The sequence below is a fragment of the Hylobates moloch genome, unplaced genomic scaffold, assembly GCF_009828535.3.
Source record: "Hylobates moloch isolate HMO894 unplaced genomic scaffold, HMol_V3 SCAFFOLD_11, whole genome shotgun sequence".
Classification (NCBI taxonomy): Eukaryota; Metazoa; Chordata; class Mammalia; order Primates; family Hylobatidae; genus Hylobates; species Hylobates moloch.
The window spans coordinates 32,732,835-32,804,923 of NW_026652286.1; the positions used below are offsets into that span (position 1 = coordinate 32,732,835).

Here is a 72,089-nt window from a genome sequence, read left to right on the forward strand (position 1 = left end):
AGCACTTTGGGAGGCCGAGGCGGGCGGATCACGAGGTCAGGAGATCGAGACCACGGTGAAACCCTGTCTCTACCAAAAATACAAAAAATTAGCCGGGCGTGGTGGCGGGCGCCTGTAGTCCCAGCTACTCGGAGAGGCTGAGGCAGGAGAATGGCGTGAACCCGGGAGGCGGAGGTTGCAGTGAGCCGAGATTGCGCCACTGCACTCCAGCCTGGGCGACAGAGCAAGACTCCGTCTCAAAAAAAAAAAAAAAAAAAAAAAGTAGCCAACAATGTGCCAGGCTTTGTATAAAACCTTTAAGATAGTCCACAAAGCTGTGTATAATATGACACCTGACTACTGCTCCACCCTCATTCTCACCATGATCTTCCTCCCACTCTGAAGTCCAGTTACTCTGGCATTCTTTTAGTGAGTCACATTTAGCCTGTTCTTGCTGCCACAGGGTCTTTCAATGTGGCATTTCTCTGCTCTGAAGTCATCTTATCTTCTCTATTCCCAGGTATCTCTTATCTTTCAGATCTCAGCTAAGTATTACTTCCTTAGAGAAGTCTTCCCAGATTACAACCCCTCAGTCTAGGTTTTATTTCTTTCATATTTGATTTCAAATGGCAGAAGTGCTTCTCTTTCAGCTTACCATTTCAGTTTTAGTTTATGCATTTATTAGTGCAATTATTTGATTACATCTATTCTCAGACATTCACACAGGACGGCATTCCTGTTGCTCTCTATCAAAACACTTAATATAGTATCAAGTATAAGTGCTCAAGAAGTATTGTGGCATGAAAAAAGGAGGCAATTAGAACCCAATGTGATAAATGCTATCCTTGCAGTAGGCACAAGAAGTTGTGGTCCAACCTGACCCAGACAGAAAAGATTTCCTGGGAAAATAATACCATATTGAGTATCTAAAAATGCACGTGATTCTGCCAGGTGAACAAAGCAACTGGGGAAGTAAGAGGTAACAAGGACCTGAATGAGCTGATCAGTTATTGAATGGAAGTCATATCCATTTTCTCCCCTCTGCAGATGAGAACTACTGGTCTGTCTATCCAGAAACAGGAAGTTACTGAAAGTCCTATGATGGATGGGGAGCTTTAAAACTGGATAAGAAACAAGCTTGTAAGGTCACAGTTGGATGTCACACAGTTCCTGTGAGATATCCAGATCCCTCTCAGAGCTTAATGAGGAAGGCCAGCTTTGCTAGAGAGCTGCCTCCTTGATCACCAATGACTGGGTTTCTGGAGATGGTAGAATATGCAGCTGCCAGGGCTGAGGATTTCAAAACTAGATGCAATAATACCAAGTCAGGGCAGGATTACTCAGGTTTTTTGTCCTTTGGTCTCTTGAAGGCTGGGCCCAGGGTAAGACTCAGGAATGCAAAGGCAACTCCATAGAATCCTACAGAAACCAGAAGGCAATGTTACACACACAAGATCTGGGAGCTGTTAAAGATTGCTGAGCTTGCATGTAGGACAGTTGTGGCTTCAGTTCAGGTGGGGCTGAGCTCATCTGATTCCCAAGAGTGATCAAATAATTCAGCCTCATCCATTTCCTTTACCTAAACCTTCCATGCTAATCCCCAATCTGTGGCCCACATAACTGCTTATGTTCTCCCTTCATGAGTCCTAGTTATTCAGAATTCTGTTCTTTGTTTCCACTTAGAACTTAGGACTTTAAACATTTGTATGAACTCCAAGGTCACATTAGGAAATAATCTTTAATTGGAGATCTGAACATTGAAGGGAAGTGGCCAAAGAGAAGGGTCTTGGGGGAAAGTGCAGAGCATGCAGACCTAGCAACCAGGAACACAGTCATAGTATCAATGGCATGACGGAGCTTGCTCATATCAGCTCATGGAAGCCAATTGTTAACATCTCTTCCCAACTCTGTGTTCAGTGATATCTTATTGGTAGCTTGAAATCAGTGATTTTGGGAGTATTTACACAATGGAAATGAGCAAATGCTACAAATCAGGCCTTTTCTTTCCAGAGAGTTATCAGTTGTTAAATAATTACCACACATAGCTGCAAATCATGTTTAAGAAACGGAATATACTAAAGTCAGAGCAGAGAGTGAAAGATAAAGTAGAAACAGACTAGACTAAAATTAGACTACTGGTGTAGTGCCTACATATCAGTATTTTTGTTAAAAAAAAAAAAAAGGACTTATCTTTTCTAATCCTGTCTTTGCTCATATTTCTGAGGTCCTCAGGAGAGTGGGACTGAAGAGTTTGGATAGGACAACTGTGGCTTCAGCTCAGGTGGTGCTGAGCTCATCTGATTCCCAAAAGTGATCAAATAATTCAGCCTCATCCATTTCCTTTACCTAAACCTTCCATGCTAATCCCCAGCTGTGCCCTTAACATTCAGATTTTTACTAAAAATCTGTTCAAGGTAATTTAAACTTTCTCATACATGCTTTTCAAAATTCTTCCAGCTACTGCCTAATCTCTGGTTACACAACTGCTCCTATATTTTTAGGTATTTGTTACAACATCACCCCACTTCCAAGTACTGAAATCTGTGTTAGTTATCTGTTGCTGCATAAAAAATTACCACAAATAATAGCAGCTTAAAATAACATCCATTCCACAGCCATTTCATTGTTCTAACCCTTATTCATTTCATGCCGAAATTCTTGCAATAAACTCCTCCAGTCTTCTTGATGTTGTTTGACTTTCTCTCATTTAGTCTGCCCTCTTCATTTAAGTGAGAGGGATATAATCTTGCTTCTCCTCTACTCAAAGAACTTCTTGAATTCCTGTTGCTTACAGCCTTTGACATAGCATAAAAGATTTTTCACAATATGGTCCCAGCCTATATTTTCAACTTCATCTTCATCTATTTGTCCAATATGACTACAACTTATCATTCCCCAGATATACTTTTCATGCTCCTGTGCCTTTATTTGTGTTATTTCCTCTGCCTAGACTGCCCATCCACTTGTCTTCTCCCTGCATTTGCTCAGAAAAGTCTTGTCCATCCTTCCTTCTCCAGTGTATATGTCACCTCTTCTATGGTTCTTTCAATGTCACCCTTAGCCCTTCCCTCAGCTAGGCAAAATTGTCCCTTCCTTTGTGCTGTACAACCTCATTTCTCAAAGTGGGACACAGGCACCAGCAGCATTAGTACCCCCAGGTGATTCATGTACAAATTATGTTAAAATGCTGATTCTAATCAGTACGTTTGGGTTGAGGCCAGAGATGGCAACTCCTACAAAGTTCCCCGTGATGCCAATGCTACCAGTTTGAAGACCAAACTTTGAGTTACCAGGTTTACAGCACTTTGATTATAGATAACTTTGATTACAGCCCTGAATATATGATATTATAATTGGTTAGCCTCTCTGTCTTCCCTTATATATTCTAGGTATTTTTAAGGCAGGGATTGTTGGTTTTTCTCCTTGTGGTCTCCAGGGTACCTCACACAGTACTCAGCACTTGGGGATGCTAATAACTTAATAGCTGTGTTTTATATTAAAAAATGCACATATCCCTTATACAAGCCAACTTAAGTGGGCCTGTTTGAGACTGTACAGTGAGGAAAACTTAGGGAATTGTGCACTGAGCTTGGAAGAGAGCAAAAAGTGTCAGGGGACAGAAAAAGGGGTCTTAGGCCAACATACTGAATGAAGGTCCAGAAAAAAAATCAAAATCAAGAAGCGTCTTAGAGGGCCAAACCAGCAGGCAGATGTTAATTCCCTGGAGAGGAAACATGAGGTCCTGGGATCCCCCAAAGTCAATTCTGGAACCAGAATGAGAAGTTTCCTTTTGGAGAAATGCTGGCATGCTTGCCAGAGCAAACTTCTGAGAATCACTTTAGCTGAAATCTGGGTACTACCATCCCCCCACATGCTAGCCAATCAAAGAGACTGGTGCTAGCTGCTGAGTCACTAATTCAATAAGGCACCAAAACCAGACTGCAGCAATTGGCCTCTCCCCGTGTCTCTGCTGAGACCATGTTGCCTTTGGAAATAGAACTTGGTCACAGGTGCTGTCATCTTGGCTAAGACACCCAGTCTTTGCTCAGATTTCTGAGGTCCCCAGGAGGTGGGACTGAAGAGGTTGGATAGGCAGGTGTGACCAGCCACAGCCCACACTGTTTATGCCTGAGCACTGATGGCCTTTCTTCCCTAAGCTGGGCAACCATTGGTTCTCAAGCAGACAATGTCACCAGAATATGTAGCAGTATAATATAGGGAAAAGAAAATGGGCCTAGGGTGAGAGTCAGGAGCCCAGGACCCTGACTTTTTATTCCTTTTCTCTGCTTTGGCCTCCCTGTGTGGCCTTAGCTAGGCCAGTCCTCACTAGGTCTCAGCATTCTTTTCTATAAAATGGAGAAATTGGAACCATATAATCGTCATATTCTGTAGGGATGGTGGCAGGATATGGAATAAAACTTGTGGTATCTGGATATTTACCCATCTCTCATATTTTTGGACATGTCAGCTACTATCATCATGACCTTCTGATCTGTTATCTTCATCACAGGTCTGGGTCCTGTCTGGTCATCAGCTATTTTTATACTGTCCTGTCACTCTGATAACGTTCTCTGTGCAGGTGCCGATGGAAAAGATGATGCTGTCCTAATCTTGGAGGTATATCAAAACAGAGGGTGCTATCACAGGACCCCCAAAAGATCCATCAAGAGATAGCAGAGCTGACTCTGAAGCCGAAAAGAATGAGGTCAGACAAAGAAAGAACAAGCTGCTTAGAGGAATTGCAAAGTTTCTTTTCTCAGGGAGCTTTCAAGAGAAAACCATTCAAAACCTGGGATTATATTGGAAACTTAGTTGTTATGAATGAGAATTATCTCTGTCTTTCTCTCATTCTTTAAGGGGTTTTTCAGTAATTCCCTCACTTTCCAGGGGAGGTGGAAGTCTCCCCAGGTCCCTTATAGATGCTTCTTCTCCCTATCCCCTAGAGCTGAGTAACCCTCCCCTGAGAAACTAGAAGGACAAAGGGCAGTGGAAGTCTCAACTTTGGATATTTCTCAACCTCAAAGTGGGGAGACATAGAGCTGAGGCCTCAGCCTGAGACAGGATTTCCCCACTCACGAGCCTTCCAGGCACCTGCAGAGCCACAGTTACAGCTGAAGGAATTTCATCTTCACTTAGTGGCCTTGGTTGGGCCCACAGCTCAACTGTGAAGGAGAAACGAAGCTTCTGAAAGCCAGATGACAGACAAGCTTCTGTGAGTATGAGTGAGTGTATATATGTGCATGGCTGTGCATGTTTATGTACTTGCATGTATGTGTATATGTACACAACTTAACGTGGGGCAAAGAGCATAAGATCTGAGTTCTTGTTCTAGTTCTCTCACTGACTCACCACTTCGGGTAGGAGTGGTAGGCCTGGTAGGAAAGACCACTAGAGAGTAACTTTGCTTTCCTAGCCAGCAAAAAGTTGAAGGCATTGAATCAAGGGGCTGATTATTACCATGGGCCAAAGGTGAGCTTTGAGAGCTATAAACAAAAGTTAGTGTTTGTGTATAAATAAGCGCATGAGGGCAGCAGAGGGTGGGGGAGAGAATGGAGAATCGCATTCCTTTCACTATGTTCAAAAATGATGCTTTTATTTTCTTTTTGTTTTCCTTCAAGACTGCTTTATCCCATGAATTTGTGGGCTAAGTAACAAACTAAACCTAGTCACACCCCTCCAGATCCTGTCATTTATAAATAATTACCTTCTGGGCAGGGATAGCCAAAAAGAAAAATTTTGGTGCCAGCTGTCATGCTATCTGGTTATGAAATGTTCTTCCAGAAGCTTCTGGAGGTTACTGGATTATAGAACATTATCTTAAGAGCAGTAGGCAGTGGCGTTATGGAACTGACTCACACTGGCTTTTGAGAGCTGATTGTTAAATTTTTAGAAATGCTGAGCCATTTTACTAAACACCATTGAGCCATTAATAAAATTAAATTATATAAACTTACAATTGAATTAAATGTAAAAAGAAGGTAATAAATGTGCCAAACTTGTCACTTCCTATTTATTGTACTACATGTCACTTTTATCTGTGCTGTTAAGGTTATTTACACCTATTGTGTATGTATGGTAGAAACATTATATAATGGTGTGCTAGTCACATCTCTTCCCAGCTTTCATTCAGCGATGCATATTTGATAGCTTGAACTTGATCATGGTAGGAATACTTACATCCCAGAAATTACAAATACTACCAATCAGAGCTTGATTTACTGTTTTCTTGATTGCTTAGACTCAAGAAATAATAGAGAAAATTTTTTAAATGGCAATTAAGCTTAAAAGTGTGTCATGTCTATAGCTGGTACATTGTGACTAACAGAAAATTGAGGAAACAGCCTTTCAGTATTTTATCACTATTATCCAGTTTCACAAAGAAGCTAGTCATGTCACTGATGAATGAGTGAAGTTCCAACATACGTATTTATTGTTTTATTTTTGTCTTACATATGAAAACAAAAATACTGACCAACACTCAGGCCAGAGCTATACTCTGTCATCAGTTACAAGTATAGGTTGTCTATGATACAAGAGTTCAGCAAAAATCAATAAAAGCATTCTGTGAGGACCAATTGGCTACATAATTTGCAATAAATATTATAGCACATTTTATTGTTGTAAATTGTGTTCTACACACCTTTTATATCAGTAAAATTTATAACAAACTTATAGACGTGTTTTTTCAGAAAGTTAACAATTGAACATTTACCAGTATACTACTCGAATGGGGCCATTGGAGGTCTTGAAAAATTAGAGGTCCGGATAAGGAGCATGATTGTCCAGGGTCATGCAGAATCAGATGTAGTATTTTGTTTGAATTCATGTTAAGAGTTACTACATTTTATTTTAATTATGCATTTGTGTGTCTCTTTCTAGTGTGTTATACAACAGAAGCTTAAGATATGTTTATTGATTGATTGACTGTGAACACAGGGCCACACTGTCTCCCTTCTTGACCTGACCAAAGTAAGTAAGATATTGGGCTGATCTCAGAGCTTCTCAGAAGAGGAATCAGAAAAAGCTGCCTGAGGAGGGTTCTTATATAAGACAGAAATGTATATCTGAGGAACAGAATAACTTAGAATCCCTATGTGGCCTGGTTTGTGACTAATTACCTCTATTATCATCACAAGTTATGGAAGTTTTGCTCATGGCCATGAACGTGAGTGGGTGATAGGGGCTGCTGTAATGAAGACTCCCACTGAGGGGCAGCGGAGAGAAGGATGGGAGTAGGGGACTTAGGGGTCTCCATTACCTAAAGTCAATGCAAAAGACAAAAGCATCAGGACAAGCAGTCGCAAAAGAGTTTCATCACATCTGAATGGGCACATGGAATATATACATATATGGTCCTGACTGAGTCCAGCACTTGGTGTAGCCTGAGTCTGAAAAGAAGTTAAAAGATTGATGAGCTCTAGTGCTGTTGTTTTTAAGAAAAGCTTAGTAGTATCTGCCAAAATTTAAAATGCAGAGGCATATCTGTTGATCTAATAATTACCACTTCTAGAACAGTGTCATATTAAATACACAAGCATATAGGATCATTTCAATACTGTCAGTAAAAAGGAAAAGACAGAAAAACTCTGATTTAGAATATTCTTTATAGAGGGTCTGTTTATGGTAAATAGTCTTAATTTCTTTTTGTTTCTTTGAAATATTTTTATTTTGCCCCTTTTCTCTGAACACACATACACACATATAGGTGGGATGATATTTTGTTTTCTTTCAGTACTTTAAAGATGTTATTCTACAGTCTTCTGGCTTTCACTGTTGCTGTTGAGAAATCAGTTATCAGTTTAATTGGTATTTATTTGCAGATGACCTGTCTTTTTGTCCTAGTTACTTTTAAGGTCTTTTCTTTGGCATTTAGACATTGCTGTCATTTCATATACTTGTGTCTAAGTATAAATTTCCTTTTATAAATTATCTTTGAGATTTGTAGAGCTTGTTGAATTTAAAAATTCATAAACTTCTTTCATTTCTGGAAAACTCACATCCATTACCTTTCCATTATTTCCTCTCATCCATTCTCTGTATCCTCTCCTTCTGGTACTTGATTTGTTGACAGTAGACTTCACACCATCCACCAAGGTTTTAAACTTTTATATCATATTTTCTATTCTCTCTTTATTTTCTTTTTTGAGACAGAGTCTCACTCTGTCATCCAGGATGGAGTGCAGTGGCATGATCTCAGCTCACTACAATCTCCACCTCCTGGGTTCAAGCGATATTCGTGCCTCGGCCTCCTGAGTAGCTGAGATTACAGACACGTGCCATCATGCTATGCTAATTTTTGTATTTTTAGTAGAGATAGGGTTTCACCATGTTGGTCAGGCTGGTCTTAAACTCCTGACCTCAGGTGAACCGCCTGTCTTGGCCTCTCAAAGTACTGGGATTACAGGCGTGAGCCACTGCACCTGGCCTCTATTTTCTTGTTGCACAACTGGATCAAAGGAATTTCTTTCAATCTGTCTTCCAAATCACTAATTATGTCCTTAGCTTTAATATTCTATTTAACCTACCTGTTGATTTTTAAATTTTTAGTTGTTTTTGGCTTCTAAAAATTTTATTTGGTTTGTTTTTCAAATCAATCTTAGAATTTTTATAGACACTTTATTTTTAGTTATAGTTGTGTTATAAACTAAATGTTTATGTCCCCCAAAATTCACATGTTGAAGCTCTAAGCTGTCAATATAATTGTATTTGGATATAAGGTCTGTGAGGAGATGATAAAAGTTAAATGAAGTCATAGGGCAGGGCCCTAATCTAAGAGGCCTAATGCCCTCATAAGAAGAGGAAAAGACACAAGAGCTCTTTCTCTTCTCCATATGAGGACACAGTGAGAAGGCAGCCATCTGCAAGTCAGGAAGAGAGCCCTCATCAAGAACCAAAACAGCTGCCACCTTGGCCTTGAACTTTCCAGCCTCTAGAACTGTGAGAAACTAGATTTCCATTGTTTAAGCCACCCCATCTGTGGTATTTTGTTATGGCAGCCCTAACTGATTAATTCAACTTGTAACGTCACTTTTAATTTACTCAAAAATATTAGACAAACTTATTTTGAAACCAGTAAGTCCTATATCTGCATTATTTGTGGGTCTGATTCTTTAGTTTCTTATTTCTGATGACACTTGCTTATGATGACTTGTTTCATGTATATTTTTGTGATTTTTAAATTTTAGTTCACATTCATTGGTACTTAATAACTGGGAGTTTTTATTAGCCTGAATTTATATTTTCTAGAATTAATTTACTTTTACTTCTATTTGATGTTTAAGAATGTGATCAGTTCATAACTTTAAGCTAAATTCCCTATTTCATCATGAGAATTTTTTTCTGTTTATTCAGCTTGTCCTCTTTTAAAAATCTACTCACACATCTCAAATATAGGATGATACTTTGTTTAGAGAGATACTGAACAACATTGATCAGTGTTGGAAACTAATGTATATCCCTGGTACACATATAGGTCATTATTTGATTTATTTGGAGTGAGGGGGTGCTTCTTTGAGTATAAAGATAACTGTATACTTCTGGGCATGATGAGTAGGCAAGCATAGACCCACAGAGAGATTTTCCAGTAAGTTGCTCCAATGTGCCCCATAACATTAAAATTGAAATAAAACATTGCCTTTGAAATTTTGAAAGTTTAAGTTTTCAGATCACACCTTTCATCTTTTTCTTGGAGGCACAAAAATCTTCCCAGCCTAGGTCCTATTCAAGATTCATAAAAGGAAATAGCTTGCCAAATATAATCTCAGCATGTGACTTATAAAATATAATATAAATCCAAATTCTCTCTACATTAAAGTTATTCAATTTCCTCTAATGGCCTTTATATTAGAGTTATGTCTATTCATAGCAGACAATACCTGTAAGTCATTCACTTGAAGTATCATGATTTTTCACTTTCAACACTAAAGACTTGGACTTAGGGAGGAAGCCCTCTGAATTTTGCAAGTCTGTCCTTAAAGGACTGCCTTTCATATTTAAAAAATATAAAGTTATAACTATAAATAAAATGTTTCTCATGAAAGAAAAAAGGGAGAGGAGCAAGATGGTTATAAGTGATGATCCGATATGCTGCCACATTGGTCAGCCTCCACCTTCTTATCTCTTCTATTCCTACCACTACTCATTGGCCTCAAGGATATGTGCATGGAAAAACAAAATGTCTTGTTTAAACTTGCATATAACCCTAATATTCATATTATCAAACTATAGCCTCTTTAGAATGCCAGATTGGGAGCAGGTGGGTTTGGCCAAAAGAATAGTCTTTAGTCTCTCCCCATGGGCATCCCCTTTCCCTTTGTCTGAAGAATAAACTAAGAACTTGTCCTATAGGGCTGACTTGAGACCTACTTCTGGGGCTATCTTGGTTCATGGGAGCTTTTGTCCCAGCCTCATTGAGGACCCCTAGTTGGTCACTCACCCTAACAAAGTACAGGTTCTTCCTTACCCCATTTCTGGCCTCTGTCTCAATTCCTGTTAAACTCTCTCTCTAGCATGGTAATGGCATTTTGTTTATAGAGCAAAATAGCAAACTGTTATAACTTTGTAAAGATGTCATCTCTCAATGAGATAACTTACAAATACAGTGCAAATTCAAGAGGACTCTATTAAACAGAGCAATTCTAAAATTCACTTGGAAAAACAGGTGGTCAAGAAACTTAAAAAGAAGAAATCTGGGGATATAGGTCAGCTCTAAAAACTATTAGAACATATTAAAAATAATAATAGTTAAATACTGTGGTTCTTATATAAGACAAATGTGTATCAGAAGAACAGAATAAAAAGGCAAGAAGCAGGCCCAATACTTTAGATACAGAGAGTCAATTAGTGCTAAGGGGTAATTTGGAGCAGGGTTAACTTATCCACTATGCACAAAAGGCAGCTTAGTGACCACAAAAATGTTTTCATTCTAAGATACTTTAAAATAAGAAAAACAAATACAAATAGTAATAATGAACATATGATAATCCATCCTGGAGTATAGTAACAAAGCAGTTGTAAAACATAATTTTTAACATTTTTATGAAGAAAGGCACTCATAAAAGCAAAAGTTCCTAGGACTCATGAAAATTATAATGTGGTTCTGGCTTGGAGAGTTTCTTAGCTTTTCTCTGTTCAAAATCTCCATCATTGTTACTATTATCACAAGCTACCAAATAGCATGAGGTCTAAATTAAAACAACATGCATGCTGTACAAGTGCAGTTGCAAGACCAGGAATCTGCCCGCCCTTTTAGCAAGGTTGCTCCATAAGTCTCCCATATACAGATTCTGAAGCTACCACTGGATTACCAGTTTGGGGAAAAATCAAGTTACATCCAAAATGTACATTTAAAATTAAGAATTTGTTAAATAATGTGAATAAATTTCACAGAATAGAATCAAGAGTTTTTATACATTTATTTAGATGATAGTGAATGAACTTTGAATCTTTGAAAGAATTCATGAAGGAAAAGATCAATAATAACTTGTGTACAAGAATAAACTAACCATAATGAAAATGAAAACAGCAGAAGTATTTGTCTTAAATGTTAGAGAAATGGACTATTATGTATAATATATAAAATGTATTCTAATATATTATAAATATCATAAATGCCCTCATAGCTAAATCGGCAAAGACATAAACAGAAAAAATGTAGATAGCAAACACGGGTTGAGGGTGCAACAAAATTTACACTAAACAATAATGTAGGTTTTTATATCTATTAACTTGGCAAGGAATGTGTAATAATAACACTAGTGCCAGAGATTTTGCAGTAAAATTAATGTGTACGTACTTTCTGGCATTGGATATAAAAGAGGAACTTGGCAGTATATATTGAAAATCATAAAATTGTTCATACCCCGTAATTTTATTCATTGTAATTTAGAATGAGGAGATAATTCAAAAGGAGGGTGAATCTGTATGTATGAGGCTCTTCATTGCAGCATTATCTATAATAGCAGAAATTGAAAACAACCTAAATGTCCAACAATAGGGAAAGCAAAAACAGTGAAGAAAATTGCAGTATATAGATCCAGAAGGATTCTGGATTCTTGGTGATAAAAGTAAGAATGACGGAGATTTTCAACAGAGAAAAGCTAAAAAAGCTCTCCATGTCAGAACCACATTATGATTTCTGCATCTATATCAGCCAGGTGCAGGGGTTTCCCTAGCTTAATAGCTTCATTGCCTACAGGAGCCATGACAATTACAAGAACTGCCACACACAGGGAAGCTCCAAAGCGTGCCCTCACAGGAAGCATTTATGGTTCATTTATACTTCCTCCCACTCCAGGTTTAGATTACCTATCAGGGGTCATTTTCACTCTAAGTCACATTGCCTAGCAACAGAGTTGACATTCTTACCATCTTCAGGTTATTAGGAGAATGGAGCTAAAAAGCTTGAAAGTCAGATTCTTATGCAGAAGGGAAGAGTTTTGCTAACTATTTATCCACAGGAGGATAACTATGCACAGTTTTGTGGATAATTAACTATCCACGGAAATCAATATTTTTGTTTCTGTCATGCCAAGTGTTAAATAGAGATGTCAAATAAGCAATTTAATTATAAATCTGGAGCTCAGAGGGTAACTAAATTTAGGAGTCATCAGCAGTATTTGAAGCCGTGGAAGCAGAGAGGCTCACTCAGATTAAGAGGGCAGAGTGGAGTGGAGGGCCTGGGGCAGTGAAACTGCCTTTGCAAAATTATAACTGAGGAAATCATGACAGTGAAAGACATCAGACCTAACCAACTCCATCTTGCCTCTAACTTCTAAACTGTAATTATCCATTCCTGGTCATAAGTCAAAGTAGCCTTGGGGAGGAATTTAGCTTATAGTTTAAATAATAGACCTTCCCCAAAGCTAAACTGTTTTTGTAGAATGAATGAAAGGCCACCAGCCACCAAATCAGAATGAGAAGAGCTGGAATTCTAAATATTACCAGCCATTATTCCAGAGGTTATAAGATTTGCAACTTTCCCAATTACTCTTAAAGGTAACATCACTATTGTGAACCTAAGATCACCCTTTTGAGGTATCTTTTCAGGTTTTCACATTTCTAACAACCAGGTGGCCCCACCTGGACCTGCCAACCAGTTGTGTGGCCTCTGCCCAGGAACTGACTCAGCATAAGAGAACAGCTTCGACTCCCTATGATTTCATCCCTGAGCCAACCAATCAGCACTCCCGATTCACTGGCCCCTACCCACCAAATTATCCTAAAAACTCTGATCCCTGAGTTTTCAGGGGACTAATTTGAGTAATAAAAATAACTCCAGTCTCTTGCATAGCTGGCTCTGCATGAATTACTCTTTCTCCATTGCAATTCCCATCTTGATAAATTGACTCTGTCTAGGCAGTGGGCAAGGTGAACCCCTTGGGCAGTTACAGTGGGGCTCTCTAAAATTTAGAGGTTCAGAAGAAAAAGAAGGGCCAGGAAAGGAAATTAAGAAAAAGTGACCAGTGAAGTGGAGTCATAAAAAACAAGATAAATTTGAATAAAGAGGGAATAGCCAGTTTTATCAAAAATGCTAGAGATATCAAGTAAGATGAAGCCAGAAATATAACCCCTGGATTTGGCGACAAGGGGACCCTTTAGTGACCTTTTCAAGAGCCATTTCACTGGCCTGACGGACGTAAGATGGAGAGAGAATGAAAGGCAAGGAAAAAGTGACAGAGATAACTTTTTTATAAAACAGCAGCAGTAAGGTCAGAAGTCAAAGAGAGGGCTTAAAAATAGCAGAAAACAGATATGTTTGCAAGCTGATGAGAATGGTCCAGTGTAAAGGAGCAAAGTGATGCAAGAGTGAAAAACAAGAGGGTGGAGGAGGATGGACCCAGAGCCTAGAGGTGCTGGCTTTTGAAAGATGCTGGGACACTCCCTCCTAACATGTATGAAAGCAACTAACATCAGTATTTCAGAGCTTCCACTCAGTTCCTAAGTCAAAATGCTGGGGGACATCCTACACCTATTATAATTTAACCGCACAGCCAACTAGTCCTATCAAGCTCCAAAATAAGCCAGAATTTCCATAAGGTCAGGAGCTAGGTCTTATTTCACTTTGTATTTTCAGCACCAGGATTGTGCTTGGCATAGCTTAGGTCTCTAGCAAGGAATGCAAAGCCCCAGTGGTAGGTAGCATCATGGAAAGATGAGAGATATTTGGAAGCGGTTGGTCTCCTAACATCATTTAAGTCATATCTCCTTGGGCACTCTGATGGTTAATTTTACATCAACTCGACTGGACTAAGGGATGCCCAGGTAGCTGGTAAAACATTATTTCTGTGCATGTTTGTGAGGATGTTTCTGAAACGGATTAGCATTTGAAGGGTAGACTGAGCAAAGAAGATCACCCAAAGAAGGTGGGTAACATCCAGTCTGCCGAGGCCATGCATAGAACAAACAGGCAGAGGGAAAGTGAATTCTCTCTCTCTGTTTGAACTGGTGCATTCATCTTCTCCTGCACTTGGACATAAGCACTTCTGTTTCCCTGGCTTTCAGATGCAGACTGGTACTTACACTATTGGCTCTCCAGTTCTTGGGACTTTAGGCTTGGACTGGGATTTACACCACTGGCCCACCTGGGCCTCCAGCTTCCAGACCTTCCAGTCCCTCATAAATCTCTTTCTATATATCTACATTATATGGTTTGGCTCTTTGTCCCCACCCAAATCCCATGTCAAACTGTAATTCCCAGTGTTGAAGGAGGGGTCTAATGGGAGATGATTGAATCATGGGGGCGGACATCCCCCTTGCCATTCTCACAATACAATTCTCATGAGATCTGGTTGTTTGAAAGTGTATAGCATCTCCCCCTTCCCCCTCTCTCTCTCCTGCCAGCCATGTAAAGATGTGTTTTCTTCCCCTCCACCTTCCACCATGATTGTAAGTTTCCTGAGGCCTCTCCAGCCATGCCTCCTACACAGCCTGCAGATCTGTGAGTCAAATAAACTTCTTTCTTTATAAACTACCCAGCCTCAGGTAGGTTTTTATAGCAATGTGAGAACAGACTAATACAGAAAATTGGGTCAGGTGTGGTGGATCATGCCTGTAATGCCAGCACCTTGGGAGGCAGAGGCAGGTGAATCACTTAAGGGCAGGAGTTCGAGACAAGCCTGACCAACATAGTGAAACCACATCTCTACCAAAAAATACAAAAATTAGCTGGGCATGGTGGCATGCATCTGTAGTCCCAGCCACTCAGGAGGCTGAGGTGGGAGAATCATTTGAACCCAGGAGGCAGAGGTTGCAGTGAGCCAAGATCGTGCCACTGCACTCCAGCCTGGGTGACAGAGTGAGACCCTGTCTCAAAAAAAAAAAAAAAAACTGGTACTGAGAGTGGGGTATTGCTATAAAGATACCTGAAAATGTGGAAGCAACTTTGGAACTGGGTAAAGGACAGAGGTTGGAATAATTTGGAGAGCTCAGAAGAAGACAGGAAGATGAGGGAAAGTTTGGAACTTCCTAGAGAATTGTTACATTGTTGTGAACAAAATGCTGACAGTAATATGGACAATGAAGTCTGGACTGAGGAGGTCTCAGATGGAGATGAGAAACTTAGTGGAAACTGGAGTAAAGGTCACTCTTGCTATCCTTTAGCAAAGAGATTGGTGGCATTGTGCCCCTGCTCTAGGGATCTGTGAAACTTTGAACTTGAGAAAGATGATTTATTTAGGGTATCTGGTGGAAGAAATTTCTAAGCAGCAAAGCATTCAAGATTTGGCCTGGGTGCTTCCAAAAGCCTACACTCATTTGTATAAGCAAAAAAAAAAAAAAGAAATGACCTGAAATTGGAGCTTATATTTAAAAGGGAAGCAGAGCATAAAAGCTTGAGAAATTTGCAGCCTGGACATGTGGTAGAAAAAAAAAAACAACATTTCATGGGAGGAATTCAAGCCTGCTGCAGAAATTTGCATAAGTAAAAGGTGCCAAATGCTAATAGCCAAGACAATGGTGAAAATGCCTGGAAGACACTTCAGAGATCTTTATAGCAGCCCCTCCCATCACAGGCCCAGAGGCCTAGGAGGAAAACATGGTTTTATGTGCCAGGCCCAGGGCCCCACTGATCTGTGCAGCCTCTGGACATGGTGCCTTGCATTGCAGCTACTCCAGCTCCAGCCATGGCTAAAAGGGCCCCAGATATGTCTCAAGCCACTGCTCCAGAGGGTGTAAAACCTCGGCAGGTTCCATGTGGTGTTAAGTGTGCAGATTTGCAGAGATCAAGAGTTGAGGCTAGGGAGCCTCTGCCAAGATTTCAGAGGATGTATGGAAACACCTGGATGTCCAGGTGGAAGTCTGCTGCAGGGGCAGAGCCCTCATGGAGAACCCCTGCTAGGGCAGTGCAGGAGGAAAATGTGGGGTTGGAGCCCCCCACACAGATACCCAACTGGGGCACTGCCTAGTGGAGCTGTGAAAAGAGGGCCACCATCCTCCAGACCCCAGAATGGTATATCCACTGACACCTTGCACTGTGCACCTGGAAAATCTGCAGGCACTCAACACTGGCTCATGAAAGCAGCCACAGGGCTGTACCCTGCAGAGTCACAAGGGTGGAACAGTTCAAGGCCTTAGGAGTCCACCCCTTGCATCAGTGTGGCCTGGATGTGAGATATGGAGTCAAGGAGGTTATTTTGGAGCTTTAAGATTTAATGACTTGCCCTGCTGGGTTTTGGACTTGCATGGGGCCTGTAGCCATTTGTTTTGGACAATTTCTCTTTTTTGGAATGGGAGCATTTACTCAATGTTTGTACCCCCATTGTATCTTGGAAGTAACTAACTTGTTTCTGATTTTACAGGCTCATAGGTAGTGGAAGAAACTTGCCCAGTCTCAGATGAGACTTTGGACTTGGACTTTTGAGTTAATGCAAGAATAACTTAAGAATTCAGGGGACTGTTGGGAAGGCATGATTGTGTTTTGAAATGTGAGAAGGACACGAGATTTTGGAGGGGCTAAGGGCAGAATGATATGGTTGGCTGTGTGCCCCCATCCAAATCTCATGTCAAATTGTAATTCCCAGTGTTGGGGGAGGGATCAGGTAGAGGGTGAATGGATCATGGAGGTGGACTTCCCCCTTGCTGTTTTGATGATACAGTTCTCATGAGATCTGGTTGTTTGAAAGTGTGTAGACCTCTCCCTTCTCTCTCTCTCTCTCTCTCATCAGCCATGTGAAGATGTGCTTGCTTCCCCTTTGCCTTCTGCCATGATTATAAGTTTCCTGAGGCCTCTCCAACCATGCCTCCTGTACAGCCTGCAGAACTGTGGGTCAACTAAACCTCTTTTCTTTATAAACTATCCAGTCTCAGATAATACAAGTACCTGCCCACCACGGTTTCCCTCAGTGACCAGAGGAAAACATGTCCTTGAGTTTCCTCTGTTCTCAAGAAAGTCATTGCCTCACTTTTCCTTATTGAGATCATGTCCAAGGCCTTGCCCAGAAGCCAGCTGCTCCTCTGCGGCTCTAAAAATCAATGTCTTAGGCTAGCTACTGACACTCTGGGGGCCTGTTCTTCAATGGTCCTTCTCCATACTTGATTAATAAATTGTGAGAAGCTTGCTTCTGATCACTGTAGTCTCCTTGAAAGCTCCTGACTGTAGAGATGGGGGAGGGCTGTAGCCAGTGACCACTCAGAGACCCCTAGAGAAAAATTATTCAAGGCATTGCAGGCTTCGAGCTGGGTCAGCCTGGAAATTTGCCCTTTAAGCAACTAAGAGAGAGTCACATCAATACAGTCTAATTTCTGTGGTTATAAAGCCCCCAAACCAGCAAGACATAATTTGGTTAATAGCTTTTAATATTGGAAGAGGAGATTAATAAACTCCATTTTAAAAGCATTGTAATTTCTTAAAGTTCCCTGTGGAAGCAAGTTTTCATGTGAAACTAGTTCAGCTCATATAGATGTGTCAAGGTAAGAAGAAATAAGCCTTAATCCAGAATAGATGGCCCTAAGGTTCAGTGACTAAAACAGGCCCCCTGGAGACTGAGTTGTGTGGGGTTCTTGCAGGTCAAGTTCCTTTGTGAAAATCAGTGACAGAATTTCTGTGAAGGAGCTCCAGAAACACTTAAGAGCTATGCCAATTATAATGAACAACTTGTCTAATAGCTAAGTACAGATGGTTAATGGGCAAGCAAGAGAGAAACAGCAAAGATGAGCTATCTCTGGGTCACAGTGAGAAAATAAGCAAAGGAAACCCAGGCTCAAGAATGTAAGGCAGGTGAGAGAAGGAATAGCAATGGCTGAGGACACAGGGAGGCCAGAAGCAGGTCCAGGCTGAGCAGGGAACAGAAGGAGGAGGTCTCAGAGTATTAGGGTTGCAAGAGCTTTTGAGCTGATCTAGTTTTTTTGTTTGTTTTTGTTTTGTTTTGTTTTGTTTTTTGAGACAGAGTCTCTATCACCCAGGCTGGAGTGCAATGGTGTGATCTCAGCTCATTGCAACCTCTTCCTCCTGGGTTCAAGCAATTCTCCTGCCTCAGCCTCCTATGTAGCTGAGATTACAGGCCAGCACATGCCACCACTACTGGCTAATTTTTGTATTTTTAGTAGAAATGGGGTTTCACCATGTTGGCCAGGCTGGTCTTGAACTCCTGACCTCAGGTAAACCCCCCGCCTCAGCCTCCCAAAGTGCTGGGATTACAGGCATAAGCCACTGCACCCGGCTACTGATCTAGTTTTAATGCTCCATCTGACATGTGAGAAGATAGAGGCCCAGAGAGAGAGAGTGACCCTGCACAAGGTCATCAATATTAGTGCCTATTTTGACCTATTAGTGCCAAAAGACAAGCCAGAGAAGGACATTTTCCTGAGACCAGCCTGTACCTGGGTAGGTACATAGAGACCCAGGGCCTATCTTCTCAGCTGGATTCAGCTGGCCTCTCTTCTCCGATCTAAGGATGCTAGCTTGCTACTGCTTAAATGTCTGAAATCCAGTGGGTTTTGCTTCTAATGCTTTGCCCTCATAATAGAGGCTTCTGCAATTTCTAGACGGGATGATATGCGGAAGAAGATGCTAGTATTGTCAAGGCTGAGAACACTGTGTGTCTGGAGACCTTGGGCTTTGGCAGCAAAGATAGCAGCCTCACAGACAGCCCCAGTCATGTCTGCAGGAAAGCCCTACCTTCCATGCCATCCAACCTATCAAGCCAAGATACTACTAATTTCCCAGTAGTCATTTCAGGAGGTGTCCAGAAGCTTAAGAGCTTCTCCCAAAGCTGCCTTGACAGAACCAGCAATTCAACATGCTGCCTCTGTTGCCCAAGCACTGTCCTGGGGAGGATGAGGGCCCAAAGTGCAGAAGTTTCATTACTAGGGGGTCTGGTTATCCTGGGTCAGGTTGAGAAACCTCCTTAGCATCCTTCTGCTGGGCCAAGTGCTGCTCTGTAGGACAGAGCAGACCAGAATCTGAAACCTTGGCTGGTGTGCAAAGGATGTACCATAGGCCTCCATGAGCTCTGACTTCTGACCCTCATAGCTGGGGCCACTGATTTCCTGGGCAAGGTCACCTTCAGAGCTGCCTTGGGCACCTGTCCTAGCCTAATTGCTAGTTCCAGTCTAGAAGCAGCTTTCCCAGAACAAAAACAAAAAGTCTTTTCCCTTCCTTCCCTTTCCCTTCCCTCCCCTCCTCTCCTCTTCCCTCCCCTCCTCTCCCCTTCCCTCTCCTCCCCTTCCCTGCCCTCCCCTCTTCATTCCCATCTGGCCTGGGGACCCCATGCCCATAGTTGTTTCCTAATCTCAAACCTCTCTGCTGCCAACTGTATACAGACCTTGCCTCTGTGGCTACTGTCTGGATAGTCACCTGTGGGCTCCCTGGCTTCCACTTCTAGCCATCTCCAGTTTGCATTTTCCCCTACATCTTGTATCTCATTATTATAGGGACAAAGAGGTCAGAAGAGGAAGTTCTACCCTTGGGCTCATGGCAACCAATACATGTTCCTGTCCTGGTAAATGAGGTCAGCTACATGAGCCCTTTAGTATCCCCTTTGGGCCTGTTAGCAAAGTGCCTTGGGCATGAAAGTTTAGTGGGCAGAACAACACAAGACTTCACATACTGACTTCCAAGGTATGTAGCTAAGATTCCTGTGGTTTAATTCAACAATAATTTGAGGGAGGGAGGGAGGGAAGGAAGGAAGGAAGGAAGGAAGGAAGGAAGGAAGGAATTACAGGCTGTATAAGAGAATGCCTTAGTCATTTGGATCAAAAATTAGAATTCTCTTTGGAATCATTAAGGCTGAAAGTAAAGTGAAGTACAGCGAAGCATGTTAGTACAAGGGTGTATGATGGTTGGGATTGTAGCTTTTCATGGGCATGGTCATCATTTTAGGAGTTTGAGGAAGGTGGGACAGAGACCAAGTCTCTAAGGAGCCAAGGGTTCATATACTCATTCATCTGACAACCTTGTTAACTACGAATTAGATATGTGCTAGCCCCGGACTAACTGACCACTCATGAAGAGGCAAAATGGCCACTGGCTCCTTAGCAGACAAATGAGACTGTATTTGATGCCAGCAAGTAAGAGGCAGCCTGATCAGAGACTTCACAACACTCAGACCAGATTTTACTGCAGCCCTTTGGTAAAAAAAATTAAAAGGTAGAGTCCTTTGAATGTCTATTTTTCATGCATGTCTATCCCACCCTTGTCATTTAGATCACGGGTTCCCAACCCCTGGGCCACAGACTGGTACAAGTCCATGGCCTGTTAGGAACTGGGCCTCACAGCAGGAGGTGAGTGGTGGGGCAAACAAAGCTTCATCTGTATTTACAGCCCCTCCTCATAGCTCACATTGTGGCCTGAGCTCCACCTCCTGTCAGATCAGCAGTGGCATTAGAGTCTCATTGGAGTGCAAACCCTACTGTGAACTGCAAATTTGAGGGATCTAGGTTGCACCCTCCTTATGAGAATCTAATGCCTGATGATCTGAGGTGGAGCCAAGGCAGCAATGCTAGTGCTGGTGAGTGGCTGCAAATACAGATAAACATTAGCAGAGAGGTTTGACTGCACAGAGAGCATAATAAATCAACTGCTTGCAGACATATCAAAACCCTATCAGTGAGTGGCAAGTGACAATTAAGCTTCATTTAGTGGCAGGCCGTATAGTGGCAAGTGAGTTGATTTACTTCAATTGCACAGCTGCCCCTGGTGGCAGGCTTTAAGTCAGAATCTGACACTTATTTAGTCTGCATGTGGCCCACCCATTATTTTACTTACCACTTCCATCCGCACCTCTTTTCTGCACTGTGCGCTTATCTAAGTCAGTTTTGGTAAGCCAACAAGCTAACCCTAGCCAAAATTAGTAAAAAACAAACATCACTGGAGAACTTCTTTGAAAAGAAGGAAAGATCAAATGATGAGATAGCAGAAGACTCTAAGACTGCCAACAAAAAGAAAGCTGCATTTAAAAGAAAATACCAAGAGTCCTTCTTAAATTATGGGTTTATTGCAACAGGTGATTCACATTCTCTAAGTGTGCTTTGTATAATGTGTGGTGACCAGCTATCAAATGAAGCCCTGAAACCTTCAAAATTCCTTCGCAACAGGGAGACCAAGCACCTTGTGCTAAAAGACAAGCCTTTGGCATTTTCCAAAGAAAGAAATGTGAACACAAAGAACATGATACGGTTTGGCTGTATCCCCACCCAAATCTCATCTTGAATTGTAGCTCCCATAATTCCCACGTGTTGTGGGAGGGACCTTGTGGGAGATAACTGAATCATGGGGGTTGTTTCCCTCATACTGTTCTCATGGTAGTGAATAAGTCTCATGAGATCTGATGGTTTCATAAAGGGAAACCCTTTTTGCTTGGTTCTCATTCTCTCTCTTGTCTACCACCATCAAAGACATGTGTTTTGCCTTCTGCCATGATGGTGAGGCCTCCCCAGCCACATGGAACTTTGAGTCCACTAAACCTTTTCTTAATAAATTACCTAGTCTCTGGTATGCCTTTATTAGCAGTGTGAAAATGGAATAATACCAAGCAGAAGCAATTGAAGGCCACCACTTTATCAAATGTGTTTGCACCAAGAGCGTAATTCTTAGTGGCTAATTGCATTACTAAAGTGAAGAAGCCCTTCACTAATGGTGAAGAGTTGATCCCACCTGCTGCTAAGGACATTTCATGAACTTTTAGGAGAGGCTGCAGTTCAAAAGGTAGCATGTGTTCCTCTTTCAGCTAGCACCATAACTAGATGAATTGATGAAATAGCAGAGGATGTTGAGGCACAATTGTTAGAGAGGATTAATGAGTCACCATGGTATGCAATCCAGGTTGACAAGTCTACCAAGTTGACAACAAGGCAAAAACACTTGTTTTTGTGAAATATGTTTTCAGGAGGATGTGCATGGGGATGTGTTACCTGCACTTTTGCTGCCAACCAACACCACAGTTGCAGAACTATCCAAGTCCTTGAATGACTACATATCAGGAAATGTGGGTTGGTCATTTGGTGTCAGTATATGCACGGATGGAGCAGCTGCCATGACTGGACAGCTTTCTGGTTTCACTACTCAGTTCAAAGAAGTTGCTTCTGAATGTGAGTCTATGCACCGTGTCAGCCATAGAGAAATGCTGGCTAGCTGAAAAATATCACCTGAACTTAACAATGTTTTGTGGGATGTGATTAAAATTATCAACCACATTAAAGTACATGCCCTTAATTCATATCTGTTCATGCAGCTCTGTGAGATGGACACAGAGCACACACGTCTTCTCTTATACACAGAAGAGAGTTGGCTTCCTAAAGGTAGATCACTGGCCAGAGTTTTTGAGCTATGAGAGCCACTCCACAGACTTCTTTTAGAAAAACAGTCATCACTGGCAGCACATTTCATTGACACAGAATGGGTCACAAAACTTGCTTACTTGTGTGATATATTCAACCTGCTCAATAAATTCAATCTGTCACACCAGGGGAGAACAACAACTGTGTTCAAGTTGGCAGATAAAATGGCTGTATTCACAGCCAAACTGGAATTATGGGGGTGACAAGTGAAACATTGGGATTTTTGACATGTTTCAAACATTAGCAGAGATTTTGAAAGAGACTGAGCCAGGTCATCTTTCTCCAAGCTGGCGCATGATCACCTATCTCAGCTTTCAAAAGAGTTTCAGCATTACTTTTCAACCACAAAAACCCCCGAACTGGGAAGGAATGGATCTGTGACCCATTTTTTAATAAGCCAGGTGAGTCAGCTTTGTCCGTGCTAGAAGGGGATCAACTGCTTGAGATCGCAAATGATGGTAGCCTTAAAAGTATGTTTGAGCCAACATAAAATCTCCATATATTCTGGATTAAGGTCAAGGTGGGATATCCTGAGATTGCCACAAAAGCGTTGAAAAGCCTGCTTCCATTTCCAACATCCCATCTTTGTGAAGCAGGATTTTCTGCAGTGACAGCAACCAAAATGAGATTACAGAGTATACTGGACATAAGAAACACACTTCGGGTGTCACTGTCTCCCATCACCCCCAGATGGGACCATCTAGTTGCAGGAAAACAAGTTGAGGACTCCCACTGATTCTACATTATGGTGAGTTGTATAATTATTTCATTATATATTGCAGTGTAATAATAATAGAAAGAAAGTGCACAATAAATGTAATGCACCTGAATCATCCTTGCCGCTAAGCCACGTATGAGACCTTTTCCTCTTGTTTCTTCACCTGAGAAGCTGGGTTTTGTAGGAGTCCTTCCAGCTTTCCACTGTGAAATGGTAAAATCTCTCCATTTCCTTTTAGCGTCCCCACCTGGGGAGCTTCCTAACCCTGACCCCCAGACTACCCAGGTCTGTGGAAAAATTATCTTCCATGAAACCAGTCCCTGGTGCCAAAAAGGTTGGGGACCATTGATTTAGATAATCTCTTCTAAAGTCTTGCATTTAAAAAATGTATCTCTGCTATTTCTTCTCCCCCTACTATCTTCAGGAACATCTTCATGAACTCAGACCCCATGGCAATAAGAAATAAGTAGAATAAATGACTATACCCATTTACAAATTAGAAAACAGAGACTTGGCAAAGGTCACATGACTGGTAAGTGAATGAAGAGTGTTAAATGGGAAAACTAATTGACCTGAGAACTCAAGAGTTTCTAGTCCTCTCTTTGTTGCTAAGCCAGGTAGGAGACATTTTCCTCTTGTTTCTCCACCTGAGAAGCTGGGTTTTGTAGGAGTCTTTCCAGCTTTCCACTGTGAAATAGTAAAATCCCTCCATTCCCTTTTAGCCTCCCCACCTGGGGAGCTTCCTAACCCTGACTCCCAGACTGACTCAATTAGCATCTGGGTGGGGAGTGGAACCCAGTTATCAGCATTTTGTAAAGCCCCCACGGGAGATTCCAATATGCATCTAAGAGTAGTGAGAACCAGTGGGTTAGAAGTCCTTGAGGAGCAGGCAAGAAGGCCAGCTGGACTAGACTTGCTGCCTCTCCCTGCTTAACTTTCTCCGCCAGATACCTCCTCCCCATACTGGGACTGCTTCTAAAGCTAAAGTCAAGCCACACCCTTCAACTGCTTTCCACACTGCCCTTGTTGACAGCTCTAATGGACTCTGCAGATTAAACAATCCTAGCGATCTTGAGCTGCCCTGGGATTGGCCTGTGAGGCAATGGTAGAAGTTACTGTTGCTCCTGGTTCTCATTGAATAATTTACTGTAAATAGCCTCCATTTCCTCCAGTGCTCATGCTTGTTAGCCAAATGGAAGTGAGCAAGGGCTGCCTCTAATGAGGTGTGGGAGCAGAAATGAGCTATCCAAATGGAGCAGCAGCCACTGAATTAAGTCAGAGACACTTAATGCTTCAAGTCCTTTTTGTAAACTAGCCACTCCTCAATGGGAAGCCACAGCCAGAAGTACTGCAGAAACAAGGCTGTGGGCTCCATGGTGAGATTTTCTATTAGGAAGTGCCCCTGGGGAGGTGACGAAGGGGCTCTTCCTAGCTCACACCTACAACACTCTTTCTCTTTATCGTCCATCTACCCCACCCTTATCCCTGCTCTGCTCCAGTATGCCAAAGAATTGCTCAGAACCTTATTCCTACCCAATTTAAGAGACATTTTCATTATTCTAAACTCTTCCTCTTGGCTTAGGTATCCTGCACCAGTGTATGGAGAGGATCCAAGATTAAGATGTCTTATAGCCACTTGTACTGGTGCCTTCCTGGGCTTTGAGTGAAGAGGAGAAAAGCTGTCCACCAGGGAACATTTTCCATGTCACTATGCTTTTTCATCCTAGAGGGATGCTGCACAGGGTTACCTTATTTATCCATATTTATTCATTTACTCAATAAATTTATTTAGTTATTCATTTTCTCCATAAACAAGGGAAATCCCATGTTTCTTTTACAAGTTGTATTCGGCCCAACAGCAGAGGTGAATATGTACACATGGCAGAACATAGTAACCGCAGCTCGAATGCCACAAAGATATCACCCTCCTCTTGCCCCGTAAGTTTATGTTCATGTTTGTTTGGGTATTGGAGACCATGTTAGGTGGAGCACATATGAAGGAGACTTCTGGGAAAGAAAAGAATTGGATTGTGGCCATTCACCGAATTGAGGTCCAAAAACACATTGGATGGATGGGGCTGCTCTTGTCAAGGCTAGAGAGCAGGATAAAGCCATGGCAATCAGAATGGTGTGTGAGTACTCAGGAGTAGACTGATCCCCAAGGACTTGGCCTTCAGGAAGAAATGTTGCTTATGGAGACAGTGTACTGCTAGAAATAGGAGAGTCCCAAACTAGCAGCATATGTGCACACTGGGGGAAATGAAGGCAGGTTTATGTGAATTTAACCCAGAACTGTTATAGGAGCAACTTCAGACTGGATCTAAAAGCAGAAAATCTCCCTTGCACTCAGGATCTAGGCATCAGTGACTCCCCATCACCTAGAACTGTGAGTAACAATTAAAGTAGGTCCACCACCCTCCCCACAAATAGATGGAGGGTCTGATGCAGTCCCTATAGGAAACATTTCTCACCCCCACTCTGCATGATGAGAATCACAGCCATGGTAAATCATTTTTGAATCATGTTTACTAATGGGAATGCATCATACTCATCAACCATGAAGAATCATGAGCCTAGAAGATCAAGTATGCTTAGCATGTCATACAAAGCATGTCATACAAAAAGCCCCCTACAGCCTAATTTCTTTTCATTTTTGCCAGTTTTATTAATGTATAGTTGCCACAACATGATTTCAGCCTCTTCTCCAGCCTCTACCCAGCTTTCTCCATGATGTTCATTCTGCTTAGAAGCATGTGGTTTGGGTGAAATTGGTTACCCCTCCCCCAGTTATAAGGGTGGGTCTGATAGATTTTAAATGATCACAAATTTTTATAACTATTTAAATCAAGATATGGGGACTTGCTTCAGAAGCAATGGCAACAAAAATAAAAATTGATAAATGGGAACTAATTAAACTAAAGAGTTTCTGCACAGCAAAAGAAACTATCGACAGAGTGAGCAGGCAACCTACAGAATAAGAGAAAATATTTGCAAACTATGCATCCAACAAAGGACATATATACAGAATCTAAAAAAACTTAAGCAATTCAACAAGCAAAAAACAAATAACCCCATTTAAAAGTGGGCAAAAGACATGAACAGGCACTTCTCAAAAGAAGACATACAAGCAACCAATCTATGAAAAAATATTTCAACATCACTAATCACCAGAAAAATGCAAATCAAAACCACAGTAAGATACCATTTCACACCAATCAGAATGGCTATTACTAAAGAAAAACAAAAAACAACAGATACTGGTGAGGTTGTGGAGAAAAAGGAATGCTTATTCACTATTGTTAGGCATGTAAATTAGTTCAGCCACTGTGGAAAGCAGTTTAGAGATTTTTTAAAGATCCTAAAACAGAACTACCATTTGACCCAGAAATCCCCTTACTGAGTATATATCCAAAAAAAAAAAAAAAATCATCCTACCAAAAAGTCGCATGCGCTTGTATATTAATCACAGCACTACTCACAACAGCAAAGACATGGAATCAACCTAGGTGCCTATCAACAGTGGATTGAATAAAGAAAATGTGGTACACATATACCATGAATACTATGCAGCCATAAAAAAGAATAAAATAATGTCCTTTGCAGCAACATGGATGCAGCTGGAGGCCAATATCCTAAGGAAATTAATGCAGGAACAGAAAATTAAATACCACATGTCTTCACTTGTAAGTGGGAGCTAAACATTGGGTACCCATCAACATAAATATGGCAACAACAGACACTAGGAACTACTGAAAGGGAGAGGGAGAGAGGGGGACAAGGTTGAAAACCTAACTATTGGGTACTATGCTCACTACCTCAGTGATGGGATCAGTCATACCCCAAACCTCAGCATCATGCAATATCCCCATGTAACAAACCTACACATGTACTCCCTGAATCTAAAATAAAACTTGAAATTATTTTTTTAAAAATATGTAGGGACTTGCTTTGACCAATATATAATGTGGCAAAAATCATGTCACACAAGTCCCAAGTTTACATGTCAAGAGGCCTTACAGCTGTTCTCACTCTCATAGAATGACATGTTCAAGTGAATTAGCCCAAGCTGGCTTGCTGGAAAGAACACAGAGAAGAGAACCGAACTACCCACTCAACCAGCAGACATGTGGCTGTCCTTATCCAGGACCAAGTTACCTGGACTTGCTGACTTGCCAAATTACCCTAAGTGCATGAGTGAGCCCAGGCAACACCACATGGTAGAGAATGAGACATCCCAGCTGAGCCCTGCCCAAATTCCTGACCCACAAAATCATGAGAAAATAAACTGTTGTGGTTTTCAGCCACTAAATTTTTTTAATGTTTTGTTATGTAAATAAGGCTAATAGAAAAAGTGGGTAAGCCAATCAGGGCAAATCCTTCCCTCCTGCCACATTTGGTTCATAACACAGGCCTCAGTTCATCAATGCATGCAGAGATTGGTTCAGGAGTGGCCCAATCAGTGAGAACCTCAAGGCCTTGGCTGGGAATACCAAGTCAAAGCTATTCATCCCTACTTTGAGTAGAGCACTGTGAAGTGAAGCTTGAAGCTATCACAGCTGTTTTGCTACCATAACAAGAGCCAGCCGGAGGAAGAAACCAACACATGAGAACTCTACAGAAAACTGCAAAGACATGGAGTTAGAGCCTTGATCAAACCCTCTATTAATTGCACAGGAATTTCACATCACTTCTAGACTTTTGTCATTATGTGAACCATAAACCTTGCTATTTAAGCCAGTAGACTTAGGTTTTTGGTTATTTGCAACTTAAATCAACTGAAAGTGTCCAAATGACACTCTCAAAACTCGCTACGTGTTGTTTTCATGTTTACCAACAAAACCCTGCTTTTCAAGCAAACACTTAAGAGAAGCATAAAATGACAGACACCATGTTTGAAATAGGAATGGGCAGTCCAGAATCCTAACAGCTCCTTCTTAATTCCCTGTATCAGTTTCTAGGTCTTCTGTAACAAAGTACCACAAACTGTGGCTTGAGACAATGGAAATGTATTGTGTCACAGTTCTGTAGGCTAGAAGTCAGAGACCAAAGTGTTGCTGGACCATGCTCCCTCTGACACCTGTAAGGGAACCCTTCCTTGTCTCTTCCTAAATTTCGCTTGTTTGCCAGCATCTTTGGCATCCCTTGGTTTACAGATGCATGACTCCAATCCTTAGTCTCCACATGGCATCCTTCCTGTGTCTCTTCACATCGTTTTCCCTTGTGCATGTCTATCTGTGACCAAATTTCCCCTTTTTATACAACACTGATCATACTAGACTAGGGCTCACCCTTATGACCTCAGTTTAACTTAATTACCTCTATAAAGACCCTAGTTCCAAATAATCACATTCTGAGTTTAAGACTTCAACATACCTTTTTGAGGGGGACAAAATTCAACCCATAACACTCTCTATCCCGCTGTAGTTCCTTAGACAGCCCCAGGACTCTGGAAGAGAAAAGTCATGCTTTAATTCCGATGTGCCATTTTACATGTTGAACCTCTTCCTACAATGTTCTTCTACCTCTTCTGTCTTAGATTTCAAGGCTCAGATAAAATGGCATCTACTCTTTCTGCTCCTGTCCTCAAAAAAAGAAATAATTATTCGCTCTTCTGTCTCATATCAGTTGTTCATATCTCAAATGGAGCACTCTTCATTAAGGTTAAGTCTGTATATATGTGTCTCTCTCCACACTGGTCTGTGTGTCATCCTGATGGCAGGATTGTCACTTGTACCTAGCTCATTGCCTGGCATATAGTAGATATTCAGTAAATGTTGGATGAAATAAAGTTATGCACCCTGACATCTTATATTAATTGTTAGAGTACATTATTTATTAAACAGAAAAACAGGCTTTCTCACCCATCCCTTTAAAGAATAATGAGTTGGAAAAAGACTCAAGATTTGAGGCTCCAGGCTTACAACATCAAAATGGTCTTGGGAATGAGTGGGAGGAAGAACTGTTTGAACAGTGACTGGAAATCACCCTTGTCCCAGATTTTCCCCTAATTAGGCTTTTCCTTGTGTTAGTAATCCCATCATAAGAACCTCCAGACATCAAATGTACCATCTTCTGATTGTTTGTTATGTGTTTTCTGGTTTGTAATTATTGTTCACTGGTGCTTCTGTAATGTAGGTATGAAAATGGCAGAGGAGCAAAATCCTAACTAGCAAACATTCAGTATGTTAAACTGTGAATCTTCCACTGAGCTTGTATGTTGGGAAAAGGGGAAGAGAATGTATCCAATTATGCCATATAGGAAGTAACCCTAAAGAGTGATGCCCACAGGTGATGACTGGGAGGGGAAGGGAGAAGAGGCATCTACACTAGAAGGTCTCTTTCTATGTAAGTCAAGACTCTCCTGTTCATCAGTTGCCCTGGGTTCAGATGTGCATCATTGCTAATGTGAGTTTAGGAAATAATTTCAGCTTCCTCTTCATGCCTAACAGAGCCCTCCAGGTACCTGACTGATATCCAGCCAACTGAATATCAGAACTGTTTTATACAGTAGCCACAGCACATAGCCCAGTAGGTATACAATAGGCAATCACTCATTCATACAACAAATACTAATAGTATCTGTCCCATATACTTGCTGTGGAGATTAAATGATGTCATGTATCATAAGAGTCTGGCACCTAGTGAGTGCCCAGTGTATGTAACAGAGGTTATTACATTGGATTATTATTATCAATTATTTACTTCTACCCTGTAATAGATTCATATATCTAAGCCCTTCACTATGTGACTTTTCAATGTCTTTTTCTTGGAGTAGCGTATGGTCATGCTCATGGTTAACATGGAGCGTGGCCATACAACTTGCTTTGGTCAAGGGAATGTGAGTGGATATAACATATGTCATGTCAGAAAGTTTTTTAATGTGCTTGGTTCTTTTCTGACCTCTTGGAGCTTCTTCCCTCTGCCATGAGAAGAGTATGCCCCAAATGGTCATTGTTTCTTCAGTCTGGATACAGGAATGGAAACACACGGAGCATTCTGAACTCAGCCTGGCCAAGTCAGCCCAGCTGAGATCAGACAAACCACAACATATCTGCAGATTTATCAGCAAGAAAAATAACTGTTCTTGAAAGCTACTGAGATTTCCGTGGTGGTTTGTGATGCATTACTGCTGCAGTGGTTGACTTTCATTATTATTATTATTATTATTATTGTTGTTGTTGTTGCTGCTATTGTTGTTGTTGTTATATCTACTCCACAGAACATTTTGGCCTTCAGACTCTTACTGCAGAAGGGAGTGCAGAATAGTATAGACTGGAGAGAAACAACCTAAACTCACAGAATTTCATATTTCATCTTATACATAGAAAAATTGATATCCAGAGATCTAAAATTAATTGCTCAGAGTTTCAAAGCTTATCCACAGACAGAATTGCAACCTCACGAGTTGAGTGTCCACACATCTCGGTTTGCCCAGGACAGTTATTAATGGTTCCCACTGCTCTCTCAAAATAGTCTTAATTTGAATAATAAGTTATGTGATTACCTTACTCACTGGCTAACTTTCAGAAAAATTAGTTTGGAAGTTGTCTGTAAGATTATTTCAGTTGTAACTAAGAAAAAAGCCAATTCAAACTGAGTTAATAATAAAACGGATCTACGAGCTCATAAGGTAAGGTGGGAACACCAAACGTTTCATTTATTTTGATTTCTTTGGTCCACATATCATTGTGGCAAAGTAAAATTAGCAGTAGGCAGCTTCCTTATCCACACCCCTGTGCTGCACACTTTCCCACTGGTAGGGCAGATGCACCTGACAGCAATAACTCAAGCATACCCTGAGAATGACCTTATGGTCTAATAAGAATGTGTGTTCAGGGTTCTGAGAAATCCAGTTCACTCCTTATCTCTAAAGGACATCCAAAGCCCCCTGACCCATTCCTTGGAATTCAGAGAATCGAGGCCCTTCGTTTTGGGTTAAATGGGGGTTGCTAGCTCGGGGTTGCTAGGCGGAAGCTGCTACGTGAAAATGCTATATAACCTGCACACTTCTTACTAATGGGAGCAGTTTTTCTGTCCAGCTCCCCTCTCTTGGATGGCCCTGTATCTAAGTCCCCAATAAACCCTATGTCAAGTTTGCTAGTTCTGGTGTCTTCTTCAGCCTCTTGGACATGGTGCCATCACTACTGGAGTAAATAGGGGTCCAGCATGACATCATTCATATTCCAGAAGACAGGAAAGAATGTTTCTGAAAACCCTCTTAGAAGAAGAGCCCAGAGGCTCCCAGCAAACAAATCCTTGTGTTCCTTGACCCAATTTTACTTACACACCCATTCTATAACCAAAATCTGGGGCTATAAAATAGGGTCATACTAGTCTGAATCACATTTCCTGCCCCAAGTGCCAGGGATGGAATCAGCCTCAACCAAAGTACTTGGGCTAGGCAGGATTAATGCCCAGACTAAAATCAGGATACTTCCCAACAGAAGGGGGAAACAAATGTCAGGGAGCCACCCTGTTGTCGATTCACTCCAGAGCTTGTCTTCATAAGGAAAGTAGGATTTCCTGCTTCTAAACCAGGCAATTTCCACAATGCAATCCCAAAGATCAGTTTTGCCAGGAGTCCCTATCAGGCAGGATGGCTAAAGAGCATGGTGGGGCTGAAGGGCATTTCTTCTGTACAGTTGACCCTTGAACAACATGGGTGTGAACTGCGCAGGTCCACTTATATGTGGGCTTTTTTCAACCAAACCCGACACAGATTGAAAATAAAGTGTTCTCAGGATGTGAAACCTGTGTATACAGAGGGCAGACTTTTTGTATACTCGGGTTCCGGGCTTTGGAAACTGAGTATGCGTGGATTTCAGTATACCCAGGGATTCCTGGAACCAATCCTCCATGTCTACCAAGGGAGGACTGTACTTACCATCTGGGTGTAGGAACAGCGTGAGCCAAGGCATTGAATCATCTGGGTTTGAATCCCAGCTCCGCCACTTACTGTATAATCAAGTGTGTTTGCTTAATCTCTCTCTGATTTGCACATATAAACTAAGGGATAAGAATGCCAACTTCATAGTGTCTTGAGATAATTTAAAAATATAAAGCATTTAAATTACCTAGCACAATGATAAGCAAATACATGCTCACCTTCCTTTTTTTGTGCTTAATAATTTGTTTAGGGAGAGTAGAATCAGAACAAAGGAGTTGCAATAGTCTGAGGCATTGATCTCTACCAAAGGGAAGATCCTGTTGGTTAAGTCTATGAGAGACTGCTAGGGTCTGCTTTCCCCTGGGCCCTGCTAGAAATAAGCTAACAAATATATAGTGTTTGGCTATAATAAGCTAACAAATATATATATATATAAAAGCTAACAAATATATAGTGTTTGGCTATTCTTTTTCTGGACTTGGTTGCCACCATTGTCAGACTCTTCCCTTAGTGTGTTAATTATGTCACAGTCTTCTTTTAGATCAGTCTCTTTCAGAGACCACACTTTCATTTCCACAGATGCCTAATCTTGAACATTACATGTGAGGTTATTCATTTTACCCTAAGGTCCTGGAATAAGCTTACTCTAGTCCCACAGCAACTAATGTACTTCATTTCCTATCCTTCCTCTTGATAGAGAAGGTCAAATGAATTTAAGGATGTGAAATCCTTCTGTAAAAATCAAAAAAGCTATGCAGAAAAAGGTAGCATGTATGCACTGCTAGAGGGCCAAGATTTCATGAATCCCAAATCAGACAAGCTTCCCTACTCCATGCGTTAGTATTCTCCACAAACAAATCCTGCAGCCAAGCCTTGCATGGCAAAAAAAAAAAAAAAGGAAAAAAAAAACTTTTTTTTTATTTTAAAATAAATTTCGATTTACAGGAGAGTTGCAAAGATAATACGAGTTCCCATATACCCTTCACCATGATCCTTTATCAAAACTAAGAAATTAACACTGGTACAGAGTAATATTAACAAACTACAGAATTTATTCAGATTTCACCAGTTTTTCCACTAATGTTCTTTTTCTTTCCAGTATACCGTGTTGCAATTTAGTTGTCACGTCTTCTTAGTCTCCCCTGAGTCTTTAAAGTTTGTCAGTCTTTCCTTGTTTTTCATGACCTTGACACTTTGGAATACACTGGTCAGGTATTTTTTAGACTGTTCCAAATTTGAGTGATGTTTTCTCATGATTAGATTGAGGTTATAGATCTTGGGGAAAAATGTCCCAGAAGTAAGGTGTCTTTCTCATTGCCTCATATAGAGAAGTTCACGATGTTTATTAATATTTATCACTGGTGATGTTAATCTTGATCACTTGGTTAAGGTAGTATCTGCCAGCTTTTCCTGTTACCAGTTACTATTTTTTCCTTTTCCGTATACTGTTTGTCACATGAGAGTCAGTAAATGCAGCCCACATTTAGAGGCACTTGAGCACTTCCTTACTTTCTGGCACTATAAGATGCTCCAAATTTACTTTGCATTTTCCCTACCCCAGCCTTAGAGTCATCCATTTATCCAGGGATTCCTGTTTCCTTTTATTGGAGAATAATATACAATATATAAATATAAAATTATGATTTAAGTTCTGGGTGCTAGATGTGCTGCATCTTTTGATAGTAGTCATCAAAGAACACAGCTAGTATTATAGCTTAATGTCAAAGAACACAGCTATTATTATAGCTTTGTGATTAGTTCCCTAACTTTTTCCTCTTGGCCTTTCCCCTGACAAGATCCTACCCTGAATCTCCCCCACAACATCCCTTCATTCACTCACTCACTCACTCATTCATTCAACATCATTTATCTAGCCATCATGTGTCAAGTACTCTTGTGCCTCGCATTAAGATGCCACTGCCACCTACATAGTCTAGATGCATGCTGTCTGAAGTTACGGTTCTGCCGAGACCTAATATATAGGAATTAGTCAGGCAATGGGAAAAGGGGAGGGAGCTGAGGTAAAAGAATGGAAAATAAACATGTGTCCCCAGAGCCTGTGACCAGAGGGACATTTAGAAAACTCAGAATAGTTGCTGTTTAATTATGTTATAAATTAGAGAGTATCATTTTGTATTTGAGAATAGCCCCACTCCCCAACCAGTTGCACTCACTCTGGAAGAATGGGAATTTCTAAAATTGCTAACCACTGATAACACTGCATGAAAGAAACTAATGGTCCAAAAAATACAACAACAAAACCAATGAGAAACACAAACCAACTATGTGTTCCTAATTGTTCATAATTCAAATGAACAAATATGTTTAGAACAACTGCTCTGTGCTGGGGATAGAGAAGCAAACAAGAAAGACAAGGCCCTATCCTCAAGCAGCTTTAGTCTGTTGTGATGAGTATAGACAAAAAGTACATAGAGCTGTGGGGCATACAGCAAGAGGATTTAACTATTGTGGGGGTGAGAGAAGCTTCCTAGAGGAAGTGGCACCAATGGTGAGGCTTGAAGGAGAAGAAGTTAATAAAGAGAAGAAACCAAGATCTGGTCATCTTTGACCAGCTTAAACCTTAAAGAATGTGTCTATTATCATAGGTTTGTGATTAACTCTCTAATCCCTTTATCTATGCCTAGTCTTTCCCCTGAACAGGTTCCTACCCTTACTCTCTCCAGTATCCCTTCATTCATTCATTCATTCATTCAACATTATTGAGAAGACAGGAAGGAAAAGCATTCCAAGTGGAGAAAACAGCCTGTGGGAAGGCCAGGATACGAAAGAGGGCATAATGTCTCAAGAAACTGAAGTAAATGTTCTATGTCTACAGAGAAGAGAGCAAGAGAAAGCAAGGCAAGAAATGAGGCTGGAGATGTAGGAAAGTACCAGGTCCCATTGCTCCTTAAAAGTCAGTGGAGCGTTTTGAACTTTATTCCCAGGGTAATGGTGAACCATGGATGGCTGTTAAATCAATGATCAGACCAGACAACCCAGCTGCAATGGGGAGAATGGAAGAGAAGAAATGAAGATGTTAGACCTCTGTAAGCCTTCTATAAGTCTTAGCTTCCTTTCTGCCTCACAGGATTGGAGGAAGGATTCAACAAGGGAACACATACAAAACCCCTAGCACAAAGTTTGGCATGTGGCAGGCAATCAGGAAACATCAGGGCCTTCTTTTGTCCAATAATTCTGATTCTTTTTCATCTACTCTCATTTTTCTTTTTATTCCCTGACCATATTTTGGAACGAAAATTACCGTTTGTATTAGTCCATTTTTGCCTTGCTATAAAGGAATACCTAAAACTTGGTAATATATAAAGAAAAGGGGTTTAATTAGCTCACAGTTCTGCAGGCATTACAGGAAGCATAGCAGCTTCTGCTTCGGGGGAGGCCTCAGGAAGCTTCCAATCATGGCAGAAGGCAAAGGGTGAGGCATCTCATATAGTGAGAGCAGGAGCAAGAGAGAGGGGAAGGAAGTGCTACATGCTTTTAAACAACTAGATCTCATGAGAACTCATTCACTGTTGTGACAACAGTATCAAGGTGGATGGTGTTAAACCATTCATGAGTAACTGACCCCATGATCCAATGATCCAATCACCTCCCACCAGGTCCTACCACCAACACTGGGTATTACAATTCAACATGAGTTTTGGGCAGGGATACAAATCTAAACCATATCAGTATTTAAACCTTTTGCTGTGGTTACAGTTAATAACTGTGGTAGAGACAGTGAACAAATATGAGTAAGACCCAAGCCTTTCTATAAGACATATTTACTACAAGCCATAATATGACGTGATATGAACCACACAATGACATGAGTTCAAGCTCTTAGAGGGCAAGGAGAGCATCCTTCACCTCTCTGTCCTTAATGTCAGGCAAAATACATGGCACAGGGGGCTTAACACAGGCTTGTCAACCTACAAATGTGTGCTCTTGGAGCTCAGACAGGAGGAGCAGGAAGATTGGATGCACTGAAAGTTTAATATCTTGAGATTGCATAAGGCTAATTGAACACTGTGGCTTTCTGTCTATTTCATTGATTACTGGTTTGGGGATAATTGTTAGCATGCTCCCTGCTTTGGCTTTTATTTTTCATGAAAGTTTCTTCATAGTGATTGTTTAATCTCAAATCAAAACTTTCCTATCATGAAACATAATATAATAACATGAAAACATCAAAGCTATACTGAGATGCTTGTTTTGATAATATTACACATAATTAATTATCAATGGTATTTCCATCTGAGTTACAATAAGGCAAATTTCATTCTTTATTACTGCTTTTTCTCACCACCTATCTCCACCCTGGCCGCCTAACTTAACGCTTAGCTGACGTGTGTTTAGAAAATCAGAGTACTTTTACCCTTAGCTCCAGCAATTCACCAGTGAACTGATATGAGAGTCCTAAAATGTTAGGTAAAGTAAATGACCATGGGGTCATACCCAACACTGTTCCTCTCTGTAACATATAGGGTTGTCCCAGTTACTATGACAATGTATTTTATTTTAGAGCAAATTGAAAAATAAGGCAAGTAACCATGTTGTCTGTGGAACACTTAGCATTACTATGGGAAAGTTAAAGGTTAAAGCTATTTTATTCTTTTATTTATGGTTCTTCAGATCCTTTTACCTATTTGTTTTTGAGACAGGGTCTCACTCTGTCGCCCATGCTGGAGTGCAGTGGTGCAATCATAGCTCACTGCAGCCTCAACCTTCTGGGCTCAAGCAATACTCCCACTTCAGCCTCCCAAGTAGCTGGGACTACAGGCGTGTACCACCATGCCTGGCTAATTTCTTTTTATTTTTTTGTAGAGACGAAGTCTCACCATGTTGCCCCAGCTGGTTTCAAACTCCTAGGCTCAAGCAATCCTTTCACCTTAGCCTCCAAACTGCTGGGATTACAGGCATTAGCCACCTCACCTGGAGTACTTCAGATTCTTATGGTGGAACAGCCTTGATCAAATTGCTTACTTTTTCTTAAAGAGTTTTACTATTCCAGATTAAATCCATGGCTTCCTGACATCAAACACATTGGAGTGCATAGCTCTGTGTGGGACAGCTGTCATACACAAATATGATCATCCAGGGAGGCCAAACGCATATCTAATATTTCCAGATGCCCCTCAGGGTACCTTATTCCTTTTTAAAGTTAATTCTGATAGTTTATAGGTGATCTGTACAATTTTGATGCATTTGAAAAGCATTTTTTATTATAAAACCTATACTCAAATAAAGAAATTGAAAAATACAGATAATATAGAAAAGGAAATATAAGTTCCTATTTCCCAATTCAATTCCACATTCCCATACCCCAGAAGTATCATTACTCATCTCCTTCCAGAAATCTTTCTCCTTATACAACTATATAAATGGAATATCTTTTATGTATTTTACCACAAATGGGATCTTCCTATACATGTCATTTTGTGTTTTTCCCATAAAATGTAGGTCAGTACATTTACATCTTTGTCTTCTTTTTAGTGCCTGTATAGCATTCCTTATATAGATATACATATCTTTTTCACCTATTAGTGATCACTTAGATAGTTTCCATTTTCATTTCCTTCTTTGTCTTTCTTTCTTGATATTAAAAATAGGACTGTAATGAACATTCATCTACAAATTTTTTTCCAACTTAAGAAAATGTACCCACTGCAATGGTTTGAATATTTATGTCCCCTCAAAATTTATGTTGAAACTAAATCCCCAGTGTAAGCATTAAGAGATGGGATCTTTAGGAAGTGTTTAGACCATGAGGGCTCTGCCCTCATAAATGGATTAATGCCTTATAAAAGAGCTGGCTTGAGAGCACCAGATCACCCCTTCCCTCCCTTCCATCATGTGAAGACACAGTTTGTCCCTTGTGGAGGATGCAGCAACAAGGTGTCATCTTGGAAGCAGAGAGCAGCCCTCACCAAACACCAAACATGCAGGTGCCTTGATCTTGGACTTTCCTACCTCCAGAACTGTGAGAAATAAATTCCTACTGTTTTAAAGTTACCCAGTCTGTGATAGTTTGTTATAGCCACACAAAAATGCTAACATACCCACTATATAAATTTCAAGCAGGAATTCTAGCACTGCTCTGAATAACATTCTGCAGTTGAATTGGATGCCCAGTTACTCCATCCTAACACTCCATGGGGCAATTAAAGAAATGCTGACATGCGGTATTAATGTATACATGCTCTAGAAAATTAGGCAATGTTCTGGTAGTCTTTTGCTACATAACATACCACTCTTCAACTATGTGGTATAAAACAAAAGCAATCATTCCTCTAGCTCAGAAATCTGCAACTTGGGCAGGGCTTTGTGGGAAACGCTTGTATCTGGCTTGGCTAAGGGCCAGAAAATCCACTTCCAAGAAGGCTCATTCAACTGGTTGGTCCTGGTCATCAGTTGGAAGGTCAGCTGGAGTGGAGGGCTAGGAAACCTGGTTTCTTTCTGAACCAGTCGCTCCATGTGGCTTGGGCTTCCTCATGGAATGATACTTGGATTCCAAGGGAAAGAATTCTGAAAGACAGAGCTAGGCAGAAGCTATATTATCTTTAGTAACCTAGCCTCAGAAGTCTCATAGTGCATTAATTGAACTAATCACAAAGGTCTATGCAAGTTCAAGAGGAGAGAATATAAACTCAGTCTCTTGATGAGAATTTTTCAAGGTTCTCAAAAAACACGCAGGATGGGAAATATTATTGCAGCCACTACTGGAAAAATACAATCTGCCACAGCCAAAAAATACCTTCTTTGATCCAGATAGATAGATCTCAATATAATCATATTGTTGATTTTTTAAAACAAGGATATCCACATTTTATTGTTTTCCTCTTATCTGATTCTGAAAAAAATATTTTACCAGAACTATACATTTTTTCCTGTGGATGTAATCGTCAGGCTAATCCCTACGACAACTAAAAGTTGTGGTAGTTGCATGGTCACCAACTTCTCTCTTTTTTCTTTTCTTTTTTTTTCTTTTCCTTTCATGTCTTCTTTCCTTCCTTCCTTCTTTCCTTCCTTCCTTCTTTCCTTCCTTCTGTCTTTTTATTTTTTTAAGAGACAGGGTCTTGCATCTTGCTCTGTCACCCAGGCTGGAGTGCAGTGGCCTCAGGTAATCCAATACTTTCTCCCACCTCAACCTCCTGAGTAGCTGGAACTACAAGTGGTCACACCAAATCAGGTTAATTTTGTATATATTTTTTGTTAAGACAAGGGTCTTTCTATGTTGACCAGGCTGGTCTCAAAATCCTGGCCTCAAACAATTTCCTCCTTCAGCCTCCTAAAGCACTGGGATTACAGGCATGAGGCACCACACCTTGCCAATATTTCTTCAATGGATAAGAAACAATTCATTTTGTTTTCCCACTTGCCTTCCACTTAGCATAACATCTAGTGACTATTAGCTATTGTTATTGTTTCAGTATGACATACTGTATCTTCATTTTACTAATTAGAAAATCTAGATGTGAAAAAGTGAAGCAAATTTCCTAAAATCACATTTAATAGTACAAGTGGGATTTGAACTTTGGATCCTGAGGATTAGACCTTTGTTCTAAGCCTAAAGTGGTACTGTTAATTAAACTTCTTTCTAAAGCATTAGGTCAGGAACTTTATTATATCAAGCTTATCAGTTGGAAAATCCTTAGCTGTTGTTTAATCCAAGTGAGCTATGGTATCTTCCCAGGAAACTACATACTAAGATCTTTCTTGCCAGTGATGTGGGTTACATTCAGATTTGCATTTGAATATTAATATGCCTGTTGTTCTATGTGAGAGAATGCTTGAACTATGGTAGCAAAGCAGGATCTAAAGATCCAATATGGGAAGAAATTAAATACTGTGTTACTTTTCTCCACTATTTTCCAAACCCAGTTTCATGGTTTCATAAACTAATATACTCTGATTAAATGCCATATTAAGATAAGGGAGTTAGTAAACAAAAGGAACCGCAGAAATTTTGCCAGTAGGTAAAAAAAAAGAACCACAGAGAGCTTCCTGCAGAAAGTTGACCTTGACCAATGAGATGAAGGAAAGAAAGGATGTGACATAAAGACTGACAGTTTAGTGCTACTTCCCAAAAGTGGTTGTGCATCAGAATCACCTGGTAAATATTTAATACTCAGACCTGACCCCTGGTGATTTGGTTGGCATAGGATGGAGCCTGGGGATATGTATATGTCTTTACAAGTACTCAGATGATGCAGATGGAATAAGCCTTCAAACTTTTTTTGGAACATATAGATTTAGGGCACAATTTAAGAGGGTTTTTTACAGTTCAATCTTTAGCATTAAAAAATTTTTATGTCATTCTCTATCGTCATCAGATATTTTCTGGCTTTTTTGTTGGGGGGAATACCTACCAGGCAATGTCTGTTCTTCAATAGAAGCCAAGATTCTGATTCATTCTTTTCCAATTATCATATTAGGTTATTGTAATCTTTTGTGCTGAATCAGTTGAAATTCTGTTTTCATGTTTTCACTGAAATTTAAAAATGGAATCAGACTCCTAGAGTATGCAATTATGGGCCATTTGATATATTAACATTTACATTTCCTTTAAATATCAAAGTTTATTGCCACTAAACTATGCAAGTAGTATTTTCTTGGACCTTCTTTTTTAGTACAGAAATTACTAACTCCTAGAATCAGCTTACTTTTTTCAATGTTTGTGACAACTGTGAAAACTTAATGGATATTCTAGTGACTTACCAAATGGATGAGTTCTCTAAGGAGTGAATTGTTACTATCTGGTATTCCAAAGAACTTACTAGAAGCATCTAGCAGTTTCTTGGCCCATTCCTTCTCCAATCCTATAGCGCACTACGCAGGGTCTCCCACAGCTATATTGAGGATTTTTCATATTAGGCCACTTATATTCTTCAATCTCAGTAGGAAATTGATTTGTTATTCAACATTTTTTTGAGCATATACTATATTCCTTTTTTTTCCAGAAGGTCAGCTAGAGCATATAGTATATTCTAAGCGCTAGAAATACAAAGATCAACAAGACAGCATTTCTGCTTTAATGGTATTTACTGTCTGATGTGAAAGAAAATAGGTAATTATATAATCTGGTATAGTAATTGTATCAGATAGGTTCCACCAGAGACACAGAACCAGTAGAATAAATAAAATTAAAGCATATATAATATATAATTTTATTTAGATAATTTTAGAATATTTTATTTATTCTACAGATTCTGACATGCATATATATATATGTATATGTGTATATGTATGTATATATAGCTATAAATGGACATACCCATATATATGGATATAAAGAGATTTACAGCAAGGAATTGACTTACAGGATTGTGAGGGCTGCCTTGGCAAATCCAAAATCCATAGAACAGGCCATCAGAAGAAGAAATATGGAAACTCTCAGGCAAGAACTGAAACTACAGTACACAGGTGAAATTTCTTCTTCCTCAGGCAAACTTCAGTTCTGCTTTTAAAGCCTTTCAACTACAGTCAGTCCTTCGTATCCCTGGGTTCCATATCCATCAATTCAACCAACAGCAGATTGAAAATATTTGGGAAAAATATCGCAGCTCTACTGAACATGTACAGACTTTTTTCCCTGTCATTATTCCCTACACTATAGAATATAACAACTATTTACACAGCATTTACATTGTATTAGATATTATAAGTAATCTAGAGATTATTTAAAGTATATGGGAGTATATGCATAGGTTATATGCAAATGCTATGCCATTTTATATCAGGGACTTGGAGCATCCATGGATTTTAGTATTCACTGGGGGTCCTAGAACACATCTCCCATGGATATCAAGGGACGGCTGTACTGGCTGGGCGCGGTAGCTCAAGCCTGTAATCCTAGCACTTTGGGAGGCCGAGGTGGGCGGATCACGAGGTCGGAGTTCGAGACCATCCTGGCCAACATAGTGAAACCCTGTCTCTACTAAAAATACAAAAAAATTAGCAGGGCGTGGTGGCAGGCGCCTGTAGTCCCAGCTACTCGGGAGGCTGAGGCAGGAGAATGGCGTGAACCTGGGAGGCAGAGCTTGCAGTGAGCCGAGATGGTGCCACTGCACTCCAGTCTGGGGGACAGAGCCAGACTCTGTCTCCAAAAAAAAAAAAAAAAAAAAAAGGGACGGCTGTACTTGAATCAAGTCCACTCAGCTTATGGAAAATAGTCTCTTTTACATAGTCAACTGATTATACAAGTTAATCACATCTACAAAATACTTTCACAGAAAGATCTAGATTTGTGTTTGATTAAATAACTGGGTACTATAGCCTAGCCAAGGTAATGTATAAAACTGACATCATTTTTGTATTTTTTATATTTGGAAAATGCTATGGTAGTATAAAATGCCAAGGACATACATCTTGCACGTATCTTATAAGATAGTAAGGGTATTTATCTTAGCTAAGGTAGTCAGATGTTTCCTGAAAGAGATGATAGTTAAAATAAAAGCTGAAGGATGAGTAGGAATTAGCTAGATTAAAAGACGGATAAAGAATATTCTGAGATGTGGAAATAGTATAAGCAAGGGCCCAGAAATCAGAGAGAGAGAAAGAGCACTAGAGATGCAATTTTCTCTTGTCATCAGATTTATTTTCCAGCTTTCTTTCTTCAGAATTATTTTAAAAGAAGTCAAGATTTGATTCCTTTTTTAATTTGGTAATTATTATATGAGATAATTATAATGTTTTTAGTGCTAAATCAGATGAAACTCTATTTCCAATTATGAGTGAGATGAAGCACCTTTCCATGTGTTTCCAATCATGGGTGAGATTAAGCATTTCCAACTATGTGTGAGATGAAGCACACTTCCATATGTTTATCTCACATTCAGGTTTCCTCCTTTATAGATTGCCTGTTTGTAACCTGTATACATTATTCTATCGGGTAGTCTTTTTTTCCTTATTTATTATATATGACTTGGATATTACTAGAAATGCTTTGTTTTTATATGCATTGCAGGTATATTCTTCCAGAAAATATCAATCAAAACTGGGAGGAGCTTTGTAGACTAAAATTTGCAAGGGAGTGCAAGGGGACCACTTTAAGTCAGAGAATGCTGGGGTGATCTGGATTCTGGGCCCAAATCTTAGTTATAGGACAAAGCCCCTGTACTGAGCAGGAACAAAAGGAGCAAAGGAAAGAAAAGGGGAGAAGAGTCAGCCCATTTCAGAGAGCACAGTATTTTTTAACACTTCAAATAAACTGCATAAGAAGGTGCTCTAGTACCTTGAAGCTAGGAAAGCTACACTGGCTGTCTTCCCTTCTAGTACAGGAAAACTTGTCTTACTAAAAAACAAGCAACAGAAAGAAAATTAGTCAAACCTCAAAATTATTATCAGAAAAATATTCTTGCAAGCAATGAAAACAAGCCAGAAAGACATGCCCACAAAATAAGGAAAAACTATATGCTAATATTCTAAACAAACAATCTAAAAGAAATTAAGAAAATAATAGAAGTCTCAAAAGAGCAACTTAAATTAGGATCAAAAGAACAACTTAAATTAGGATCAAAATAACTCAGAAATAATATTATTGGAGAAAAGAGAGCAGGAAGATATGAAAATGGAACTTACAAAACCAAGGAAAGCATTAGAAATAAAAGAAAAAATATTTTGGAAATGGACATTAAAGTAGAGGTAATACATTAGTGAATAAACACAATGGAGATTTTATAAAGAGAAATAGATAATGGAAAGGGATATATTTTTAATTAAACATATGAAAGAAATTTAAATTTTCTTCCTTTCCTTTATGTATTCTATTTTATTCTTTTATTATATTTTCTTAAAATCAACTTTATTGATGTACAATTTACATAAAATTAAATGCATTTAAGTTTATAGTTTGGCAAGTTTTGACAAATAAAGTCACTACTACAATTAAGGAAAAGCAAAAAGAAAGAAAGGAAAAGAAAGACTGAAAAAATGAACAAAACACTTAGTTTGCACAAAAGAAAACAAGAAAAAAAAATGAAGAAACAGGCCAGATGGGACTAAAGCAAAATAAATAGAAGGTAGAAGACAAACTCAACTATATCAGAAATTATATTAAATGTACAAGGATTAAGCACTCCAATTAAGGAAGAAAATGGTCAGGCTGTCTAAAAAAATGCTAACTATATGCTGCTTATAAATATGAAAGTTCGAAAATGGGGAAGATATACTATAAAAACACTAACATAATATACATAGCGTGGCTATATAATGTCAAATAAGCAGACTTTAAGATACGTAGTATTACTAGTGATAAAGAACATTTCAAGATCTGAAAGTAGATCAATTCAACAGTGAGAAAAAAAAATCCTAAACTTTAAATACACCTAATAGCATAGTTTCAAAATACATACAACAGAAATAAAGAACCTGAAGGAGAACTAGACAAATTTATATAATTGTATAATTTATCTCTCTCAGTAGCTGATAGAAAAAGTAATAAAAAAAACAAAAAAAAACATGGTATGGCTGGGCACGGTGGCTCACGCCTGTAATCCCAGCACTTTGGGAGGCCAAGGCAGGTGGATCACCTGAGGTCGAGAGTTCAAGACCAGCCTGACCAACATGGAGAAACCCCATCTCTACTAAAAATCCAAAAATTAGCCAGGCGTGGTGGCTCATGCCTGTAATCCCAGCTATTTGGGAGGCTGAGGCAGGAGAATCACTTGAACCCAGGAGGTAGAGGTTGCAGTGAGCCAAGATCGCGCCATTGCACTCCAGCCTGGGCAACAAGAGTGAAACTCCATCTCAAAAAAAAAAACAAAAAACAAAAAACAAAAAACAAACAAACAAAAAAAAAAACAGTGTCAATGAGATTTTAACAACACAATTAAGCATCGTGACCCAATCGGCCTATATACAATGTTACATTCAACAACTCCAAAATATAAAATCTTTAAAGGATAGGTGGAACATTTACCAAAATAGATCATATGCTAATCATAAAGCAATTCTCAATAAATTTCCAAGAATTGGAATCATTGAGAGTATTTATCTAACCGTTGTGAAAATAAATTTGAAATCAATAACAGAAAAATATTTGGAAATTTAGCAGTATATACCTAAATAACCCATGTATCAAAGAAGTAGTTATAAAGAAAATAAAAAAACATTTTTAATTGAAAAATATTTCAATTAAAATATTGAAATTAAAATATGACATCAAAATTCATGGGCTGCAGTTAAAAAACATTATTTTAAAAAGTTATTATAGCTTTAAATACATATATTTGAAAAAACAAAAGGTTGAGAATCAGTTACCTCAGCCTCCATCTGAAGAACATAGAAAAAAAGGACATAAATTAAATCCAAAAAAGGAGAAAAATAAAATAATAACAGTAGAAATTAATGAAATAGCAGAGAGAAAATCAACAAAGCCAAAAGCTGGTTCTTTGAGAAGATTAATACAATTCACAATCCCCTAGAAAAACTGAGCAAGACAAAAAGAGAGAAAATACATATTACCAGTATCCAGAATAAAAAGTGTTTTACCACTAGCGATCCTAAAGACATTAAAAGAAAATAAGTGAATATTATGAATATTTTGTGCCAATTATTTTGAAAATTTTGATAAAATATACAAGTTTCTTATATAAGACAAGCTACTAAAATTTACACAAGAGGAAATGGAAAATCCGAATAGTCCTGTATCTGATGAAGACTTAAATATATAACTTAAATCTCTCTCACAAAGGAAGCTCCAAGAAGGAAGAAATATAATTAATCAAACAGAAACTTTTTCAGAGAAAAAAGAAAGAAGAAACATTTCCCAATTCACTTAATGAAACTAGTAGAATCCCACAAAAAGTTATAAGGACATCACCAGGAAGGCAAAATACAAGCAAATATATGTCATAAATATAGATGTAGTAATCCTAAACAAACAAGAAAAGTAAATCAAAAATCATCGATGTGGAAAAGAATGAAGATCATGACCAAATAGTGTTTATTTTAGGAATATAATATTGGTTTTACCTCCAAAACTCAATGTATTCACCACATTAACCGAATAAAAGAGAAACACCATATGATCATCTAAATAGATTTTAAAAAGACATTTGATAAAACTTAAGAACCTTCTTGATATAAACTCTCAGAAAACTAGAATGAAGAGAATGTTCTTATTCTGAAAAAAGATACATATGAAAAATCCCACTGTTAACATCATATTGAATGACCTTTCCTCCTGAGTTTATAAACACAATGAAGATGTTCACTATCCTCAATCAGTTCTTTTCAATATCACTCTGGATGTCAACAAATGTTCTCAGGGCATTTCAACATCCATTAAGCCTAAGGATTTTACTTAGTTTCCTGTGTATTTGGTTATTCAGAAATGAGAAACATTTCCATGAGTTCTAGTTCAGTTTTCTTTTTTACAGATGAACTACTAATTCATCACATTGTAGAGCTCTTAGCTCTTATCTGGACAGTCTTTGTTGCCATCTGCTGGTGATCAGCTGCTCTAACTGAGATCTACTCTCCACCTTAGAAAGGGAAGGAATGGTGGAGAACCAGCCATCAGAAATCGAACTGACTGAAAGGGAAGGAGAAAGTGTAAGAAAGAGCAAGTCTAAAACCTCCTAACACATTAGGGCACCTACTGTATTCCAGCCCCCACTAGGTCTTCATACACTCACTAACTAGAAGCAGTAGAAATACTAGTTAAGAAAATGGAGTCTGGAGCCAAACTACCCGGATTTTAAAGCTCAGCTTTACCATTTACTAGTTTATGACTTTTAACAAATTACTTAACCTTACTTGTTTTAGTTTCCTCACAGATTGTTGTGAGGATCAAAATCATCAGTCAACTATTTACAACTGTAAACAGCTCATAGTCAGCACTAAACAAAGTACATGTATTTCACAATTATCCCATCTAATGAGAGCTATTGTTGCAAGAGCAATGCCCACAGTGAGCAATTCCACATCTTCGCATTTCACTTCCTAACAGCTTTCAGAAACGGAGCTTTTCATTGTGTCTAACCACAGTCCTTCCAGCTGCACTGGGACCTCTGTCTCCCCTGGAGCCTGAGAAAGGCTGGGCTCCAAGTCCTACTGAACAAATCAGCTTGCTGGACCCCTTGCCAGTGTGTTCTCTCCTACCTCCTGGGATCTGCCTCCTTGGTATGCTGCGGGGAGAGGAGGCTCTGTTCTGGGCGCTTGGGGAGGCTCACCTGGAGCTCTCTGTCTCCTGCTCCTGCTCCAGCTCACTGGCCTTCATCTGCACATAGTCCTGCACCAGTGCAGCCAGCAGGAGGCGCACTTCCTCCAAACTGAGTGTGGCCGGATCTGGACTGCTCTCCAGGGCAGACCTGTGGAGGGGGAGCAAACTCAATGCAGGCTGTGAGTCCCTGCCTGCCCCTCCCCAGGATAAGCAGCCAGGCTTCCTGGTCTCTGCTTCTTCCCCTGAGGATGTGGCCACTGCGACTCCCAGGGGACAGGGCATGAGGCCAGGGTCCACCTGTGGGCACTGATTCACCGGGAGCCATGCATGGCTTCAGAGGCACAGAGCTGCCTGGTCCCGGGGCAGTGGGAGCAGAGGCGCCCCTGGCTCCAAGCTGTCTCACCTGAATGGCGCTGCCTGGAGGCTGCCCGCTGGCACGGGAACAAGACTGAGAGCTGGCAAGCGGGAGAACTTCTGGGAGCCTTTGTTTGCTCTATGTAACAAGAAAAATGATGCCGCCTTTAGGCAAGTCAGTTAATCCCCAGCTGGGGTCACTGTCACGGCTTTTTTCAGTCGTTTGAGGTAACCTGGTATATTAGGGGTTTCTCTCGCCTTCTAGTGAGTGGGTTAGAGCTTCTGCCCTAAATACCTGCTTTCTTCCCTACCATGCCCACCAGCCTAGATCTTTCTTCCCATCTATCCTGGACTCTTTAGAGGATGTCTTGGGCTCTGCCCATTTTCCATAGCTTTTCCAAAGGCACTTCCTAACTAGGAGTCCCCAAGTCTCCTCAGGCTTCAGGCCCCCTTTCCAAGTCTTTCCATCCCTTCACACCTCCCCATGAAATATCTCTCCATGCACCCTTCCCCAGGGCCTAGAACATGTGGGGGATTCAGTTGCCCCTCCTGTAGTCTGCCTTGGCTTTGTTCTTCATAGGAATTTAAAACTCCAGGCTCCACACAGCTCTGCGTTTGTTCAGGGGGCTCTCTAGAGTGTCTCCTAGGGTTCCTCGTGTCTTTTGGGGCCCTTCCCCAAGAGGTTGGTGTGGCAGAGTGGCTAGAGGCCAGGTTTCCTGTGCTGCCTCTGTTCCTGTGTAACCTCAGGCAAGTAACTGGACACTATCTAGGCCTCATTGCCCCAGTGGGGTGCCTTCAAGTTTGAAGGCATTCATGAATATAAATAGTTTGGAAGCTTGACAGAGCAGGGAGAGATGTCCAGGCCTGAGGGTGCCGGGTTCCGCTTGGGGTTGAAGGGCCTTAGTCCCATCCTGTGGGTCTAGTCTACCAGGAAGGCTTTCTGCCCAATATGGCTGAAGAAGGCAGGCTCATTGTCTCCCTCCTTAGGCACTTAGACAGCTGGGGTTATCTTTCCCGGGGCAAGGTCGTTATTTCAATAGCCCAGAGAAAAAAACACACACACACACACACACACACTGCTCTGCACGTTCCTAGTCCCAGGAACATTTAATGATAGGTACAGAGCCCAAGGCTCTTGCTCTCAGACAGCCCGGCTGTCTGTAGGGACTGAGCTCCGCAGCTTCACCTGAACGTAGATGCGGGTGCCTCATCCCTCTCTAGAAGGCCAGACCCCTGGACAAACCCATCTCCTTGGGATCGCCTGCTACCCTGCCCTGATTTAGGGACTGTTCCCCAAGGGGCACACACCATAGCGTTGGACCCAGCTCAGGTTGCCACCGAAGTGGGCCTCTCCTCGCGCAGGGTACGCCGCGGAGCCGTGACCGCCCCAAACAGGGAGCTCGCCTCCAAGGGAGCAGGCGAGAGGAGAGGGAGGATTAGGGATAAGGGCCCACTGGAAGAATGACCGGAACCGAATTTACCCTTCCAGAGACTGACAGCCATTGAAACAGCGCCTCCAGATCAAAGGGGAGAGACCAGGGGAAATGCCGAGAACGGGCGGGGCTAATGGCAAGAGCAGATAACAGCCCCACAGTGGGCGGACTCGGACCCCAGCGGGCTCCCCAGCAGTGGTACCACTGGGGCTGGCGCTCTGCCCAAGACAGCACCCCCAGAAGGCTCACCCAGGGGAAGTGAAACCCTTTGCTGTGCCCCCTCCCAGAATAACAAGCCACCTTTCACCGCAGCCTACGACCGGCTGGCTGCACCACAACGCGCGCGCGAACACACACACACACACACACACACACACACACACACGCATGCACACGCCTTCCTGCCCATCCATCAGGGCGAGGACAGCCCCTCTAGAGACCGTTTTGCACAGCTACCTTGTGCCGCGGGGCTCTGTGTGTGGAGGTGCCCTGGGCCGGCCAATCCAGGCCAGTTCACTTGCCAGCTACCTGGGGTAAAGGCCCGGATGCACCGCAGCCCGTCCTGCAGCGCCCTCCAAAGGAGCACAGGGGCCTCTGCAGGCCCGAAGGTTACCAGGTGTCTGTACTCAGATAAGGACAAGCACTCTCATCCAATGCTAACCAACTCACCCATACCTATGGAGTTCGAAATGCGTGCCCCGGGGGCGGGGGCTCGCCTCCTCCCAGCCATCTTCTCGCTAGCTCGTGAACTGTGACTGCCAGAAGCACCCTCGTGGAGGACTCGCGCACGCTTCAACGGACGCAGTCTTGGTTGGCATTCACATCCCGGACACACGGACCATCATTGTGTACACACGCCTTCCCTGCAAGTGAAACTTCTTTCCAAAGTGGACGCTTTGCAGAGATCGGGCCACGAGCAGAGTGTAGGTCCAGAGGCACAGCGAGCCCCGCCGTCTCCAGGACCTGTCTTCCGCGGACTGGGAAGAAGACCCCCCGCCTGGTCAGGCCGAAGGATTCGGTGAGCTCCTGAGTGGAGCCCACGGTCCCGACAACCGAGGTCGTGGGGCCCCTGGGCCTGTGCACCTGGACGGCGGGTATGCCCCGGGGTCCGCCGGTCCGCGGGCCGCCACGCCTTCGCCGCCGACAGGGGGCGCTGTTCTGACGCTTTGCTTGCCCTTTGTGCAATCTGGGCCTAGAAAGGCGAACTTAGTTCTAAGTCTGGCGCTCAGCAAATGCTCCCAGGAAAAGCGCGAAGGAACTGATTTCATTCTCTGAAAACTGCTCGACCAGAAATCCCCAAGTGGCGACCGTCCAGTGCGTCCTCAGACTTCCAAAATAAAAGCCACCCTGTCAGAAGCCAGTGGGCCACGCCAGACCTAAGCATAGCGAGCAATAGGGAAGGAAACCTGTGTGGATCAATTAGATTCGAACTCAGCAAATCAAAATCGTTTCGTTGCTGCTGCCTGGTGCAATCCTCAACCAAGAATAAATCCAGAGCACATCTACATTTTATATCTGATCTCTCCTTACCTGGGAAAGCAAACTGCTGGGGCAAAGACTAGCTTCGTTTTATTTGGTGAACAAAATTAGTTTCTCTATAAAAGTGCCCTGCAAGGCCCGAACTGGGGTGAGATGAGTGAGGCACTTGTTTCCATTGCAAAATGTAAAGGGGTGCCAAAAATCTCAGGAATCCAGAGTAATATTTTAACGTAATGCCTTTAATGATAAAAACGAGTGCAAAAACATCCAGGACAAAGAACGTATCTAAACTTGAAATAGGATCTGACAGGGCTAGGAATCCAACCTTCCCCAATCTTTTTGTTCTATCAATCTCTCAACCAATTGGATGATGCCCACACACGCATTCGCTCAAATCCAGTCCTGCTTACCAGCTTTTACAAGTACCACCTCTTCTTCCAAAGTTGAAGCAGTTCATGTGATCCATTTCTTCTTGGAGGAGCTTGTTACCCTTTTGAATCAGTATACTTTGTGACTCAGTTTGCCTTGTGACTTCAGCTTTCTGGTGGGTCCAAAAAATTATGATTTTATAGATTATTCAGGTTTTTCTCATTGTTAGGGTGGGAGTGATATGCTTCTGTTGCTTTTGAAATTCTAAGCAGGAACAGAATCCTTTTAACACCATTTTAACACTTTTAATCATACAGTTCAGTGGCAATAATTATATTCCCAATGTTGTGCAAATCACCATCATTATCCATTTCCAGAATTTGTTCGTCATCCCAATGGAAACTTTATTTGACAATAATCCCCACTATTCCTTCTACCAGCCCCTGGTAACTTCTATTATACTTTCTGTCTGTATGAGTTTGCCTATTCTGGGTGCCTCATATAAGTAAAATCCTACAATATTTGTCCTTTTGTGTCTGGCTTTCACTTAGCATAATGTCCTCAGGATTCATCATATTGTAGCATGTGACAGGATTTTATTCCTTTTTTTTTTTTTTTTTTTGAGACGGAGTCTCGCTCTGTCGCCCAGGCTAGAGTGCAGTGGCGCAATCTCGGCTCACTGCAAGCTCCGCCTCCCGGGTTCACGCCATTCTCCTGCCTCAGCCTCTCCGAGTAGCTGGGACTGCAGGCGCCCGCCACCACGCCCGGCTAATTTTTTTGTATTTTTAGTAGAGACGGGGTTTCACCGTGGTCTCGATCTCCTGACCTCGTGATCCGCCCGCCTCGGCCTCCCAAAGTGCTGGGATTACAAGCGTGAGCCACCGCGCCCGGCCTGATTTTATTCCTTTTTAAGGCTAAATAATATACTATTGCATATGTATATATGACATTTTGTTCATTATTTTATATGTTGATGAATATTTAGGTGGTTTTCACCTTTTGGCTATTGTTGATAATGCTGCTATGAAATTGGTGTACAATTATCTATTTGAGTCTATGCTTTCATTTCTTTTGTGTATTTTTTTAGAAGTATCATTTTTAAATTGGAACTTATTTTTATTTTAAATGTCATGTAAGCATATACAGTAAAATTCAGAAGAGAAAGAAATTATTCTTATACCATTACTGTATTTTCTTCCTGTATTTTATGCTCATTTATTTTGCATTAACAATAGTGTGTTATGTAAGATTCCAGGGGAAGCAAACTCTTAGTTGGAGATTTGTGTGCCAAACAATGAGAAAAACCTGAATAATCTATAAAATCATAATTTTTTGGACCCACCAGAAAGCTGAAGTCACAAGGCAAATTGAGTCACAAAGTATACTGATTCAAAAGGGTAACAAGGTAATTGGGAGGAATCCCTGGTATCAACACCTATAAGGGAGTGAAGAAAGTAGGAATGGGCAGAAAGAAAAGTTGAACTGTACAGGAAAGACCTGTCTCACAGGGAGCTCTAGAGCTGGGCTAGGACTTCAGAGTTCTTCCAGCTTCAAGCAACCAGCCTGACCCTTTATGCCTCACTGGAATAGGGCCAGCTTTATTGGCATATGATCTGTGCAATCACACAGGGCCCCTACACTCACAAGGGCTCCATGCTTAGTTTAATGCTCTGCTATTACTGTCATGAAGTTCCTGATAATTTTGGAGTAAGAGGACCCATATTTTCATTTTTCACTGGACTTTGCAAATTATGTAGCTGGCCCTGCTCTCAATTATGCATTCAATGAGAATTTTTCCCAGGAAGGATCTAGACTTTGATTAACACAACTCCCTCTGGCTGAGAGCCATTCTCAGAAAGTGACTCATCTGAGAGCTCTCAGCCACCATACTCCAGTGAGGCTGGAGGAATGCAAGTCTTAGTCCTGAAAGTGAGATTTGGGCAGTACACAACAGCATCCACTACAAACAGCTTCAGACATGTACCACTTTCACACAGCTATAATTATGGTGTATATGTACACACTTGTCTACTTTGTACCTATCACATCACAGACATTTTCAGTGAAACTGCGTTGTCTTCATAGCTATGCCTTCTCGCTATGTGTAATATTTCAAAGGCATTTCAAGATGTATTTTACTTCATAATTTCATTTCCCTCATCAGTCATTATTTCTATATCTATTTTACTATTTCATTGTACGTAATTTTATTACCAGAACCTCAAATTTTCTGTGACAACAAGGCATACAAATTTATCTATTGATTTATTCTTGGTCAGTTAGGTTTCTAACTTATTCTTATATAGTAATGTTATAATGAATATATTTCTTTATTCAGAGTTTTCCATGTTTGAGATTATTCTTGGTGTAGATTATATACAGAATTATTAGATGAGGTAGGCCATTTTGGTGACTTTGTATAGAAATTGCTAAATCGTTCTCCCAAAAAAATCCATTAGATATTTTAGTATCAATATCAATATCAATAGACAAGGGAGTATCTGTTTCATGGCATCATAGCCATTATTGTGGGTTTAAAAATTTTTTGGCTCATTATATTTTTAAAAATATTATTCTCATTTAATAGGCAAAATAGTACTTCAGAGTTTGTTTGTCAGCACTTTACTAAGAAAAAACTGAAAAATTCAGAAAAGCTGAAGAACTTGTGCAATGAATACCCAGGTACCCCATACTTAGACTTTAAAATTTTGCTATATTTGCTTTAACACATATTTAGATATCTATTCATCCCTTTGTATATGCATTAATGTGTATTATTTTTAACTTATCTCAAAGTAAGTTGCATTCAATAGGACACTTCACCCTACACACTTTAGTATGCATATCCTAAATAGAGTTCAATATTTGCTTGCTGGTCCTTTTTAGGCAAGAAGGTTCAATACAATGAAATGCATAAATTGTAAGTACACAGTTTGATGGGTTTTGAAAAATGCATACCCCTACAAAATATAAACCTACAAGAAAATACAGGATGTTACCTTTATGCCAAAAAGTTGCCTCATACCCCTTTCCATCAAACCCTGCCCCCAATACCTGCCCCCACCTTCCCAGAGGCAAGTACCATTTTCAATTTTTTAAAATCATAGTTTACTAAAGGCAGCTCCAGAACTCCATGTAAATGGACAGATACAGTATGTACACTTTGAGATATACATTTTCTCACTTGGCATGTTTTTGAGATTCATCCACATTGTTTCATGTACCAGCAGATTTTCCTCCCCCGTTTTATTGTTGAGTAGTATTCCATTGCATGAATATACCTAGTTATTTATTGATTCTCCTGTTGATATATACCTGGGTTACGTCCAGTTTTTGGGTTTTTTGAATTAAGCTGCTGTGAATTTCAGAGATATTTTATTTTGCGTTTTTTATTATCAGTGAAGCTGTGCCTTTTCATGTTTGTTTACCCATTGTTAATTCCTCTTTAATGAATTATATATCTACTCATGGCCTTTGTTTAATAATTTCTTTGATTTTCAAAGGTAGTCTTATATGTTTTTAAGAACGGTTTAAATAGGAAATGTATGGCTGGGCGTGATGGCCACGCCTGTAATCCCAGCACTTTGGGAGGCCAAAGCAGGTGGATGACCTGAGGTTAGGAGTTTGAGACCAGCCTGGCCAACATGGTGAAACCCTGTCTCTAATAAAAATACAAACAATTAGCTGGGCATGGTAGCAGACACCTGTAATCACAGCTACTCAGGAGGATGAGGCAGGAGAATCACTTGAACCTGGGAGGCGGGGGTTGCTGTGAACTGAGATTGTGCCATTGCACTCCAGCCTGGGCAACAAGAACAAAACCCCGTCTCAAAAAAAATAAATAAATAAAAATAAATAGTAAAGGTATTACCTCCATAACTATCTTACTTGTAGTTTGGTATTTAACTATTTTCACAACTTTTATTTGGGCAGTAATGGCTAATTCTCAATATTTAACTGGAAGATAGAGGTTCTATTTTCTAATATATTCTGAAAACTTCTGAGCGGATTACTTATATAATATTTTTAACAAATTTTTGTTCTCTTCAGAAATTTAATACCACTATTGCCAGAATACACACCACATGCACACATACATATACACAAATATTTACAAAGAAAAAATAAGTGGTTTAAATTTGATTTTAAATTTATATGTAAGTTCTAGGAGATTATTAGATTCATAGCTGAGAGCCTATTATAAAGTTCTGAAACTGAATAATACATCACATAGTCAAAATGCATTTTTTCAAAATTTTCATTTGCCCTAGGATAATAGTTACTGTAAAACTGTATTTCGGAGCTTAGGTTAAAATACTGCTTTTAGACCAATCCATGTGGAAGACAATATTTTTTAAAGCTTGGTCCTTTCTGTATCTTGGCACAGTTTAAAGATCTCTAATTAGCTGGAGTGTTCCAAATTGTACAGAGATTATGGTTTTTGAAGGAGACAGCCAAAAGCCTTCTATTAAAGGGGCTGCTATTAAGAGAGAACTTAAAAAGGAAATAAAGTGATTGCTAGCCTGCTGTGTATTCGGTTATTATCAGAGAGAACTGTATTACTTCTCTTTGTGGAGCGGGGGGCATCGAATCCAGGTAGCAGGGTACCAAGATGGGGATTCTGCTTAGTGATCTGGCATTGATCTAATAATTCTGAATTTGGAAGACTACACCAAGGAAATTATTTCAGACATAGAGAATACTGTATGAAAGGGATGTTTATTATACCACTGTTTATGTAGCTTTACCACAAGCAAACCCAGGGAGATTTTAGTTTGACTATAAACCTAATTGTAAGATTGTGTTCTAAAGATATTAAACATAAGTATAATGAAAAGTACCCAAACTAAAACTGGAAACAAAACATTAGATATTTATGTTTTATTAATTATTAAACTTGAATTCAGTAATAATATTCACCATAGACTTTTAACTAAAATATATTAGCCCACAGACTTCTCATATTCCTGCCATATTTGCTAAGACACCTGGTTCCCTAGGGCAATCAATGTACTCAAGAGAAAATATAGACAGGTCTTTCTGCTTGGATCAGACTGATTTGTAATGAAAGACATCATGACAGTATATAAATTATCCAAAGATACTGTGTGGGAAACTTCCAGTTTTGCAGGAGAAAAATATGTATTTCCCCACTTATTTCAGAGGCAATCATAGAAATTTTTAAATAACTAAATTCATTAAAGTAAAAGATAAACTTACAACAGCAGAAAATTTCTCTACTCATTTTATTGTGTTGACAAATCTGCTTAAATAAATCAACCTGTTTTGCTTAAATTGGAACTCAAACATCTGCAAATTGACTCAGATTTGATCCCAAACCAGGTTCATTCTGCCCGTCATGCAGACAGCCAGTTACTGAAATGACAAGTTTTGCAGTAGAGAAAAAATTTATTCACAGGACAACCAGGGAAGGAGACAGTAGAACAGATCTCAAATCCATCTTCCTGAAGATAAGACTTAGGAATATTTATTAAATAAAGAAGCAGGGTGATTAAAAGCATGTGGAAAGGTAATTGGCAGTGCGAAAAAATGAGGTAATCATTGATCCTGCACTAAGCATAGTCAGGGTTCATGGCTCTTCACAGGACACATGTTCAGAAAATGGCAGCATTAGCATGATCTGAGGCTGGAGTTTTGGGCCCTCTGATATCAAAAGGTCACTTTTCAGACATCTGTGCAGGCTCAGCCAGAGGGTCTCAACTGGCTTGAACTGGACAGGGGCTGCTGCAAGTTCCTGAAAGACATCTTAAGCAATCATTACCATGGAGACATATATGTCAGAGGTATTATTTAAAAGGAAGCTAGTGAAGGCTAAGTTATAGTGTTTAGTAGCATGGCTTTCAGTTATGTGGGTTAAAAAAAAAAAAAGAAGCAAGCAACTTGATTTCAGGTTGAATGGTATTAGATATCCAATCTGAAGAGGTTTATACTCACTCTCGCACAGTTGAGACAGCCTGAAAAAAAAAAAAGAAAGAAAGAGCATAGCCCCAGGAGTCAGTACACTGTGCTGTTTTTTTCTGCCACCAGCTCAATGTGTAACCTTGAGTGAGTCATTTGTCCTCTCAGGACCTCAACTTCCACATCCGTATGTAAAATATAGCTTTTGGATATTTCTTCCAATTTTGAAATTCCATAAAGTTGCTGTAAATGTTGTGCCATGTGAACTCTACACTACTTTTCTATAATATCAGGTCATGCTATGACTTCCAGAAGTACAGCTAAGAGGTGCAAGGATGTGTCATTGTGGTGTGAGGCATAATCAGGAAAATTACTGCCCCATCCCCTCGACAGGAGAAGTATACAATTCCCAGAAGAGACAGGAAAAGGAGGTGAGGAGCATTATGCCCTTCAGACCAGTAGGGATTATTCCTTCTGCTTTAAAACAGGCTTGCATTGTGTCTGGGCCCTTTTTTCTCTGTGAACAAGTTCTCTGTGGATGACACCACGTGTTTCCGTAGACAAAAGCTTCCCAGTGTGGTTGTCTGATGAATCCACCGAGAGGCAAAACACATCTTCTGCTGGAGCCTACAAACTGGCTTGAAATATCCTCCCCAGAGGGCCCTCTAAGGAGGAGTCTTGATGGGAGAGACTGTCCCAGGTAGACCCAGCCAATCATCCAGGATAGGTTCAGGGCCCATGATGTGTCTAACCACATATGAGGGTATTAAGGTTCAGGAAAAGAGTAATACAGGGATCCTATTCTCCAGAAGTCTAGAGCCATTCTCATTAAATGATAGATGAAAGAAAGCCCTGCAAGGTGAATGCTGAGCTAGGTGATAAGAAGCATAAATGCTGGAGGGGCTCACAGGCAGAGAGGCATTATGGGCCAGAGCATTTGGATAAGGCTCTGCAACAGAAGCGGTCTGGAGCAGGCCTGAGGAGGTTGGGTTTGAGGATGGACAGAAATTAGAAAGCCGGGTATTCCTGTGAACAGTCTGACTGACCATCTCCTGCAGGCCCAGAAAATGCTCTATTTTCTCTCTGATGCTTAAAATGCCAGTCTCTAAAACCCCAGAGAAATAAACCTCTGTACCACCAACCATCTGCAAATGTCCCTTCTGAAGACCAGAAGATAATTTTCAAAGTTGTTGAAGAACATGATCTGAGTGTGATGACCCAAGATACAGTACCCAGATACAGGCCCAGGTTGTTCACTCTGAGAGGTGGACAACCTCCACAAATGACACTAAAGAATTTCTCAACTTATATTCCATAATGATTAAAAATTGTTTGGGGTTCAGACGCAAAGACCAGATGACTCTCTTCTTGTTTCCTCTGAGGGCACTGACCTGTAAAACCAGGGAGAGAGAGGCCAGAGGCATCCCCACTAAACTTTCAAGCCAATGCTAGGAGGCCTCCTTCATCATCATCAAGGTATTAGGGCTCCCAAAGAACATTTTCTAAATAACCAAAGTTAAATTATTCAAGTGCTAGGAATTTTTTCTTTCTGTTTTTGAAATGTAGCCAAGTCTTTCAAAAACACATATATACTTCCTCTGCACTCTTAAATTAGAATGTTCTTAAATAATTTTAATCTTTGATGAGGATGTTCATTTAATGAGAACATGAATTAATGTGTTCTGTTGTCATACACATGATGCTCTCAGTCTTTGAGATGTGTGGTACTGATATTCTCTACCCTAAATGATCTCAGACTCCTGTGCTTTTTGGTTTGTTACATCTATATTTGATAATTATTGTTTCCTTTTTCATTATCAGATTGTCAGATGTCTCCAGAATTGTGTTGTGGCTATCTCTAACAACAATTCAATCTACTGTTACTTTGCTTCTTCAAATCTACTATTTTCAGAAGCACAATATAAGAATGTTTATGAAAATCATTTAAAAAGCAGAAGAAGGCTTTAAATTAAGACTTAAATGTCTCTCTGAGTGATATTCACGAATTTTAAATAGAGGATTTTATTACTTTCCTTTCCCTTCACTCAGTGTCCATATGAGACCAGTTGATAGGGAAGAATTGTAGTAACATCTTCCATGAACACAACCATGGGGGAGTCCCTGGATATAAGCTGGTTGTTTGGTGCAGACTACAATCACTGACCTCCAAGACTGATCACATTTCCTGTGTTATGCACACTTGTAGAACTGTTTCTTTACTTCAGAAAACAAAAATGTTTGGCATCTTAAAAACATAGTAATGTTTTAAAACATAAATAATAAATTTACTTGTGATTATTTGACTGGTGTTGGCATCCTCCAATAGAATGTAAACCCCAGGAACACAGGGACCATGACTGATTTTGCTCACCATTATATCCACAGCATCTAATCTACTAGTGCCCAATACATTTGTGGTGAATGACTGAAAGAACACATGGCAAGTCCAGAGCCCAGAATTCTGGTTCTGCTGGTGCTATCTTGTGTGACCTTGGATAGAACACTAAACTTCCTCTGACTCTCTGTTACTGCATTTGGAAGAGGGTCTTCAACAAGATCATGAAGTGTTCATGCATTTCTATTTTTTTGAAACACAAGGAAAGGAATACAAGATATCATGACAGAAGATGGCTCAGTGGGGAGCTGAATGGGAGGAAGTGGCAAGGATTGGTTGGCTGAGTATCCCTAGGAAATGGCAGGAATAACTCCTGGTTCTGAGAAATGTGATTTTTCTAAGTTGATCTAGCCTTTGGAAAAATTGTGAAGGGAAAGAAGTTTCTCTGTAAAATGTCCTTTCCCCTTCTGCATCCTCTTCTGAAACCCCCACACCCACCACCATCATCATCATCACCATGCCACCACCTCCAATAAATCCATGTCATCATGCCCCTCATTCGGCCTTGCCTGTAAATGTGGGATTAAATTCACTCATGTATAAGCATTTTTAGGAACTTCCTGTTGCTGTGCTCTCCTGCCACCAGGTTTTGCATTTTCCAACTTAGCCTGTTATAGGGAATGTTCAATTCGTATCATTTAATTTGTAAAGACTGAACTTCAGGCAGTGGGGTGGGGAGGACTTTTTAAAGTGGTCACAGGGAGACTTTCAGAAGGTTCCTAATCTCACCCAGAAGTGATACTGGTCTGCCAGCCCCACCTCAGTGCCTGGCTCCTAAGAGCACAATGAAAATCCAAGTGCACAAATTCAGTTTCTACACATCGTTTTGTAATCAAAGTCTTCATTTGGGTACCCTACCTCCCAGCATGAGGACTAGGATAAGGCAAGTGAGAAATTCACCTTGGGAACAGAATTTAAGAGGGCTCCAAGAAGATCAAAAGCAAGATAACACTTTAATGCAACACTTTAAAATCAAAATTGAGGCTAAAACCCATTATGAACAAGACATCAAATTTTTAATAAGGCAGGATCAGTATTATCGACTTTTTTCTTTTAGCTCAGGCTCCAGTATGGCTCAGCTTGGCACTTCCTTTGACTCTCACTTCCTTCAATTCTGATGAAACACACTGAGAATGCACATAATGGAACGTGCAAAGGAGGCACATTTGCGCTGATTGCATTACCCTGTGTGGGGAGCTCTCTGGGACAACACCCAAGGCCCAGGCCAGGGCTGCAGCCATTCAAGAACAGAAAGGGACCCCAGGAGAATCTCACTTGATACTGCCCCTCAGGATGAGTCCTGGAGCTTCGGTTCAGTTCCCAAAGGCCCAGAAAGAGGCTCTGATTCTGGCACAGCATTGCTGTTCTCTGTTAAAACCATTACTGTTCTGCACATAGAAACGGCAAAGCCCTATAGTGTGTTCACCCATTCCACCCTGAGTACTGAAGATGGGATCTCAGCCATGAAATAGTGAAATACTTAACTTCCTGCTGCCCTAAAGCTTCCTGTCATGATAAAAGCCATAGACAAACATTATTGATTGTTATCTATCACTCAAAGAGCAAATGCAAGGAGGGGGAATAAGGGAGGGATTTCTCTTTGTTGAGCTGAGAGAACATGATAAACTGTTACAGGGAAGGCTCCGTGTCCTGAAAGACTTATAGTTATTCCTGAGAATCCCCCACCTATTATCCCTCAAGGGGTGCTGGGGTGGGGTGGGGTGGGGAACATTTCATCAGTGCTGTCAATCAGAAATGGCTGCCTCGGGTAACTCAGCTCTCCTCTGCTATGTAGCCAGGGAAAGAATGCCAAAGAAGGAACGCTCCTTAATTTAAGTGAATTGGAGGATATTTTTGTAATGAAAATTAATCCTTTCTGAAAATAAATGATGGCAAGGGGCCCACTCCTGAACCAAGTATCTGTACTGTATAACAGCTGTGGCCAGACCAAAAACTGTAAGCCTCCTGGTTTTGCAAAGGCAGGGTTGATCTCAGGCATCCCATAGGTGATACTCCCCAGCTTCTGGTGCCTCAGCAGCATTGCCTCCCACCCACAGTCCCAATATCCATCCTGTGTCATCTCCACTGGCCTTTGGTAAGAAATTAGAGACCAAATTTAGTAATGATCTCTCAAAATTATTTTTTCATTTTATTAGATTATTGATTAATAAGCATTTTAAGGTATCTCTTAATAGGTATTTGTAATAGGCAGTAGGTAGATATTCTGTGGCTGCAGATCCTGTGACACATACCTGTGAGGGTAACTTCAGCCCCTGGGGATGGTCACAAGCCAGTTAAACAGAAAAACTCAAAGGCCTGACTAACTTGCTGACTTCCACAGTGTCCTTGCGTGGGAGATGTAGAGAAATTGGAAACACTCTCAGACGACAAGGTTTGCTTAGTACATGAAGCCTTTGCCCTTGATATTTCCTCTGTTTGGAATATTTTCCCCCATATCTGCCTCAAATTTCCCTTCTATAGTAGGCAGAATAATGCTCCCCTCCCCCAATAGGTCCACATACTAATCCCTAGAACTGTGAATATGTTAGGTTTCATGGCAAGAAGAATTAAGGTTGCAGATGGAATTAAAGGGCTAATCAGCTGACCTTGAGTCGGGATTATCCAGGTGGGCCCAATATAATCACAAGGATCCTTGTAAGTGGAAGAAGGAAGTAGAAGAGAGATAATCAGAGAGACAGCCATGTTAGAAGGATTTAAACTGACATTAATGGCCTTGAAGAGGAAGGAATGGGGACGAAAGCCAAGGAATGTGGGCAGCCTCTAGAAGCTGAAAAAGACAAGGAAATAGAATCTCTCCTACAGTCTCTAGAAAGAATGAAGCCCCACTAACACCTCCCTGTCAGCCCCGGAAGACTCATTTTGGACTTCTCACCTCAAGAATGGTAAGAAAATAAATTTGTGTGGTTTTAAGCCAACAAATTGGTGGCAATTTATTACAACAGTAGTAGGAAACAAATATACCTCTTTAGCAGTTGATCTCACCTCCAATGTCATCTTCCTAATAAGACTTTCCTTGACAGCCCTTGCCTGCTAAAGTATCTCCCTAATCACCAGGTGTTTTCTATGACGCACTTTTTGTTTGCTTATGATTATCGAAAATTATTGTATTTCCATGTCATTGCTCTTCCCTCTCATAAGAATGTAAGTTCTAGAAAGGACTTTGTTGCTCTTATTCACCTATGTATCTCCATTGCTTAGGACATGGGAACATAGTAGACATTCAATAAATATTTGTTGTGTGAATGAGCCGTAAGCTAATGAGGACCATAAAACTCATGCCACTGCTAAATCACAATTACAGGGCAGCTGTTAGAAGAGTGCTAAACCCAGTAAGTCCTGTGTTGCAAGGAACTGTCCAATAGAAAACAGGAATAAAAAACAGCATTAGCAAGAATAATATGAAATCAGTTGCTTAATTCCAGGCAGTGGAGGCAGAAATCTTGAATAGTAAATACTCTCCGTGAACAAGTGCAGACAAGAGTCCCGTGATTGCCAATAAGTAATCAGTTTGGAAAGACCAGAGAGGGGTCAAATATAGGTAAACTGAGTTAATCACATAAACTGCTCAATCATCACAATTCTTAAAAGATCACACACAAAAATAAAGAGGAGAAAAATAGTAAAACAGGACAAAACAGTAAAATTACTTTCTTTTACTACTGATGGGTCAATTTTCTACTGGAAATTCTGAAAAGTATCAGATTCAGCTAAAGACTGCAGTGTTGATCATCTCTCCAGTTTTCCTAGTCTGAAATGAAATAAGCAGACCTGGTACTTAAAAAGACACTTTAAGAAAGGGCTGGCCCCAGAGAGGCAGGATCCGCCTAGCCCAGTGAGTGAGGCCGTCCTGACACCTCGTCAATGCCCTGGTGTCAACATTCTAGAAAACGGACTCCTGGCTCATTGCTCCGCCTAGAGCCGCGCCACCTCCAAAGGGTAGCCCCAGCCACCCGCTTCGCAGAGCCCAGTTAGCCGCTCAAAACTAGAGGGTAGTTGTCCCGAAGGGGCCTGAGCGCTCACTCAGCCAGCCAATGGCCACGGAGCTAGGGCGGGACCTGAGGGTATCCTGCCAATGGCAGTACGGCAGGGCTGGAGGGAGTGCCTGGGTCTCAGGGCTGCGGTGGAGTTCGCACCCCCAGCTCGGGCCGATGTGGAAACTTTGGAGAGCTGATGAGGGCGCGGCGGCGCTCGGCGGCGCGCTCTTCCTGCTGCTCTTCGCGCTGGGGGTCCGCCAGCTGCTGAAGCAGAGGCGGCCGATGGGCTTCCCCCCGGGGCCGCCGGGGCTGCCATTTATCGGCAACATCTATTCCCTGGCTGCCTCATCCGAGCTTCCCCATGTCTACATGAGAAAGCAGAGCCAGGTGTACGGAGAGGTACAGCCCCGACGGGCCCCGGGCAGGGAGGGCCGCCAGGCTGGCCCGGGCTGGCCAGGGCCTTCCTGGTTGGACTTACGGCCGGTCCTGGGCCGACTAGTCGGGACCTCTCCGTGTGCCGGCTGCCCTTTGAGGGACACCCGCTTCCCGGGTCTGGAAGGGAGAAGTCCTCGACGCCGTGCCCCCTGCAAGGGGAGCCCCGCCCCTACCGGTGACCCACTCCGGGCCGAGGCCCCGAGGCGATACAGGCCTGATTTTCCCGCTACCGCTCGAGCTCTTGCTCCTGCGCCTGCGCCGTTTGGCTCGCCAGCTGCGCCGCCACTTCAGGTCCAGGGTGGACAACTGCCCTCTGGTGCGGGCGTCTTGCGAGTCGGCCTCGCAGTCCTGTGGAAGCTGCACGCGGCTTGTCGGAAAATCAAGGCGTTCTGAGTTCTAGATGGTTAATAGCAGGTTCTTCGGTGTCTGCAGTCGACGAATGACTGGTGTAGGCGTTTGCTGTGAGAATTGGAGAACGCAGGGGAACGCCCCTGACTGAGAAGCGGGCCCTGAGAAACGATTGTGAACGCGTGAATGAATTGATGACTAAAATCCGCTGCGGGGGTCCTACAGCGCAGATGGCAATGCCGTTCTGACTGGCTGGGAACGGCCCCTTAGCAGATACTTAAAAGGCGCCTTCTGTGTGCCACTGTCACTGCCAACTTGGTGACTCATTTAAAACTCACAAACAGCCGGTGAGGTCGGTACTTCGCTCCTCCTCATTCTGCGGAGGAGAAAGCAGCACGGAAATGACCTGTGTGTGGGTGTCCCGACGTCCGGAGGGGGCAGGAGTTTCCACGGGTCCTGGCCAGAGCTCACCTGTTTTGTTTTGAATTACACTTATTTATATGCAACTACAGGCCTGACGCTAGCAGTGAAGAAGGCAGATACAGCCTTTTAAGGAGTTGGCAGATGAGTGGGAGAGAGAAAACTAATCTCATTATTGGCCACAGGCTGTGGTCAGTGTTTTGAAGGAAAAGTACAGGGATGTTTGGCAACTGTGGAATTTCAGGTTTGACCTTAAATCCTTACTTAAACCAATTTTTACAAGAATTGGTCTAGGTGCCCAGGTACGGTGGCTCACGCCTGTAATCCCAGCACTTTAGGAGGCCGAGGCGGGCGGATCACGAAATCAGGAGATCCAGACCGTCCTGGCTTACACGGTGAAACCCCATCTCTACTAAAAGAATACAAAAAATTAGCCGGGCGTGGTGGTGGGCGCCTGTAGTCCCAGCTATTCGGGAGGCTGAGGAAGGAGAATAGCGTGAACCTGGGAGGCGGAGCTTTCAGTGAGCTGAGATCGCGCCACTGCACTCCAGCCTGGGTGACAGAGCCAGACTCCGTCTCAAAAAAAAAAAAAAAAAAAAAATTGGTCTAGGTTTCTAGAATAGAAAGTCACTAATGCTTTACGTTCCTTTCACTGTTCACTAACAGTTTACGTCATTAAAGGGAAGCTGGACGAGATAACAAAAGTATGTATAATTCTTAGATCTTATTTTCCAACCTGCAGTTCTCCCAGAATTGAGTTTATTCCCATGATTTTCATGTAATATATTTGATCTCTTTGGTATCTTAGTACACAGCATCATAATATTCTAGAGAAATAAAATGTGAAAGCATAAGACTAGAGATCGGGTCTTCTGCCAGACAAAACTTGACCTCTATTTTGAGTCTTACTTTTTTTTTCATCTCAGTAGTGAGAATAACAACAGAAAACAGTAAAGTGCTACTCAAGTGTTCTTGGTTATTGTGTATATTATTAGTTTTTTGTTTTTTTTTTTTGAGACGAGTCTCGCTCTGTCACCCAGGCTGGAGTGCAGTGGCACCATCTCGGCTCACTGCAAGCTCCGCCTCCCAGGTTCACACCATTCTCCTGCCTCAGCCTCCCAAGTAGCTGGGACCACAGGTGCCCGCCACCACGCCCGGCTAATTTTTTATAATTTTTAGTAGAGATGGGGTTTCACTCGGTTAGGCAGGATGGTCTCGATATCCTGACCTCATGATCTGCCCGCCTCGGCCTCCCAAAGTGCTGGGATTACAGGCGTGAGCCACTGTGCCCAGCCTATGTTATTAGTTTCTATACACAGAACAGATTTGTTCGACCTCTAAATTTGAAAGTATTTTTAAACAAGTTATTTGAAATGGTTTCTCACAGAAAAGGGAATTAACCTTTTCTTATATAAATATCTGAACTGAAAGACACTCTGTATTACTATGAATATTTCTTTTGGACAGGGGGTTGTCTAAGTCCCCTATCATAGTTTTATTGCTGGTACCACTGTTTGAGGGAACCATGGTTCTTTACAGAGAGAGCTCTTGACTACAAATGAAATAGGGCTAAACTGTTACTAGCTGCAATGGGGCAGAGGAAAAACTGAAAGGAGCAAAAATGAAAAAGAATGTATGCATCAAAGAGTAGACATTGTTTGCCTCACTATGCCTTAGATCTAGTTGATAACCACCAAACATATTAACTCTAGGCTACAGCAGCATTTGATCTTTATCCTGGTGTGAAACATCTCTAAAGATCTCCCATTATCTTAGAGATATTTTCCAGTTCTGACAAAGTCTCAAAGTTGGTATAAATTGTTAAAATACTATACCTTTTTTTGGAAGTTGAAGAATACTCTTCCGTCCTGTACTTCCGAAAGGTTCTGGAAAGTTGTACCTAGGACTTAAATAAAATCTTAGTTTTCCACTGTCTTTGAAATTTGAGATGTATGCTCACAGAAAAAAAAAAAAAAACAACTGGACTTTAAAATTGCTTACCCGCCTTTGTGTTAGTCTGTGAATTCAATTCTGCTTTGTGATTCTTGAAAGTTAAACAGCCAGTCCTCAGGACTTATATATTCATTTTAAAGGCAATCTTAAATAGAAGTGTATCACACTGAAAATTACCATTTCCTTGGAGATTCATTCTGAATGTTTAAATTTCTGCAGTAACTTTAATCTTAGTCTAGATTTCAAGAGGCATTCCCTGGCTAGCAAAGCCAATACAAGTGGCATTATCGATTATTTTCAGGTAATGGACTTCAGGACAATAAAATAATTCCATTAAGGCAAGTAGAATTGACAGCGTATTAATTTATTTTTACAGCATTTATTGAGAACTTTATGCACAGCACTGAATGAGATTCTGTGTAAGGATTCAAAGATGAAAAAGATGAAATCACTGCTCCTAAGGAGTTTATAATTTAGCAGGCAGGCAGAAGACAAGAATATGAATGTTTCTGGTTCAAGATAGTGTTAAGTAAGTGCCATGGGAGCTTCTAAGCTCCCATGTGTGGTTCAAAGCAGAGAGAAAAAGAGTGCCCCAAGAGGCCGGGCGCGGTGGCTCACGCTTGTAATCCCAGCAGTTTGGGAGGCCGAGGCGGGCGGATCACGAGGTCAGGAGATCGAGACCACGGTGAAACCCCGTCTCTACTAAAAATACAAAAAAAAAATTAGCCGGGCGTGGTGGCGGGCGCCTGTAGTCCCAGCTACTCGGAGAGGCTGAGGCAGGAGAATGGCGTGAACCCAGGAGGCGGAGCTTGCAGTGAGCCGAGATCGCGCCACTGCACTCCAGCCTGGGCAACAGAGCGAGACTCCATCTCAAAAAAAAGAAAAAGAGTGCCCCAAGAAAGGCATCATGGAGGATGGTCCCTAAAGACTTGGTATGGTTAAGATAGTATGGCAGTCAAGGGAAGCCTTCCAAATGAGGAAACAAACCAAGCAAAGGTTGAAAACTGTGGCAGTCACTTAATGGTTTTCATCAACAGCACTTTGCACATTTGTCTGTTATTAGCATTTAGCTCATGATGTTATAATAATATGTTTAAATGTATGTCTCTACAACTATTAATTCAACATATATTTCTATTGTCATATGCTGTGCACTGTCCTAGGTGCTAGAGAGATAGCAGTGACCAAAACAGAGATTCCTGCCCTTATGTAGCTTATATTCTAGTGGGGGGAAGACAGACAATATAAACACAAGTAAATTATATAATATATTCAAAGAGTGCAGAGTAGGAAGTAAACTAAATTAGGGTAAAGGAATGGAGAATGTTAGTGGGTCAGATTTTAAATTGCTTAATCAGAACAGGTCTCACCACAAAGATAGCATCTGAATAAAGACTTAAAGGAAATGAAGGAGTAAGCTATAGGAATATCAAAAGGAAGAACATTCTAGACTAAGAAAAGAGCAAGAACAAAGGCCATAAAGCAAGAGAATGCCACGTTGAGCATTACCTGTAAAAAGACAAGGGTGAAATTAGGGATGCCAATTAGGAGGTTGTTATTATAACATAAGGGAGAAATGCAGGTGACTTAGATTGGTCACCTGCAGGCTATAATAAATTGTCTGATTCTGTTTATATTCTGAAGGTAGAAACAGCATAACTGCTGAGCAGTTGGATGTGGAAGAAAATGAGTCAGTGTGGGTGACTGCAAATTCCTGGGCCTCAACAACTTGAAGGATGTATGGAGTGGTCATTAACTGGGAGAGTGAAAAATTATGAGTAGGGCTGGTTTGGGTGAGGGAAAGAGACTTGAAGATCACGGAGTGATCTAGAAGGCAAGGAAAATGTTTTGTGTATTCCTGTTTACATCTCTGCCAGCATTATAATTGCCCATAATTGGCACTAAAATTATTGAATAAATCAAAGAATATATAAGCTAATCTTGTACCCTTCCATAGATCAAAGCAGTTTAAGGATAAGTTTTCACAATTTGAGTCACAAACCTTTACCAAAAGTCCTGGAAAACTGTATACAGGAATACATACTAGTTCAAGTAAAAATGTCTCCAGTTCTACCCTCCAATAGAGGACTATTTCAGATTCCTGAGTAAAGGTGGATTGTGTAACAACTTTCTCAAGCCATGGCTGCTCCTTGCTTTTTATGATCCCTGGTGTCCACAATTTGAAGCTCTACCCTGAAGCTCTGTCCTGAAATACATTTGCCCTCTGTTCTGCCTTCATAGTGACACAACTTTGAGTTCATGATTCTTTTACTATCCTTGTGGAATGGCATCTTTTTATTGTCTCTGCCAAAGTTCCCTTCTGCAAAGAGACTTTCCTTTAATAGGACTACATGACTGCATTGTCCCCACTTTGCTCAGCTGGTAGCCATTCCCTTTTATTTAGAACTCTTCTACTGTCACTTTTGACCAATACCACTGCTTATGGCAGGCAGTCCATGTTCTTTTCCCAAGGTTCTGGATATACCTACTGCTCACTTGGCAGAGCCCACCTGTGTGCCAAAGACTCTGGTGGCCCCATTACTCAGCTGGTTAGTTGTTACCACTTGGCAGTCCTCATGACCTATGCTGATATAACTTTCTGCTGAACTTTTGTTCTCTGCTAAGCCTCCTGTTTTCTTCTGAAGTAGTGTGTTCCATGGCTAAATCTCCTTGACTTGTTTGCACAGGGATAAGGCTTGTCTCAGTATTTTGGCTATAAAAAGCTATCCTGAAAGGATGGCAATAAGCAATCTTTACATTCCACTGATAAGGGAATATCATTCTTTCACTGACTAGGCTCTTATATTGGGTTAGCTAGAATAGACTACAGGAGGTGTGACATTGTAAGTGAACCTGGGGTGAGGCACAGGGCAGACAACTCCAGCAAGGCATGGAATGGATCCTGTTTTGCCTTCCCCTTAACTGAGAGGCAGCCACCTAACCTATGTGGTAAATGCCTTTCCTCCAAGGTTAGGTTCCCTTAGAGCCCTCTTCATTCACTTTGTGGAACAAAGAGAGCCAAATACAAATGGGCTTAGTTACAATATGTTTATACTTCAAAGCTGTCTCTCAGGTATTTGACAATCCTCTCCCTCACTAGCCTCATTCATCTTGGAAATAGAAGGAGATTCCTAGATATCATTGAACATTTTGAGGTAGAATGAATCATAAAAGAGCATGTATATCAAATATATTTTCTATGGCAATACTGAAGCCCAAATAGGTTGTGTTCTGCCCAGAGTCTTTTATCTGTTTAATGGCAAACCTTAAACTAGACCCAGGCCTCCTGAGTCCAGTACCCTTTTCATTATACTGTTGGTAAGATTGTGACTTTAGGCACTGAATGGCATAATGAAATCACACAGTTTTGCATGCCTTATAGAAGGAGGGCACTCTGAACATTGTCAGTTGAGTAATAACTGCCTATATTTTCAGGGACGTAACAAATCCTGGAAGAGCTGCACTTACCACTTGTAGATTTCTATGGTTATATTTCTCCATACATGCTGCCATTTAAATGTTGTTTTTCTTCTCTTCTCAAAGATCTTCAGTTTAGATCTTGGAGGCATATCAACTGTGGTTCTAAATGGCTATGATGTAGTAAAGGAATGCCTTGTTCATCAAAGTGAAATTTTTGCAGACAGACCATGCCTTCCTTTATTCATGAAGATGACAAAAATGGGAGGTATGTTTATTTGCACTTATTTAGTGATTTACTAAGCTATTTTAAATCACATTTCTTATTTTAAGTTTTAGTGTGTAGAGTTGGGATTATTTTGTACTGATTAATAAGAAATTATTTATTTACAGAACCTAGTATTTGAAGACCTTTCAGGCTGTACTACATTCATATTTTAGACCAGTACATTGCTAATTCTATTGTGGTCCAGCTCTAATAAGTATTAAAAATAATGTTTTAAAGAATCAGCACCTAATAACATCTGCAGGTTTTGTGAAACAAGTTAGGAATAAACACATACTTTGCACTTGAATCTGAAGTGCCCTTTTGAACCTAGTCTTGAGTACTTGATGACATTTTTACTATCATTTTACTTATAAGCTTACAGAACTTGAAGCAGCTTTCTTGACTACTAATCACTGTGATTAGTATGTGTAGAGTTGCATGGTTTGTGTAAAGGACTAGCATTCTGTATGGTTTAGTATTGATCAGTGTTGGAGATTCCATATTCAACAAGGGGAAAGACTGAAAGTTGACAAAATCGGTAAGAAGAAAGCAGCAACAGACAGCCTAAAATAGAATGTTCAGATCATATACAGTGGTTTTAATAGTTAATAGTATAAGAATTTTTACAAAAGTTGTGTCCTAATTCTCTGAGTTTCACATTTAATTTCAAATAAAAATTTAACAATGTCTTGCTTACATAGGCAAAAACTAAAGACATTGGTTGAAAAGACAAAAATTAAAATCCTATATTACATCACAAAGGAAATCAACTAATGCAGAGAAAGCACAAATTGTAAAAGACTGAATTCTCAGGCCAGAGTATAATGATACTTGAAAGCAGTAATATAAATAAAAAACAAACAATTAGACCAAAGAAGAAGCCACAATTATAATAGACCTTTAAAAAGATGATGAAAATGAAACATGATGCAATCACTGTAATATTTGAGACAAAGTATATATTTTTCAAAGCTGTAAATTTATCGTTTAGACTGTTTTTATCATAAAGCATTCAACTTAAGATTTTTAAAAACCAGGTAGAAAATTATGTGTTGTTTTAAGGTACTATGTACTGACCTTGGAAGTAGAAAATCATGGCAACTATTAGCCCACTGTGTGAATGGAAAAAAGTTGCCCTTTGGGTGAGCCCAGTGTCATGCCCAGGCACACAGCTTGGCCAGTGTAGGGTTATTATAAACAGTGCTCCTCTGTACCTTCTTGTGTATATATCCCATGTGCACATATTTCTCTAGGGCTGGTTTCATCTTGGCACCATTGTACTAGCTGTTCCCTCTAACTGCAGTGGTCTTTCCTCAGGTATTTGCTTGTCTCACTTCCTCATCTCCTATGAGTCTTTACTCAAATGTCATCTTCTCAGTGAGCCTTTTGCTGACTACCCTATATCTTTTTACTTGCTTTATAATTTATTTGTTGTTTTGTCTGTCTCTCCTACTAGTGTCTAAGCTCTGCGAGAGTAGGGATCTTTGCTTCTTTTGTTCCCTGATACATTCCTGACACTTAGAACATTGCCTGGAACATAGTAGGTGTTCCACAAATACATGTTAAATGAATATTTGTTGAATAAATAGTCATCTGGGAGTATAGAAAAAAGAGTGGACTATGGGAATGTAAGATTGCTACACAGCACTAATGACCGCCTTACAGTAACTTTTTAATAAGCTCTACATTCAAAAATTATTGCACAAAAAGTTGTTGGAATGTAAATTTTGTATGTACCTCATGTACAGAAGAGGTACATACAAATGTGACATTTTTCATTG

General features: G+C 40.8%; 1 protein-coding gene and 1 long non-coding RNA gene across 12 annotated transcripts in view; one reads left to right on the top strand and one right to left on the bottom strand.

Annotated features, from left to right (window-relative positions):
• Positions 1–7,082: 7,082 nt before the first annotated feature.
• LOC131384604 (uncharacterized) lies at positions 7,083–40,848 on the bottom strand. The gene is made up of 3 exons (XR_009215617.1): positions 40,727–40,848; positions 28,844–28,916; positions 7,083–7,367 (listed from the first exon to the last, which is right to left on the bottom strand). It is a non-coding gene; the product is annotated as an uncharacterized LOC131384604 (long non-coding RNA).
• Positions 40,849–63,420: 22,572 nt separating this feature from the next.
• LOC116476484 (vitamin D 25-hydroxylase) overlaps positions 63,421–72,089 on the top strand; it is a 13,041-nt gene continuing 4,372 nt past the window's right edge. Inside the window, exons 1-3 of one of the 11 annotated variants that reach the window (XM_058446594.1) lie at positions 64,502–64,602; positions 65,337–65,374; positions 70,167–70,308. In XM_058446594.1, coding sequence (XP_058302577.1) covers positions 70,287–70,308 — 22 coding nt within the window. In that variant the 5' untranslated portion in view covers positions 64,502–64,602; positions 65,337–65,374; positions 70,167–70,286. Of the gene's footprint in view, positions 63,483–63,503; positions 63,867–64,501; positions 64,915–64,956; positions 65,066–65,336; positions 65,375–70,166; positions 70,309–72,089 lie in introns of those variants that run through there. The other 10 variants (XM_058446592.1, XM_058446593.1, XM_058446591.1 and 7 more) reach the window with 10 other exon arrangements.